General features: G+C 40.1%; 2 protein-coding genes and 1 non-coding gene across 5 annotated transcripts; 1 reads left to right on the forward strand and 2 right to left on the reverse strand.

Annotated features, from left to right (window-relative positions):
* Positions 1-1725: 1725 nt before the first annotated feature.
* LOC118481130 lies at positions 1726-2730 on the reverse strand. 2 transcript variants are annotated; one of them, XM_035976284.1, is made up of 4 exons: positions 2645-2724; positions 2367-2491; positions 2074-2147; positions 1726-1979 (listed from the first exon to the last, which is right to left on the reverse strand). In XM_035976284.1, exons 1-4 carry the CDS (start codon positions 2721-2723, stop codon positions 1946-1948), a joined length of 312 nt encoding a protein of 103 aa, XP_035832177.1. In that variant the 5' UTR covers position 2724; the 3' UTR covers positions 1726-1945. The 2 variants fall into 2 exon arrangements, 1 of the variants encoding a protein (XP_035832177.1); XR_004864515.1 differs by lacking the exon at positions 2074-2147 and having other exon boundaries at positions 1726-1976; positions 2645-2730.
* Positions 2731-23507: 20777 nt separating this feature from the next.
* Positions 23508-27913, reverse strand: LOC110872912 (casein kinase 1-like protein HD16). Of its 2 annotated transcripts, none has more exons than XM_035976286.1 (9): positions 27692-27913; positions 26479-26956; positions 26201-26326; positions 26038-26111; positions 25852-25921; positions 24640-24686; positions 24425-24538; positions 24104-24350; positions 23508-24016 (listed from the first exon to the last, which is right to left on the reverse strand). In XM_035976286.1, exons 2-6 carry the CDS (start codon positions 26884-26886, stop codon positions 24684-24686), a joined length of 681 nt encoding a protein of 226 aa, XP_035832179.1. In that variant the 5' UTR covers positions 26887-26956; positions 27692-27913; the 3' UTR covers positions 23508-24016; positions 24104-24350; positions 24425-24538; positions 24640-24683. The 2 variants fall into 2 exon arrangements, with proteins under 2 accessions (XP_035832179.1, XP_035832178.1); XM_035976285.1 differs by having other exon boundaries at positions 27608-27913.
* A 25335-nt stretch (positions 27914-53248) lies between these two features.
* LOC118481523 lies at positions 53249-53355 on the forward strand. Its single transcript, XR_004865732.1, has one exon. It is a non-coding gene; the product is annotated as a small nucleolar RNA R71 (small nucleolar RNA).
* Positions 53356-72089: the final 18734 nt, after the last annotated feature.

The following is a 72089-nucleotide window of genomic DNA, read 5'->3' on the forward strand; positions in this document are numbered from 1 at the left end:
AACTTTGTTTGAAAGAAATTCTTCATCAAAATAAAAAGTTTTGAAAAATAACGAGTCTTATGAAAACCGACGCTTTTTACACTTTTCGCCCTTTTACTAACCACTAACCCAACCACCCACCTTTAGCCCAAGCCTAACCCTTCACCCCAAAAGTCCTCTTGATATTTACAAAGATGTATAGTTAAAAAGGAAGAGGATTGATTGCTTGGCAAGCTTATGGTAGGAGTAAGTTCCATGCCGCTCTCGAGTGATTCACTAAAAATACATCTTCGGCCGAGTGTTGAGTGATTCCCCCGTGAGGTATGTGAACTTGTATATAAATGGAATTTTAAAAAGGCATGTTATGCCCACTACAAGAAAATTGGGTTTTTAGTACGCACAAAAAAGTCCTAAAATGTTATTTTATAGGACCTTTCATTTAATAGGACCAACGGTAAAAGTGTTTAATGTAAAGGGGTCGTAATAAGTCCTGGAACTAAAAAAGCGTCCTAACATCTCAAATAAGATTATGAAACCAACTTTATAGTCGCTTAATATGTTTTTGAACAACCAAAATAGTGTCCTAATAAAAACATATTAGGACACTTTTACGATGTTCTAACATTTGCTTACATATTTTTAATCCTTTGATACACTTACAAGCGTCATTAGAAATTAATTGACAGGACCCTTATGATGTAACATTATAGCTAATTTAGTACCAAGAAAAGGGTTCTAATATACCAAATAAGATTATAAAACCAATTTTATGGTCGCATAATATGTTTATAGACAAATTAAATAGCGTCCTAAAAAGAACATATTAAGACACTTTTACAATGTTCTAATATGTGATTACCTTTTGATACACATACAAGCGTCCTTAAAAATTAATTTATAGGACCCTTATGATGTAACGTTATAGCTACTTTAATATCAAGAAAACGGTCCTACTATCCCAAATAAGATTATAAAACCAATTTTATAAACAGACCATCAACATATAACATCCAAATAGTTATTGTATAACATCAACTAATGAAAGAAATAAAACTTCATTATATTTCAAATAAGCATGTTCATAACAAAAACACTAACCATAAATAAGTTATAACATTATCTAACATAAAGTCTTAACATTTAATAAAGAAATTAAAAGCAATTAAAGAAATAAGAAGCATAGAATCTTGAGTCATCATGCGTCCTCAATCCTCATGGACTACCTACAAATAAACCATCCATGTATAAGCATTAAGTTCCATTATATTAAAATTATTTGTATCACAAGTTTAACAAATTCATACCGAGATGAAAGGATAGGGCCATGCGATGGATGCACCAATACAATCTTGAATTGTAGAAAATAAACCATATGGTCTTACCAAGTTTTCATCTGTTTTATTGGTACTTGAACGTTTACCTCACAGCATTCTGGTCCAATATCTGTACCACCATCTAGAGCATTTGGGTCCAAGCTCTAGACCGTTCCTCTTGCTACAGTCTCGGTAGAGTTTAGAATACTTTTGAGGAAAGCTTCATCTCCGACCTAGATTTTAGTTTTTAACAAATATTTATTAAACTCTAGTCATAATAGTGAAAAAAATCATTTTACAAAAAAAATTAATAAAGTTTTACACTAGCAGGCTAACATTTCTATAGAAAAACTAAGGAAAATTGGTTTTTAATAATCCCACGTTTACATATAAGCCGAGTTCGAGCTTTACAGACAAAGCTCGGGCCAAGCTCATCTACATCATTATACATTGCTATTTCTCTTTTAGTTGCTTCATTCCTTTTTAAGGTTTAACCCAATTCGATTAGCTTTTTTTTCAGTTTACCCATTTAACCCGTTAATAGTAAATGTATAACCCAACACAATTCCCACATATACATTTAAGTTTAAGAAACTAAATACCTTATCAAAGGATAACAAGTTTTGATAGACCCCTTCTTTAGCATGTAGACCTTAATCCGTTGCTTGACAAAAAGAATTCCACCTGCTATAAAAGACAAACAGAAACAATTATATTACTTACTTTTTTTAGAAAAAAAATAGGTCAAGAAAGACTAGTAAATTCATAAATAATAATTTACCAGTTGGTTGTTGTTTCTAGTGTGTAAAAGCATCTTACCAGAACTTCCATTGATCCCAGTAGTGTGCCAGCAAACTAGAACAAATATTGAATTTTGATCAAGAAGTGATGAAATTTAAGGGGTGTTTGGTTGTGTGCTTTAAACTTATTATGTTTATTTAGAAACGGCGAGATTTATATTCAACAAAACCCAAAAAACACCCAGAGCTCCAGCAAGAAACCAGAAACCGATAACCCCAACAAAACCCTAACATAAAAAGGCCAAACAAACAACAGAAAAATAGATTACATTACCAATTTACCATGCTCCAAATTAAGATCAGACCAAGCCTCCCAATCCCGAAATGAAACAGTCGAGCGATACCGATTAGGCAGCCACAAGAACGTCAACTCTTTCATGTCTTCCACGATCTTATTGTCTGTATCCATTCTCCCATTAAAATTCATGTAGTTTTTATGCACATTTAAACTCATTATGTAATATTACTAAATAATCAAAATCTAGATAATTAACTATAAATCATTATAGTAAAACACTAAAAGTTGATTAGATAATAACTTCTATAACTCACATCTAAACAAAATATAACAAGTTGAGATTTTGCTCACGCTCCAACTAGAATCTTGAACTTTTTCTAATAACCACAACATGTCACACCCCCAAAATCCACCTGCGGAGTATCACCGCTTGGGAGCGTGACTGACCAGGATCAAGCCACCAATCATATAGAACAATATATATATAATAAAAGAAATTGCCATTAAACCAAACCAAATCCATATGAAAGGTGTTTCCAAAACATAAGTAAGTTATCATTGTTTAGCGGAAGCGTATAATCAAAACCCAACGTAATTAAGTACGAAATGTCAATAGTGTTTAATAGGATAATCACGATCCAAGCCCACAACGACCCGCTCCTCCATGTGCAAGCTCCATATACCTAACGACCTGCAAGGCATGCAGCAGAGGATCAACAACTAGTTGAGCGAGTTCACAGAAAGTACATGCGTAATAGTAAGTTCGTTTGTAACAGGTGGCTCTACTGGGCCGTTTGTATGTTCTATTGGTGGTGGTGTTCCACGTTATTGGTGGTGGTGTTCCACGTTATTGGTGGTGGTGTTCCACGTTGTATAACCACTAGACTACTCGTAACTATAGGTATCCTTCACAACCGAGGATAGTGATCAGTATAAGTATCCTTCACATCCGAGGATAGTGATCAGTATAAGTATCCTTCACATCCGAGGATAGTAATGTGGTAGTCTAGTCATAGTGTCAATAGTGTATCTAATCAACCTTTCAATCCCATTCCCAACACCCCGGGAATCCCATGCCTTGGTAAGAGTGTGAACTCACCTTGGTTTGCTCGGTATGCTATGTTATGCACTCACAAGTAATTAATCAAGTCCTATTGTATGCACGTATAACAAATCAGTTCACGTTCGAAATGATACGCATGTTATCTAACGTCGTATGGTGTTTGACAGCCAATATCGTGTATCAATCATGTATCACGTAACAGTTAACCCATTCATGCAATTCACGTAATTCATGTGAACATATACAGGATCACGCATCACACAAAAACTCAGACAAGTATGGGGGGGGGGTCTCCCCTGTTCAAAAACTCAGATAGCACATGAAATCATACAATAACTCAGACTGTCATGATACACACACAAGCTCGGACCCTTGATACATTCAATAAACTCGGGCCCAATGACATCATATTAAACTCGGGCCCAATATAGTAACAAACTCGGTCCATAATTGATCAAAATTAAACTCGGACAAACATTAAACTCGGCCCATTCAAAATTAAACTCGGACATCATCAATTTACTTATACTCGGACCAAGGTGGTCCAATTATGTTCGGACCATGGTGATCCAAATTAAGTTCGGACCATGGTGATCCAAATTAAGTTCGGACCATTCTTTAAACTATTATCTTCGGACCACAATCAACAATTATATTCGGACCATATGTTAAAGATTAAACTCGGACCATAGACAAGCTATTAAACTCGGTCTAACTAGTTAACAATAAACTCGGACCATTCACATGAATTAAGGTCGGACCAAATGACATTATAATAAACTCGGGTGGCTTCAATACTAAACTCGGTCCAACTAAAGTCATTATACTCGGACTTAACGTTAAACTCAGACAACATCAAGCACATTAATAAACTCAGGCAAACACATTTCAATTTCCCATTAACAATCATAGCAGTTACGTATATCATACGAATAACCCTAATTCCAATCATATGACGGCAGATAAACAAGATTGTTCAATCGATTGTTAAACCACAACAATTATCACCATGATACCTATCAAGCATGCATCTAATCACCACTGCAATCTCAACTATCTAGGATTAAATCACAGAATATTATATGAGAAGCTAGGGTTTTCCATGAACACAAAAGTCAAGAAATCAATAAACAATCAATCATGAACAATGATTAAACAATTACCTTGAATGATTCTAGAGGAGTAGAGTGATCAAACTCGTGATGATTATCTTGGTGATGATGATGGTGATGATTGCTAGAGCCAAAGAAGTGAGAGTACGTGCTTTGGTTTTGGTGAAAGTGATTAGTGAAAAGGGGATTAGGGTTAAGTATAATCAAGTTTACTAATGGCTCTCTACACCCCTAACTAATATAATTTACAATAGTACACCATCTCATAACTATTTCATAATTCCACCACCAAGTTTACACATTTGACAAGTTTCACAAATACAATCAAACAATCAAAACATAAATAACTTCATGGCAATCAATACATGATCGTGCAATAAATACAGAATAGAAATCTTGGAAATTCGAGTTGTCACATTATCCCCAACTTAAAAGAAATTTCGTCCCGAAATTTGGTACGCACTCACTGAGGAAGCTAGATAAGTTACATCGTTCACTGGTTTTCCTGGGGTGTCACATCATCCCCCCGTTGATTTGGAATTTCGTCCCGAAATTCAGTAGTAGTAGCTTCAGCCTCAGTAGTGGATGCATTGGTTTCGAATAGCTGGGGGTGCTTTTCTTTCATCTGGTCTTCGCGTTCCCAGGTATACTCTGGGCCACGCTGGGAGTTCCAACGAACTCGAACAAGAGGGATTCTCTTGTGTTTGAGGACCTTAACATCCCGGTCCGTGATTTCAACTGGTTCCTCGACGAACTGCAACCGCTCGTCGATAGTGAGTTCCTTAAAAGGAACTATAAGGGTCTCATCTGATAGGCATTTCTTCAGATTCGACACGTGAAATACATTGTGAACTGCACCGAGTTCAGCTGGTAGGTTTAATCTGTAGGCTACTTTGCCAATCTTTTCTAAGATTTCGAATGGTCCGACGTACCGCGGATTCAGTTTGCCTCGTTTACCAAATCGAACCACACCCTTCCAGGGTGAAACTTTCAATAAAACCCGGTCCCCGACCTCAAATTCCAATGGCTTTCTACGCTTGTCCGCGTAGGCTTTCTGACGGTCGCGTGCTGCCGCCATGCGTTGACGTATCTGTGCTATCTTTTCTGTGGCGTCCACAACAATCTCTGGACCCGTAATTTGACTATCCCCCACCTCTGCCCAACAGAGAGGTGACCGGCATTTACGTCCGTACAATGCCTCAAATGGAGCGGCTTGAATGCTGGTGTGGTAACTGTTATTGTATGAAAACTCCACTAAAGGGAGGTGTTTTTCCCAGCCGTTGCCGAAATCGATGACACACGCTCGAAGCATGTCTTCTAGAGTTTGGATAGTTCGCTCAGACTGCCCATCCGTCTGAGGATGATATGCTGTGCTCATGTCTAACCGTGAGCCGAAGGATTTGTGCATCGCTTGCCAAAGCTCTGACGTGAATCGTGCATCGCGATCCGAAATGATAGAGGTTGGCACTCCGTGCCTCGAAACAACTTCTTTCAAGTAAATGTCTGCTAAGGTAGAAAACTTATCCGTTTCTTTGATAGCCAAGAAATGAGCAGACTTTGTGAGTCGATCAACGATCACCCAAATAGTGTCATTCCCACGCTGGGATCTAGGTAAGCCCGTAACGAAATCCATGGAAATTTCTTCCCATTTCCACTGCGGTATCTTGGGCTGCTGAAGTAGACCAGCTGGTTTCTGATATTCAACCTTGACTCTCGCACAGGTTAAGCATTTTCCAACATAGGTGGCGATGTGGGCTTTCATACTTGGCCACCAGTATGTTGTGCTGATGTCGTGGTACATTTTATCCGACCCTGGATGTACCGAATAGCGAGACTTGTGAGCTTCATCCATTACAAGTTCGCGTAAACCGCCATAAAGTGGGACCCAAATACGCCCCGTTACATAGTAGGCGCCGTCTTCCCTTTGTTCCATGCGTTGCCTTGAGCCGCGTAAGGCTTCAGCTTTAACGTTTTCGGGTTTCAGTGCTTCTAACTGAGCAGCTCGTATCTGTGCAGGAAGACTGGACTGAATAGTAAGCTGTAGCGCTCGCACGCGCTTAGGTAGAGTGTCTTTCCGACTGAGGGCATCAGCCACAACATTGGCCTTGCCTGGATGATACTTGATGGCGCATTCATAGTCGTTTAGAAGTTCAACCCATCTCCGTTGACGCATATTCAAATCCTTTTGCTTAAGAATATGCTCGAGACTCCTGTGATCGGTGTAAATCGTGCACCTGGTACCGTACAGGTAGTGTCGCCATATCTTAAGCGCGAAAACAACAGCTCCCAGCTCTAAATCGTGCGTCGTATAATTCCGTTCATGAACCTTGAGTTGCCGAGAGGCGTATGCAATAACTTTATCCCGCTGCATCAATACGCAACCAAGCCCCTGTATCGATGCGTCACAATAAACCACGAAGTCATCCGTGCCCTCTGGCAATGAGAGAATAGGTGCGCTGCAAAGCCTATCCTTTAAGTACTGAAAAGCGGTCTCTTGCGTATTACCCCATCTGTAAACGACACCTTTCTGTGTTAGCATAGTAAGTGGTTGCGCGATCTTTGAGAAGTCTTTAATAAATCGCCTGTAGTAACCCGCCAAACCCAAGAATTGGCGTATTTCTGTCGGTGTACGTGGTGCTGGCCAGTTTCTGATCGAATCAACCTTGGATGGATCGACATGAATCCCATCCTTGTTTACCACATGGCCTAAGAAGTGGACTTCACGAAGCCAGAAGTCGCATTTTGAAAACTTTGCGTACAGTTGCTCCTTTCGAAGAAGTTCCAAGATAAGACGTAAGTGCTGCTCGTGCTCCTCCTGACTCTTGGAGTAAATCAAAATGTCGTCGATGAAGACGATAACAAACTTATCAAGATACGGTTTGCACACCCTGTTCATAAGATCCATGAAGACTGCAGGCGCGTTCGTAAGCCCGAATGGCATGACAAGAAACTCGTAATGACCGTAGCGAGTTCTGAAAGCGGTTTTGGAGACGTCCTCATCCCGGACTCTCAGCTGATGATATCCTGACCTTAAATCAATCTTGGAATAGTAACACGACCCTTGCAACTGGTCGAATAGGTCATCTATGCGCGGAAGAGGATAACGGTTCTTCACCGTCACCTTATTGAGTTCGCGGTAGTCGATGCACATCCTGAACGTACCGTCTTTCTTCTTCACAAATAACACTGGAGCTCCCCAAGGCGAAGAGCTTGGACGAATAAAGCCCTTTTCCAAGAGCTCTTGTAGCTGCTTCGACAGTTCTTCCAGTTCGGTTGGAGCTAAACGATACGGTGCGCGGGCTATAGGTGCTGCTCCAGGAGCTAACTCAATCTGAAACTCGACTTGACGATGAGGCGGTAAACCGGGTAAGTCTTCAGGAAACACTTGAGGAAAATCACGCACAACTGGTATATCCTCCAGCTTCTTTTCCTTTGCTGATGCGTCAGTGACAAGTGCCAGAATGGCAGTATGTCCCTTTCGTAAACATTTCTGCGCCTTTAAGAATGAGATGATGCCAACCACAGCACCACTCTTGTCACCTTGTACTTCGAGAGGTTCTTGACTGGAGCGAGGAATACGAATAACTTTTTCTTTGCATAAGATCTCCGCGTGATGTTGGGATAACCAATCCATACCGATGACGACGTCGAAACTACCCAAAACTATGGGTATGAGATCAATCGAGAAAGTCTGACCCGCTAGAACAATACTACAACCCTTGACTACATGCGCGGCCTCTACACTCTTACCATTTGCTAGTTCTACGACGTGTTTGGTGTCTAGGGGTGTTGGTGTACGTTTTAATAATTTACTCATTTTCAATGACATATAGCTTGTATTAGCACCCGAATCAAATAAGACAGTAACATAAATATCGTCGAGAAGAAACTTACCCATAACCACATTGGGATCATTCACTGCATCTCCTCGACCCAACACAAAAGCACGACCACGAGCTTCATTGCCGTTGTTGTTGTTATTGTTCCCGTTGCCCTGATTGTTGTTGTTCTGGTTCCTGTTCAACTGAGGGCAATGCCTTTTGAAGTGACCCTCTGCACCGCACTGAAAACACCCTTTGTTACCCTGCTGCTGATTCTGCTGTGCCTGGGGTTGCTGCTGATTCTGGTTTGCAGGACGAGCGCTTCTACAATCTTTAGCCTCGTGACCCATCTTGAGGCATCTTTGACAACGAACCTTATTACACTGGCCACTGTGATGTTTGTTGCAGGTGTTACACTTTGGAAGGTTTCCTCGATACCCTCCCTGTCTGTGGCTGCCTGAGGAGTGCTGGCTTGGACTCTGGTAACTGTCTGTCTTTCGCTGTTGAGCTTGCGACTGCACTGAAGCTGATCCCTTGCTAGAATCCCCATCCCATTTTCTCTTACTTTCACTGGGAGTAGCAAGTGTAGTAGAAGCAGTAGCGGTAGCAGTAGCACTGATGCGCTTAGGCAGTTTATTCTGATCCACTGCCTGATCGGTGATGCGATGAGCGAGACGCTGGATTTCCTGGATGTTGTTGAGGTTAGCCGAGGTAACGTGGCTCTGTATTTCTGGTGCCAAACCTTTGAGATACAACTCAATACGCTTGTATGGAGGGTCCACCATAGTTGGACATAACACAGCCAACTCATTTGATCTCTTGGTGTAAGCTTCAATTTCCGAACCAACCATTTTCAAGTTATACAACTCGTCCTCCAACTTGTGAATGTCTTCTCTAGTGCAGTATTCCCTCTTGATCAGTTCTTTGAAATCATTCCAGGGTGTGGCGTTAGCAGCTGCCAACCCTAAGATCTGCACTTGTGCGTTCCACCAAGTGAGCGCAATCCCTTCAAGTGTGCCAGTGGCGAACTTCACCCTGCGAGCCTCAGGGCATTCACACATTTCGAAAACCGACTCGAGCTTTTCAAACCAGTGGAGGAGTCCAACTGCTCCCTCCGTGCCACTGAACGAACTAGGACGACATTCCATGAAATTCTTGAAGGTGCACCCAGGTTGTGGCTGAGCGGGTTGACCTATTGTGTACGAATAGGACAAAGTTAAGTACGAGAATTAATGTAGGATCTAAAGATCCTAGTGTCTATACTGCAGGGTACACTACCTGCTTGTGCAGCTGCAACTGCCGCAGCAACGAGAGCCTCTAGCTGGGCTTGAGTCATGGTAATTCGTGCGGCCATTGATCTTCACATCAAAGGCAACATAAGTGAGAAAGGTTCGCGAATAGTGCGATGACAGAAGAGTGTAAGCACATAAGTATTCTCATGCAATGTCAAGTTGTGAGCAAGGTAATGTAAGCATACTACGAGCAAAGTTCTATGCAAATTCTAGCATGTAGGCAATAAACATAAACCTTATTACCTAAGAAGTTGAGTCTTGCACGTGGAGCGAAGCGTCGTTGTGGATCGTGAGAGCACTGTTCTGGTTATAGTCTGGTTTTAATAAAAATGTTTTCCCCATATTAAAACCAAGTTCTCTATAACCAATGGCTCTGATACCAATCTGTCACACCCCCAAAATCCACCTGCGGAGTATCACCGCTTGGGAGCGTGACTGACCAGGATCAAGCCACCAATCATATAGAACAATATATATATAATAAAAGAAATTGCCATTAAACCAAACCAAATCCATATGAAAGGTGTTTCCAAAACATAAGTAAGTTATCATTGTTTAGCGGAAGCGTATAATCAAAACCCAACGTAATTAAGTACGAAATGTCAATAGTGTTTAATAGGATAATCACGATCCAAGCCCACAACGACCCGCTCCTCCATGTGCAAGCTCCATATACCTAACGACCTGCAAGGCATGCAGCAGAGGATCAACAACTAGTTGAGCGAGTTCACAGAAAGTACATGCGTAATAGTAAGTTCGTTTGTAACAGGTGGCTCTACTGGGCCGTTTGTATGTTCTATTGGTGGTGGTGTTCCACGTTATTGGTGGTGGTGTTCCACGTTATTGGTGGTGGTGTTCCACGTTGTATAACCACTAGACTACTCGTAACTATAGGTATCCTTCACAACCGAGGATAGTGATCAGTATAAGTATCCTTCACATCCGAGGATAGTGATCAGTATAAGTATCCTTCACATCCGAGGATAGTAATGTGGTAGTCTAGTCATAGTGTCAATAGTGTATCTAATCAACCTTTCAATCCCATTCCCAACACCCCGGGAATCCCATGCCTTGGTAAGAGTGTGAACTCACCTTGGTTTGCTCGGTATGCTATGTTATGCACTCACAAGTAATTAATCAAGTCCTATTGTATGCACGTATAACAAATCAGTTCACGTTCGAAATGATACGCATGTTATCTAACGTCGTATGGTGTTTGACAGCCAATATCGTGTATCAATCATGTATCACGTAACAGTTAACCCATTCATGCAATTCACGTAATTCATGTGAACATATACAGGATCACGCATCACACAAAAACCCAGACAAGTATGGGGGGGGTCTCCCCTGTTCAAAAACTCAGATAGCACATGAAATCATACAATAACTCAGACTGTCATGATACACACACAAGCTCGGACCCTTGATACATTCAATAAACTCGGGCCCAATGACATCATATTAAACTCGGGCCCAATATAGTAACAAACTCGGTCCATAATTGATCAAAATTAAACTCGGACAAACATTAAACTCGGCCCATTCAAAATTAAACTCGGACATCATCAATTTACTTATACTCGGACCAAGGTGGTCCAATTATGTTCGGACCATGGTGATCCAAATTAAGTTCGGACCATGGTGATCCAAATTAAGTTCGGACCATTCTTTAAACTATTATCTTCGGACCACAATCAACAATTATATTCGGACCATATGTTAAAGATTAAACTCGGACCATAGACAAGCTATTAAACTCGGTCTAACTAGTTAACAATAAACTCGGACCATTCACATGAATTAAGGTCGGACCAAATGACATTATAATAAACTCGGGTGGCTTCAATACTAAACTCGGTCCAACTAAAGTCATTATACTCGGACTTAACGTTAAACTCAGACAACATCAAGCACATTAATAAACTCAGGCAAACACATTTCAATTTCCCATTAACAATCATAGCAGTTACGTATATCATACGAATAACCCTAATTCCAATCATATGACGGCAGATAAACAAGATTGTTCAATCGATTGTTAAACCACAACAATTATCACCATGATACCTATCAAGCATGCATCTAATCACCACTGCAATCTCAACTATCTAGGATTAAATCACAGAATATTATATGAGAAGCTAGGGTTTTCCATGAACACAAAAGTCAAGAAATCAATAAACAATCAATCATGAACAATGATTAAACAATTACCTTGAATGATTCTAGAGGAGTAGAGTGATCAAACTCGTGATGATTATCTTGGTGATGATGATGGTGATGATTGCTAGAGCCAAAGAAGTGAGAGTACGTGCTTTGGTTTTGGTGAAAGTGATTAGTGAAAAGGGGATTAGGGTTAAGTATAATCAAGTTTACTAATGGCTCTCTACACCCCTAACTAATATAATTTACAATAGTACACCATCTCATAACTATTTCATAATTCCACCACCAAGTTTACACATTTGACAAGTTTCACAAATACAATCAAACAATCAAAACATAAATAACTTCATGGCAATCAATACATGATCGTGCAATAAATACAGAATAGAAATCTTGGAAATTCGAGTTGTCACACAACAACACTTCAAAAGCATGGGAATTCACAAAGTAATCAAACCCTAACATGAAATACCCCTTCAACCGCACATCTTCCGCAAAATATACAACCAAGTACAATATTTCAAACGAAACCCTAAATGAGATTGAAGCAAAGTTAATGGACAAGAAAATAACAATACATGCCCAAGGCTGAAGTGTGAGTTAGAGCGATGAGGAGTCGAACAACGATGATGGTTTCCTGGTAGTGCAGTGGTGGTTCGCTGGTTACAACCGTGACATCGGTTGAGCAGTGGTGGTGGGATATGAGATTATATAAATTATGAACTTTAAACTGCATAAATGATATCTGTGTAGGAATCAAATCATCAACCTATCTTTCAAAATGACTACACATTTGGTTTTTTTTATCCTCAGAACTTACATTTGCATGTATAATTCAAAAAATAAGGTGAAAAGTTAAAAAGGCCGAAACTTTGTTAGTCAAATTAGTTCATAGAAGGGTAAAGTATCAGATTATCAGATGTGGTTTCCAGAATATTCTAAGAATTGGTTCAGCAGAAAATAAGATAAAGACATTAATTTTAACCGCGGGTATTAACGAGAAGGATGATTAAGAAGATAAAAACCACATACTATTATTCAAACAATCATCATAGACATCAGACTTGTAAGGAAAACAAATACCATTACTCAAATAATCATTTTCATCAAAACAGTTAGTCAATTGTTTTGAACAAAACAGTTAATCAATTATGCACAAGATCAAGAATCACAGTGTAAAGCCATTACTGACCCGAACCGAAACAATCTGCCGTTGCGGTCTTTGACTAGCTCTGACTGGGTTTAACCGCACCCGAACTTGCTAAACCGAAGCCCGAATCTGACCCGAGACTCTCGATATCTGATCCAAGACTACCGAGCAGGAATCTGAGAAAGATAATCTGCTGAACCCTGATTCTGACAGAACCGGGACAGCACCACCACTCTCGTTGTCGTCGCCGGCCGGCCTAGAGCCGCCGGCTACGGACGTCGCCGTAGATTACCACCATCACCACAGCTTCCATCATCATTCTCGATCATCATCTTCATCAACGGTAAGTCACCATCATCATCAATCTTGAAGATAAAAGAAAACAGGGGGGTTTACCGGAAACTTGTCGGAAGCCGAAGAACACCGCCGCCGTCGCGTCTCTTTCTCTATCTCTCTTTCTGCCGTCTTCCTCTCTAGACTCTCTACAGTGTCTCTTTTCTAAAGTTATCGAGGAGTGTGGTGTGGGTTACCGAGACAAAGAAGGAAGGGGAGGGGTTTAGGGGTGTGGGTGCGGCTCACCGGAGAAGAAGGGCGCCGGATTGGTCGCCGGAGAATGGGGGCTAGGGTTTTTATGGAGAAAAATGAAGGAGAAAGGAGTTTGAGATGCTTTTATACCTGCGTTTAGTTAAACGGTCCATACCACGAATACTAACCCGTTTAATCGTCGCACGTCTCGATCACTTGCTAAAATTTGCTCGCTAAACCATAATTAAATAAACCAGATACGCTGGTTATATAAATTTCACTAAACGGGTATTCGGTTCATATATATTTGTTAAATCAAATACGTTTGGTTCATATATACCACCGCTCCCCCCTCCCCGCTTACACTCCCCGAGGGGTCGGTGGCGGTGTTTCCGCTCGGGGACTAAGCTCACCGATCCCCTCCCCGCTAAGTGCCCCGGACACCCTTAATTAACCATAATCAAGTGTACTGTATGAATGAATGATTGAGATAACGGAGTTTTTGTTAACGGTGTTAGCCTGAAATTGTCGGGTGTCACATGTGATCTCCTATTACCCATTGTGATCCGTTAAGTACCAATATGGTCCATTAAGACATTTATGATCTACCATTGTCCTTTATTATCCATTAAGGCCCAACATGGTCCATTAAGACATGTGTAATCTACTGTTCTCCATTATGACCCATTAAGAGCCAATATGGTCCATTAAAACAAGTATGATCTACTATTGTGCACTATGATCCATTTAGGCCCAACATTGTCCATTAAGACATGTATGATCTAATATTGTCCATTGTGATCCATTAAGGCTCAATATGGTCCATTAAAACATGTATGATCTACTGTTATCCATCGTGCTCCATTAAGGCCTAATATGTTCCATTAAAACATGTATGATCAACTATTGTCCACTTTGATCCATTAAGGGACATATGGTCCATTAAGACATATACGATCCACTATTTAGCCGTTGTGAATTATTTAGGCCCAATATGGTCCCTTAACACATAAATGATCTACTACTGTTTATCGTGATCCATTAAGGCCCAATATTATCCATTAAGACTTGTACGATCTACTATTTCGCCGTTGTGAATTATTTAGGCCAAATACGATCCATTAACACATATATGATCTAATACTGTTTATCGTGATCCATTAAGGCACAATATTGTCCATTAAGACTTGTACGATCTACTATTGTGCATTGTGGTCGATTAACACATATATGATCCATTATTTGTCTTTGTGAACCATTTAGGCCCAATACGGTCCATTAAGACATGTATGATCCACTATTGGTCCTTGTGATCCACTAAGGCTCAATATGGTTCATTAAGACATGTATGATCCACTATTGGCCATTGTGATCCATTTAGGCCCAACAAGGTCCATTAAGACATGTTTGACTACTATTCTCCATTATGATCCATTAAGGCCCAATATGGTCTATTAACACACATATATGGCCCACTATGGGCCATTGTGATCCATTAAGGCCCAATATGGTCTATTAATACATATATGATTAGGGATGAGCTCGGTATTGATACGAAAATACTGCTACCGAAAATCGTCAACTATGGGTACAGGTACCGGTACTAAAAATGTTTGGTACGATACTCTACGTTACCGGTATTTGAACATTAAACTCGGTATAATATTGGTATCGTACCGAAAACGCCAAAAAGTGGGTACCGAAAATAATTCGATACGGGAAATTTGGCACTAGTACTAATTTTGCATACATTAAAAACGTATATAAACGTAACTAATATGCATACTCTTACATATTATTTAGAAGAAAACACATATGGTTAGAATATATAACATTAATAATAGTATAAATTTTTAAATACGTAGTAGGATTTTTTTTTGTTTTGTTTTATAACTAATATAATTTTTCAAATGAGAATATTAATTAAGATGGGAGGTTTGATTGAAATATTTTGGTGGGAATTTTAGAATGAAATATTTTTTGGGGGAAGTTATTTTGGGGGTAAGTTTAACTTTTAGGATAAATATTTTGGTGGGAAGTTTTAGATGAAATATATTTATGGAAAGTTTTAGAATTAAATATTTTGAGGGAAAATTTAAATTCTAGGATAAATATTTTGGTGGGAAGTTTTAGAATGAAATAATTTTGGGAAATTTTTTAATATGTTGTAAGTTTAACATTTAATCACACATTTTTTCATAACATTTGATAATATTTCGTCACACGAAAATAAACAAAGTGACAATGATGTCATGAATGTTATGTAAAGGCCCATGATTTTTTTTAAAAATTTAAGTGTAGATATTGTATAACCTTTGGTCACAGAAAATAATATACATAACCATATGTATTAAATTTTAGCCATATTAGTAAATATCAAGTGTCCTAATATGGTGTATTATAATAACACCATAATGATTAAACGTCCTATAAAGGTTAAAGTTATAAGACCCTAGTGTCAAGTGTCCTATTAAGTTATGTTATAGTAGAACTCTAGCGAATAAGCGTCCTATAAAACTGATGTTTTATGACTCAAATATCAGGTGTCCTATTACAATGTATTATAATAACACCACAATGATTAAGAGTCCTATAAAGGTTAAATTTATAAGACCCAAGTGTCAAGTGTCTTTTTAAGTTATATTATAATAAAACTCTAGCGAATAAGCGTATTATAAAACTAATGTTTTATGACTCAAATATCAAGTGTCCTATTAAGATGTATTATAATAACACCACAATGATTAAGCGTCCTATAAAGTTTAAAGTTATAAAACCCAGGTGTCAAGTGTCCTATTAAGTTAAGTTCTAATATGACTTCGACTAGAAAGGGTCCTATAATACTGAACATTTATGACTTAACTACAACATGTCATATTAAGTTATGTTATAATAGGACCCCAGATGATCAAGTGTTCTAATACAATACCAAATAATGGGACACTAATAATTAAATGTCTTATAAAGTACTATATTAGGATCTACGTTTTAAATGTCCTATTAAATTATATGATAATAGGACCCAAAAAATCATCCATCCTATTAAATAGTTTTTTAGGACACCGATTTAGTAGAGTATATTATAAAAGAACCCCAAAAGTTCATTAGTTCTATTAAATAGTTTCTTAGGACCCTCTTTAACAAGCGTCCCACAGAAAAGGTCCTAAAAAGCCATTTTTGTTGTAGTGGCCCTAATAACTAATTTATCTTATGTAACGTTTTTAACAAATCATGACGAATAGGATTGTAAATAAACAAAAATAAAACTTAATAAAGAATCTTGGAAATCCCGACACTCTATGACAAGCCCAAAACTTTCTCTTCTACCCATTCCATCTCGGAATGTAAAGCCACATTATAAAGAGTTTTGCTTGAGGACAAGCAAAGATTCAAGTGTGGGGGTATTTGATGTGCACAAAATACAACATATAAATTACATCAATTGTGGCATAAAACTAACCCTTTTTAGTACTAATGTTGGAAAAAGTGTGTTTTTGTCTTTGTGACAACCCTCACCAAAACAGGTATCCGTACAAATTAATTAATATTTAATTAATATTTAATTAATGCTTAACTACTGCGCTTGCTTACAATTGTGGTTAAACTGCTTCGTGATTTCTGATACATACATACATATTCATGCATCATACTTTATTGCTGTCACTCCATTTATTACACACAAAACTATAGTGACAAACTTGATGCACAAAGGCACAGTTAGCACAGTGAACGGATAACCCAGTAAACATGCTGATATAGCCAGCACTAGACAGACACTGTCTTTAAGGCCAATATGAGCCGCGAATAGATTAATACACTAGTAGGGAGAGTAGGGAGGTGAGGATTGTAGAACTGCGTCACTAGGTGATAGTTATAGTGACCGGATATGCCTAAAACATGTGATAATTACAAAATTCTGCACTCTATTACAAAATTCAGCATTTAACTTAACTAGTATAGAGCAAAAACATGGGGAAATAATACTAGACACTTTCCAAAGTGTCGGGAATTGATTGTGTTACTAAAAACACTATAAAAAGCACTTTAAAGCTTTACTTGACACTTTAACGGATCAATATCCAACCGAACAACCGGACTTTACCCGAAACATAAAAATATTGTCAATGACATTGTTTACACTTTTCTGAGCTAGTTAGGGTCCCCAAACACCCTAACACCCGTTATATTACATAACACACTAATAACCAATTTAAATCCCTAACTAAACTAACTAATCCTTAACCATCCAATTGAAATCCAACTATAACCCCCCCCCCATCATCCGATCGGTCCCCAAGGGTGGGGACACACCCTCATTTGTTTGATTATTTTATTAGTTTTGCCTAATATCATGAGAACACATTACCTAGTGGTTATTAGAGGATGATGGTCTATAAATATGCTTAATGGACAAGAACATTTCATTTACAAAACACTTAACAAAAATTGCTCTCTCTCTCTCCCTCTTGCCTTGTGTTCGGCCGAGAACACATACACACCCACCATCACCTTCAAGTTTCAATCTAGCTATTCCACATACATCCCAAGGTGCAAGGTGACATACGAGGAGACCCGGTGCTTTCGGAATCTCAAGAACCTCTCTACATTGCTTTTATCCACCTTGTTTACGCTTTGATTCTTCCCTAGCCACGAGCTAGTAGTAAGTGCTTCTAAACACTCTCGTGTTCATGTTTAAAGTGGTTAATAAGAGATTTAACGGTTAAAACTCAAGAACATACAAGATCAAAACTAAAAGTCTTGAAAGAGTGATGAACTAGTTGGATAAAGAGAAATAAATGGTGTAAATCTTGTAAATCTTGACTAGTTGTGATTATTTTATGTTGTTAGTGGCTAGTAGTGGAACGGATCGTCATCTAACCATGCTAGATCACGTTCATGGAACATGAACTAGCAATATGTTAAGTGTGAAAGTTGCAAGATGATGAACCCTTCCACACATGAACATGAACTTATGTAAAAGAGATTTTTCTTGTAAAATAGAGTTCTAAACTAGTAGATCTAAAGATCTACAAGTGGTTTTTCGGAAGAACCAAGTGAAAGATACAAGACTTGTTTTAAACCCGGATCTTACATAAACTACAAGCTTTTTTCGTGAAAAAGCAAGTGTGTGAACACTTGTGTAACAAAAGATTTAACAAAGAAATATTTTCGTAAATATTGACTTGAAGTTGTGAGATTACATATTCTTTAAAAGTAAAGTTTTCAAGAAACTAATTTTATTTTTAAAGATGGAAAGATCTACTAAATATGTTGGAAAATTACTACATATTTTTACACAACTTACAAGTTCATGAGTTTGCGATTTATACTTATTTTTGACTAGTTTGATGTTTGAATATTCAATATTGATGGTTGGAAAATTGTTTGATTGAATTTTTAAAAGAAAATGATACGCTAATAAGCGTGGCCACCTCCAGTTACAGAGGAAACTTTGGCGAAATTTTTCCAGAAAATAACACTTAGAAATATTTTTGTGACAAGTTGTTAAAAATATATTTTTAACTTGTTTTTCCAAATAAAATTTGCCATGATTTTATTACAAAATTACCAAGTGTCGGAGGTGGATTTTCGTGAATAAAACTTGTTAAATATATATTTAGAATATATATTTCATAGCAAAACGCTTGTGTGATTTTATGATTATTTTGTGAACTATATATATATATATATATATATTATTTTTAGGGTAAAAATAATATAACTGGAAATATCATGAAAATACGACTCCAAAATAATACCAACGCCTTCACAAATAAATATTTAAGTTACACCGGTATTATTACTACCACACGAACCTTAAAATGTAACTTATGTGTTTTCGGGAAATACTCTTAGATGTGTATTTTGATAAAAGTATTATTTTGGAAATTGTATGGAATAAAACATAATATTTTTTGGGAAAAATATATATATTTTGGAAATTATATGAAGTAAAATATAATATTTTTGGGAAAAATATGTATATTTTGGAGATAGAATATTTTAGACAAATGAATTAAAATATATTTTATTAAGTGAGACTTAATAATATATTTTTGAAGTTATAGAAACGCACATGTATTAAAACCCCCATCCTTGGGAAGAAATATAATTAATAAATAATTAAGAAGTGTAAATACGAAATAGTTGCCTAACTATTTCCCAAAGACGTTAAACCTTAACCCAAGGCACGGCCGTCCGTCTAATAGAAGTTAGTACGTGCAGGTCGTCACGCAGCAGGTTGATTGGGATTTACTATTTCGAGACGCACTTCAGTGAGTTCATGTCCCCTTTTCTCTTAACTGTTTTCAGTTTTTATACTTCGGGGGTGAAATACATGTTACTATGATTACGAATACTTTTTACATGGTATGGTTAGCGTAAGGAGGGTTACTACTTAGATCATGTGAGTGGGTAGGCGGAAACTGGAGGCCATTAATCCTCATTGTAGGACCGAGGGTCATTAGCGGTAGATCTATCTGGGTGTAGCGAGCCCAACTTCAGGCCCAACAGAACGGACCTCGGGGTAACTTTGAGCCCGATGCAAAAATCTGCTAGGTTTGAGTCTTCCTACTGCACTTCACACATATCATTGGCCTTGCAAACCAATGGTGATCTCTTTATTTCCTTATTTGCTACATACCAAGGATATTTTTATACTTACAAATGTGTTACAAAGGTTTTACATACTCACTTTCACATGAACTCGCTCAACATTTTTGTTGATTTTCAAACTTACATGTATTTCAGGGAATTAGGGATCTGGCGTGGTATGCTATGCCTTCATGCTGCGTAAGAGGAGTGATGTCATCCAAGTTTAGGGGTTGTGACTTTTACCTGGACGAGTCACAAGTCTTAAATGATGTTTATTTTATGTTTATGGTTGTGTCTTATGAACAATGTTTTTATTTTGTTGGGTTGTAACTCGTTGCATGTGTCAACTTTAAACAATGTTATCATATTTTACTTTTAAAACTTGAATCAATGGATTAACATCATGGTTTTATTTTCATATAGCTTTGTTGTGGTTAAGCTATGGTATTAAGAAGTCACACCAAATAAACCCACGCTTCCGCAAAGCCAGGATGTGACAGCTTGGTATCAGAGCTTTGATCATAGCGAACTAGGATTCCTTCTCGAGTCTAGACTATGATCACCAGGGCTCTCACGAAAACATTTTTTTTTACATTGCATACATTACGTCCAGATCCTGGATACAAAACATTTTTACAAACAAAAGTTTGAGCACTTTTTTTCTTAAAATTTATGGTACAGTCGGGGAGACTGAGGGAGTTCAGCCCTAAAGGCTGGGAGGTTCAGTCGGGGAGACTGAGGGAGTCAGCCCTAAAGGCTGGGAGGTTGGTCGGGGAGACCAGGGATTCAGTCAGGGAGACTGAGGGGCCAATCTTTAAGATTGGCGAGGTTTTGGTCGGGGAGACCAGGGAATTAGTCTGAGAGACTAGGAGGTTCAATTTGAGAGGCTGGGAGGGTAGTCTGAGAGACTAGGAGGTTCAGTCTGAGAGGCTGGGAGGTTAGTCTAGTGGGACTAGGAGGACTATTTGATTGCTTATTGGTGACTAACATGTTTATTTGATTATATGATTGATTGTTTGTGCATATGTGTGTTTGTGTTACAGACATCATGCCTTCATCAGGTACTAGAGAGTCGGACACTACAGATCCCATGGCTATAGTATCAGACGACATAGTTTCATCGAAGCACGAGGTTTACACTTCCGATACTACCAGCACAGACGATGACGACTTCCAGCCCTTTGCGCTGCCTGATGTCGTAGCCGAACCTGCTGATGGCCATCTCGCTGGGGATTTACCACTCGCGGTGATCCCTGCTCCTGTGCCCCTTGCAGCTTATCCCGTTGTTGATATGCCCCTCGATGTTGTCTCTGACGATGATATCGATCGATCTATTTGAGGAGGACCCACTTGAGGGAGAGGCCCATATTGCTGCTGATGATATCTTACTCCTTGCTGATGCTCCTGCAGAGGAGGCTCCTGTTCATTCACCTGTTCCAGACTCATTTGAGCCTGTGGCATCCGCATCTTTGCATACACAGGGAGCGCAGCACCACTCACACGACGCCAACTCGGACATGGCGTCATCAGCTGCACCGGTTCCCGCCCATAGCTTTGAGTTTGATCATGATGTTGATGATGATTCAGATCCTGTTTTTCCACCTGGTTTTGATCCAGACCATGATATCGAGTTTGTACACTTAGACCAGCCCTTGGAGGATCCTGTAGCCCTTGTCGATCCCTTGTTTGCTGATCCAGCTGACTTTGAGATGGAGTTTGTTAATCCGGAGCCTGTTGTGGCCCCTGAGCCAGTTGTTGCTCCTGACCCCGCAGCATGACCCTGTTCATGCCGATGCACCTGCTGTTGCTCCTTTTGTTGATGATATACCTGTTGACGATCATCCTGTTGTTGCTCCACCGTTGGTAGATGATCATGTTGTTTATGCTCATGTTGATGCTCCACTTTTGTTAGGGGATCTTGTTGTTGCACCTCTTCCTGATCCAGTGCCGGTGATGTTCGACCGCGCACCTTTTGCGACCCATATTGATCCACATTACGCTCACACCCACAATGGGTGGATAGATGACGACGATGATTACCCGCCTTTCGTGATACCAGTTACACCACCTGTAGCACCTGTTTTAGCCCCTGTTTCGGCTTCCATTGATGTTCCTTTACTTCCCACACACACTCCAGATGCTCGCCGCACAGACTTACCTATCACGTTTCTTCAGGACATACCTCCACCACGTCTTGGAAAGGGTTCATCTCGTCAGCCTTTTGGTCATACACCTTTCATGTCAGGAGGAGAGCAATTTGTGCCCCAGATTTCTCATCCTACTGTTGTTCCCACTGTTGCACCATTTACTGTACCATCCTTCGCTCCATCTAGTGAGCCGTTCCTCTGGACTACGCCCCCCATTATGCCACCATCTGATTCGTATCACCCATATCACGTGGGGTATTCTACGGACACTACGCCAAAATAGGGATACAGTCACACAAAAAAAGTGTGACTATATGTCTTTCGCCTCACATATTTTTTTCAGGTCAAGTGTGGCCAAAGCTCGAGTCATCGTAGGTATGATACGGCTACACATACTTTTTAGTGGCCGTAGAGCTTAAAAGTGTGGCTAAAAGGTACCAACATTATTTGTTAAAATCTAGCATTTCCTCTATTAAGTGTGGCTAAAGGATAGCAACGGCCACATGTATTTACTTTAAGTGTGACTGTTGCTGCTATATAGTCACATAAATTACCAAAAATATTTGTTTTAGCCACATTAATTAAAAAAAAGTGTGGCAAAAAGTGTTGTAATTAAGCATTTTTCCCATTAAGTGTGGCTAAAGGGTAGCAACGGCCACATGAATTATTGTAAGTGTGGTTGTTTTTGTTATACAGACACATGAACTTACTGTAAGTGTGGTTGTTTCTGTTATACAGACACACAAACCAAAAACAAAGTGACTATGGTGTGGCTAATGATTATTTATAGCCACACGAAATATTGTATTTTTAAGTATGGTTATTATCTAACCTTTGGTAACACATATTTCTTTTTCTTATGGCAATTTCTATCATTCTATCACACAAATAAGAAACAAGGTGGCTATGGTGTGGCTATTCTCTAACCTTTGGTCACACATATTTGTTCACCCTGTGACTTTTGCTATAATGTCATCACACAAAAAAGAACAATGTCACAAAAGTGTGGCTAATGGTTATGTATAGCCACATGAAATTTTATAATTTTAAGTGTACCTATTATCTAACATTTGGTCACACATGATTTGTTTTTCCGTGACAATTGTTATACTTCCGCCACATAAAAAAACAAACTGACGAAAGTGTGGCTAACAATTATGTGTTGCCACATGAAAATTTATAATTTAAGTGTGGCTATTGTCTAACATTTGATCACACATATTTATTATGGTTTTATGCGGCCATTTTCATATAATTAACCATTTTATTTTCAAAATTTTATAAAACTAAAACAAAAGTAACCATGAGAAAACCTAAAAACCAAATTATATTAACAATAATAAACCAAAATCCATACATAAGTTTTCAATTTAAATACATATGAAAGACATAAACTTCTCAAAACCTAACTACAAAAGTTGCAAAGGGAATGCCTCTACACATAAACTAAGAACTAATTCTTGGTTATTGTCTTCAAATCCATATACTCACTGCTTGTACACTTAAAAGTGCTGCAAATATATATCTAGTTGTTTTGCCTTTGTGGAATGCTCCATGATTTGGATGCAAAATCAACGACTAGCCACCAGATGCAAATTGTGAACAATTCAATCAATGACCAGCCACCCGGTATCAGTGAGATCCGAGCATTCTGAACTGCTCCATCCCAATAAAAGCATGTCCGAATACATGCTTGCTATTGCAAATATCATATGGAAAAACGTGTACGAATAACTCACATGTTTTGCTTCCACTTCTTTCTTGCCTTTGCCCGATTCTAGTTCCTCCGATTCTAGAAATGGTAATCGCTCGCCTGTTGTGAAAGGTGAACTAAGATTTTAGTTTCATGAATCCAATTTGGAAAAATATGTAATTTATATGATCAATGTACAAGTTTAACCTGTTCTCGAATAAGATGGAGGGGTGTTGAAGAACCAGAACGTAGAGCAAAATATAAACCTAATACAACACTTGTAAGCATGCCAAGAATTAGTGTATATGTGGTGACAGCTTTGGAATTGTGTAAACCAGATCTAGAAGGCCTAACACCACTCCACAACATTGATGGGCGAAGCCGTGTGCTTTCTCATGTCCCATTAGCTGGGAGTCGAGGGTTGTTGTGGCACATATATATTTTGCAGGTGCATCTGATTAACAATAATACAACCAAGCAGTTAATCAGATTACGCGGGTCACACATTTTATTAACAAAACAACTTACGCGGATCATATTAGCCCTCTAAGACTATGCCTCGTTTGGGTGCTTCTTTTTACAAAGCTCATCCCAGAATTGTACAACTAGTAGAAGAGTCCTGGTGTGCATTTGGGCCAGCTCCTGAATATTAAAATAACATAGAATGTTAAGATATCCTCCTCATGTTGTAACATACTTTCCAGAACTAGACATTTGGTCAAGTAGAGGAAAGGAAAACTTGCCTGGAGAAACTTCATACTAGAACTGTACATTTGGTCAAGGGAAGTCACTGAAACAAGTAATGAAAATCGTTACTTAAAACTACAAATGCAATTAGGTGTGGGCTCAAAAATTATCTCCAACACTCATCATGTAATGGTATTTAAAAAAACACACTTAAAATGTAAAAAAAAAATATAACAATTGTCAATTGAGTTCATTGGCAGTTATCAAAGCATGTGATGCATCACAGAATCAAATTGATCACACGCTATATCTCAATGATATATGCAAGCATATGGAAAAGTCTACGCAGAAACTTGCATAGTTGATTGTAGAAGCTACTTAGACTTGTGGCAGTTTGGTATCTGTTTAGCAACATCCAGATCACCATGTAAACAAAATGGTGATTTTAATATTTATTTTTATAAGATTAGATTAAAGGTGCAAATGAGCCGAGCTTAAACAAGCCCGAGCACAAGCCTAGAAACAAGCCCGTTTAGTAAACCAGCTTTGAGCTTCACTTATCGAGCTCTAGCCGAACCGAGCCTAAACGATCATATAATGTTTTATTAATATATTAAATATATACTTAAATTATAAATATCAATAGTTATATATAATATAAAGTAGTTAATAAAATAATAAACGAGTCAAGCCCGAGCCAAGACCGAGCTTGAAAAATTACCTACAAGCCGAGCACGAGCTCAAGCTCGAGCCTAGTTGAGCTCGGGCTGGGCTCGTCTCGGCTCGTTTACACCCCTATATTAGATTATGAGTAAAATATTAAATAAACTTGCTTTAGTAGTATACTAGTGGGAAACCCACGCGTTGCGGCGGAGTCAACAATACGTCATTTGGAAAAGAGCAAAACATGCAAACCTGGGTTGGGATGAGTTAGGTTCGCCAACACCCGAACACATTTATCCCTTTACACAACTTATCTTGTTGGGTTTCAAGCTTCAATTACACTCAAAACAAACTCACGAACAGGAAACTTATGTTACTGCTTGAATACCCACACTTTTATCATTGCGAAACCATACATATATACACACATTTAGCTACGTAAATGAAGGAAACCAACTATAACCACTACTCCTACAACTCAGTAAGTCTAACCATGACTCAAGACCCACTATTTGACCATATAAAACCATAAAAAATTATAAATACAAATTATTCAACTACAAACTGAGTGGTTGATGATGTCAAAGTCAAAAGCCAAAACTCACCAGAATGTAAAAATCTCCTTGCTGTCCCTTGTAGTGAACCCACGGAATCCAGTAACAACCATTCAACGAACTGTGGTAACGGAAATCTATAATTAGATCATAATGTTGAAACTTGAGGTTCATAACCTCATATACGAGATTACTATATTCCTCTAAATATGCTAAAATAAACAGATTATTAAATACCTGTAAACTTGCCATTCGTACGGAGGACCATAGTTGCAACCCTTACTACTACGATGCTCAAACTTTAATGCTACCTAAAAAATAGAATCTCAAGAGGATCCAAATTGTTGATGATATGAACGAGCAATGGATATGAAAAACTTCTATTATTGTTTTAACATACCTCAAATGCATCGGGCCCTGTTCTTTCGGTTCCGCTGCTTACCCTCCGACCAACATAAACTTGTCCTAAACCACCCTTACCCAACTTTCTATCGGTCTTATATATAGGAGAGTTACCTACGTGTACCTGCATTGATCCATCAGCACATGTTAATTTACAATAAATATGCTAAATGATTATCTGATTATTGTGGCTTCAAATCAAAAGAATCAGTTTTTAATGTTTGTACAAATTCTGCTTCTGATTATCCAAAAGTTGAAGAAAAAATGCGTATTTACCCTTTCAGGCACGGCAGGTGTGTTTCCATCTTCTTCAACTCCGATAACTTTATCACCACTTCCACCGTCCATTGCTATATCTTTATCTGCAACCGCGTCGATTCTATTAAACACAGGCTCACCAACTCCACGAGCTACAAGTTCAGGAACAACTTCACATAGTGGTTCCAGGTCCAAATCAATCAATCTAACACCTCTGCCTCTACCGCCAGCCACTGTTCTACCTACCGTTGCCGCCACGAGCCCTTTTCTTACACCTGCAGCATCACCTCGTCCCCTTCCACCACCCGTCTTCCTTCTGGTTCTCGTTGGTGCGGTGACGTTTTCCGTTTGGTCAATCGGATGAGTAGCAGGCTGGAGATTAACTAACCGTTTTGATCTCCTTGCTCCACTTCTTAGCTGTGGCATCGTCACCCATGCAACTTATATCAAACTCGTATCCCCAGACCCCAGTGGCCAGTTTAACGCCTAGATATATCTATAAAAATAAAACAAACCGACGTAAAAACAAGAAATGAACTAAAAGTTTGAAAGTCTGAAAGTTTGAACCTGACAATAACAGAAAACATTAATAACAACAAAAGCGAATACTAAAAACAACGGGCTCTAAGTTGCGGTAATTTCTGTCCGCTTCCACTGCCTAATAACTTTTTCGGCTTCTGCTGCAGTTCACGGGATAAAATACATTCCCACTTTTCAAGTGCGGTTTCTTTCGATTCTGTAAGCCATTGAAGTATGGGTTTACTGTAGTATGGGTTTACCGGATCGTCTTTGCGTCAACTTCTGTACCATGCCATTTTACTTTATATAGTATTATAGATTATACTTATACATGAAGTAAATAGTATTAACACCCAACATAAGGCAATTAATAGAACCTTTACATAGTAAAATAGCATGTTTGAGTTAATTCATCACAAAAAAGCATAATCTTGAATATTCTAATAATCTAGATGCACAAGATTTAAACACAAATCAATTAAATATCATATAAATTATGACCTTTTATCTAATTTAGCAGCATTAGGAGCTCTAAATATTTAACAGCCATCTTCTGACCGTAGTTTCTACAAACCCTCTAATACAACAATACAATAGAAATTCAAGTTAATGATCTAATTGTACTCACTGCAATCGTTGCAAAATCAGGTTAATTGGAGTAATTCTTGAAAACAACAGCAAATGAGCAACGTTCATGGGTTGTATGATTTACCGAAGAAGATCTCATTGACTCGGTCACGGACTCCTATTATTCTTCCTTTGTCGTATTTAGGGACTTCATTGTATAATCTGACAAAGGTGAGAGAGGCAACCGGGGGGAGGGGGAACGATGGTGGTCGAAGAGTTGGAAACCACTGGTCTGAAACTGGAAGCTAGGGTTTTGATATGTTTTGCTGTTGTTTTTTAGAAAATTTTTGGGGGAGTTCAAATTGGGAGCCAGATTGGGTTGGAGGGAAATTTTTAGGGGTGAAAATTTTAGGAGGAAAAGTATTTTTTATACTTTTAAAAGTAAATTGTCATTTTAGTCGTTGAGATTTGTCCAAATTTGTTATTTTAGTCTAAATAATTTTTTTTTCGTATGTGGGTCCCTGACTTTTCGCTTTTGTTGTCAATTTGATCACATACCCTAACTTCGTTCAAAAACCTCATTTTTAACCAGGGGTATTTTGGGAATTTTCAATTTAAATCTTTCCAGATGCCATTTTGATCCATTCTTTTATTACAGACATTTTACCCTTTTAAAATATATTTAATATATAAATATACACTTACAGCCCTTTCTCTCTCTCTTATATCTCACACACACTCTCTCTCTAAAACCACAACCATCGGTTACTCCTCCACCTCCAACAATGGCAGCCATCACCACCTTCCACTGCTACCACCTTCACCCTCCTCCACCAAATCCGTGAACCACACACCGCCATCACCCACTTCCGCCACCCACCTTCACATTCCTTCACCACCGGCACGCACTTCACTACCTCCACCCACATCCACCACCGACACCCACCTCCGCCACCCACACCCCCACAATGCCCGTCTTTAAGAAACCCACTAAACTATTTAATTAAAAAAAACCTTTAACCCCACTACCATACCCACCACCGTCACCACCCCCCCCCCTTCCGCCCTTAACCCCCAACCAACCTCCACTGTAGACCACCACTGATCACCTGCATCAGCTGTTACCACCATCTAGCAACCACATCTATTAAACCCAATTCAGATTTAGATGAATTGGTGAAATTGGGGCAAAAGACCACCACCACAACACCAGAGAAAGAACCATTGAACATATAAGAGGGGTTGTCGGTTTAAAAGACCTAGTTGTCGCCAGCCTTAGCGACTAGGGTTCCGATTGGAATATCCAGTGAGCTTTTGCAATTTAAGACAGATGATAGTTACAGTTTTGTAACCTTTTGAGGAATACGATGGTTAGGGGGATTAGGTTTTCCGGTGACGAAGAGGGTGGCTCGGGTTTCCGGGGAGAAGGTGATGCCTATGTTTCAGAGATGTTATAGGAGACAAAGATGGTCCATTAAGACATATAGATCTACCAATGTCGGTCATGATTCATTAAGGCCCAATATGGTCCATTAAGACATATATGATCTATTATTGTTCATTGTGATCTATTAATACACAAATTATCCCATTAAGACATATATGATCTACCTTGTCTATTGTAATTCATCAAGGCCTAAGATGATCCATTAAGACATGTATGATCTACTATCGTCCATCGTGATCCATTAAGGCCTAACATGGTTCATTAAGACATGTATAATTTACTATTGTCCATTGTGATCCATTAGGCCCAACATGGTCCATTAGGACATGTATGATCTAATATTGTTCATTGTGATCCACTAAGGTAATCCGTTAAGGCCCAACATAGTCCATTAAGACATGTATGATCTACTATTGTCCATTGTGACCCATTAAGGCCCATGATAGTCCATTAAGACATGTATGATCTACAATTGTCCACCGTAATCCGTTAAGGCCCAAGATAATCCATTAAGACATGTATGATCTACTAATATCCATTGTGATCCATCATGGCCCATACTATATGTTCCCGTGTAGGGTATCATCGGGTTCCGGCATAACTAAGTATTGGAACCGGGTATGGGTCTGGGAATTAATGCTTGGTTTAAAAAAAATATTTTTACACAAGTAAATTCATTTAGAAATTAAATTTGGTTTGTAATTTGTATAACTACTTAAAAAATTACAATAACATAGATTCACGTAAGTACAAATTATTTGCTTTCCCGTTTGACAGGTTCATCGTAACGCGCAGGTCTTATATCGATGTAGTTATTTTTTATATGCTTTACGTTTCTGTTTAATTTTTTCGCATTTAAACGCCGCAACTTCAAGGTTGGTGGTCGCTGGCAAAAGTGTGACATTGGTGTTTGCCTCCACCGCAACATGAGGGTGCTCAATACTAGTTTCATAATATCAAATGTAAAAGTTTTGTTACTTTAGTGTGTTCTAATTATATTTCCCAAATTTCTAAAAAACACAAAAAGACAAATAAAACTGCTGTGAAAGTAGATCCATGTAGACATTTTTACCCACTAATAAATTGATAAAAACATTGACTAAATAACAAATATTTGTCAATTGGGTTTTATAGTAGTTGGGGTAAGCCAAACGGTTGTTTTTTTAAAATTTAAATCCTACACCTATAGCCTAGCCAACCCAGCCAATGAGAGCCGGCCACGGAAGACCGCTAGGCCCGCCCAACGCCCGGGCTGAAACCCCCGCCCAAGGGGCCACGCTGAAACCCAAGCCCACCCGGGTTGGTGACTTGAGGATTTGTACCCAACCCACGCCCCATGCCCCATGCCCCATACCCCATACCCCATACCCCATAGTCATAACTTGGGTTCTCTTGTAAACCTTCTATCTTCCTTCAGCCACAACCACACTATATAACCATATATCCTTCTGAATACTTCATATCCTCTTAATCTCTTCATTAAAAACCTTATTTCCACCTTATAGCTTCCTTTTTGTCTCCAAGATAGTTTAGACTTTATGCCTCGACCATCTTGACCTACTATGCCACTAAGGCTTTTGGAATAAAGGCTTCCACCTGAAATGAAATAAAAGTTATAATTTGCAGCTCTATCAGACATACCCAAACCCCGGACCTCAGAAATAAAAGTTATAATTTGCACTTCCATCAAATGACCAAATACACAAGAATCATTTCACATCACAAACCTTGAAATTCCAAACATGAGTAACCAAAGTAACATGGCGCGACCATTTAAAAGAGAGACCCAACAATCTATACCGAACAATATCCTGAATCTGTTGGCAAAGGACCTGAGCATACTTTTGTTTACCTTTAAAAATTCTGTTATTCCGTTCCTGCCAAACAAAATAAACAGATGCAGCCACAACCAATGTTTGTATAACACGCCAAACAGAGTTATAAATTTTGATATGTTCAAAAAAGGGACTTAAACATGGCAGTTGAACAATCATACAGACTAGTGGTGTACACATGGCAATTCAGTTCCAAACCTCAACCGAACCGCAACCTATACATCTATGTTGTCAAAAGCGCAAAAAGCGCGCGCCTAGGCGCCCGGGCGCAGCGAGGCGCACCTATAGCGCATGGTGGTAGCCTAGGCGCAAAAATGGGATTTTTTTGAAAAAACGGTGCTGAGGCGCAAAAAGCGCGCGCCTAGGCGCAAAAAATGTTGTTGAGGCGCATGGAAAAAGGTAAAACAGCACAAATGACCATTAAAAACGAAACCGAGTGCGTGCAAAACTGCCTCACGCGTACAAAACTATTAGCTACATGATCTTAAATGGCATATATAATACTTTTTTCTAATTTATATGTGGAATCTTATTTATTATCAAAGCATAACATATTTTTTATATTTTTTTTCTCTATGTGCGCTTTTCTTAAAAAAGCCCACGCTTTTTTTGCGCCTTGCACCTAGGCTCCGGGCGAGACCGATGCGCCTCGCCTGCGCCTTGCGTCTTTGACAACATAGCTATACATGCAGTTTAAGATTTCTATAACTAGTCACTTTCAGTTAATCAGCAATCACAAACATATAGTTCTAAGTGCCAGTCAACTGATCAAGAAACATCATCAATGAACAACATGATATGTGTATATATATAGATTACAAAATTTGCAGCAGACTTAAACAAATAAAATCATATCAACTGTGGTCCAAATCGAGCCCTAATTTTCAAACTTCAAAGTAATTGTACCATTCACGTCCGAATAAAATATTACTGTAAGAAAATTAATACGAAAATCTTCAGTTTGCTAAAAGAACTGGGGTAACCAAGACTTACCTTTAGTCCAACGATGCTCCAGCTAGCACTCTAAGTTGCAGCAAAAATTGGGGTATTATACAACTACGTTATCAGAAAATTAAATTCTAAACAAAGAAGACAAAATCAGAAGATCAAAACATCACAAAAGAATACAGTATTCAAAGATTATAGTCGGATCTGCAATGGATTGTGTAAGGATCCCAGAAGAAATTCATAGTTACGAAGAAATAATCAAAGAAGGTACGATGGATAAAAGATTTAAAAAAAATACTTAACCAACTTGTTTCTTAGCAATACCGTTACTCACCAGGACCACATGAGGAGCAACAACGAATCCATTCTCAACATTTACATCGTCTTTAACCGCACTTACCTCCGTAACACTTATTGTTATACTCATAGCCCTGTGAACAACACCATTAGTCTCCAACACCAACGGATCAACAGTCGCCCCTTCATTCTTAAACTGCTCAACTTCACCATCAACATTAACACCACCTGCATCAGAAACTCACCACGACACTCCTGTTCACATACACATAGTCGGAATCGTCGTTGCCATTACAATTACCATTACCACCGATATTATAATCAACAGTAGCAACACCACCACTGCATTCACACCAGAACCACACTTGTCCATGGTCTCCACCTTACGAACCACCTCACTGCAAACAATTTCAGCACCAGCCGTCATCTAGAAACGATTGCGAATCCTGTAACAGATTCAGATTCGGATTCAGTATGATCCAGATGCGAAAATTAAATTGAACAAAAACCGAACTGGAATCTACCAAATCAAATCAAATTGGTGTACGACATTATAACAAAAAATAAACGCAATCTACCATATTCTAACTACCCCACCCATATATTTGTTGATACATGACAGAATCCTCAAAAATATGATATGAGGCAAGATGTATCAATAGACCTGCTATATAGACCGCACCCCATAAACAAATTATACAAAGGAATACAACATGAATTACTGACAATTCTACAAAATTTAAACAAAATGACGTAAACACAAACGCCTAATTACATACCTATACAATAACTGTGTACCTCAAAAGAGCAGCTGGTAATGCAATATCGTTCTCTCTATAGGATTTATCGTTGTAAGATCTACATAATCCATCGTATCCGTATTCAGATTCTTAGCAACTGAAATTATCCTGAATCAGTCTCAAAGAAATACAAAACTTCCACATCGTCTTCCTCTGTAAACCTAGGGTTTTTAATTTCAAAATTAGGACTATTATGTAGGGGATAGTTATTGGTTGCAAACGTAGGCACTGGAGCGGAAGGATGAGTAAGCTCAGTGAAAAGGATGGAGATTGATGGAGATTAGCAGGGAATTGAAATTTTTTTGGTGAATTTTGCGGGTAACTGAAGACTGGTCACACAAAGTAATGAAAGTGTGATCATAGAGTACTTATAGTCACGTTTACGATCATTCATAACTTTTAGCTACACGTAACAATTTATAGGTGGCTAAAAAGCACTGCTCTTCGTCACACAAATTCGTAAATAGCGATATATAATATCTTTTAGCCACATCATTAAAAATCAATTGCGACATTTAGTAACATTTGGCCACACTTTTCTACTATGATCAGTAATTGTCACATTTTTTATTGAAACTGTGACTAAAAGTCTAGCAAAGATGTGTTTTCGTCACATAAATTAAAAAAAATTATACAAATTCTGTGGCGTTAGGTCACATTTGGCCACACTTTCCGAGTTGTGGCTAGACTAGCTAGTAAATGTCACGTTTTTTTCGAAAAACGTGGCTAAAAGTTTTGACCAGCTATACGATGGCCACATTAATAATATAATGTGTGACTAAAAGTGTTTTAAAATATTATAAATGACTTTTAGCCACACATTTATTCAAATGTGTGGCATGCCGGTTTTGGAAAAAGTGTGGCCGTAGGCCATTTTTCACGTAGTGGGAGGATATTCTCAGATCTTTCATGATACAGCAGGAGGCGCTGACCCGTCGCGTACAGGAGCTGGAGAGAGCTTAGCGACTCTCGTGCCAGTGCCAGACTCCACCTGCAGTATCACACCCTCCGCGTCCACTTTCACCCGACTCTGCCGCTCGTTTTTGGACTCCAGAGCAGCAGATAGCATACTTGATGCGCACTCATCGCGCTATGGAGGAGGACTGGCTTCATATGCGTCGTTTACTCTTTTCTCGTTTCCCCCCTCCTCCACCGCCATCAGCTTAGGCCTTTTTGTACGACACAGGAAGACTTTTGATGAGAGGACTGCGATTGTGCAGATTACACAGCTTTTTGGAGACCGCATTTTGATGATGTGACTTTTGATGTTTTGTATTTTGGTTGTTGTTGTCACTGATTAGATAGTTTGGACTAGGGCGATGTGGCCCTTAGTCACTGATGATGTACGATACGGTTGTGAACTTGTAAACCTTACATTGTGGTCTTGATTTATGATAGCGCAATCGCAGTATTCTCATTCTACGCGATGTTGGATTGATTGTTTATATTTTATAACATGAGATGTTATGTGTTTGGTATTTATAACATGAGATGTTATGTGTTTGATAAATGTTATACGTATGATTCATTTACTTATTATGGCCTGACCTACGTGAACACATCTTTTAGAAGATGCCGCCGAGACGTGGTCCACGCATGCCTACCAACGAGGCAGAACTCCAACAAATCATTGCTGCCGCCATTGCACAGTATGCAGCCTCACAAGGAGGAACCAGTGGAAGTAATTCGAACAACAACGGCAATAACAATCCACCTCACGGTAATGTTAAGTCGGTGAGACACACTACGATACATTTGGATATTTATAGCACGTTCGCTAATACCATTTGTATATTCTAACAAATGTGCAGGGTGCACTTACAAGCAGTTCCTCGACTGCAAGCCCGTGAACTTTGACGGCACCGGAGGTGCTGTTGCTTTTGTAAGATGGGCCGAAAAGACTGAGTCGGTTCTTCGAATGAGCAAGTGCGCTCCAGAACAACAAGTGACTTACATTTCTAGGCTATTTTTGGACGGAGCCCTGTCCTTGTGGAACTTACAAGTGCAAACTCTTGGTGAAGCCGCCGCTTATGCGATGACATGGAATGAGCTGAAGGAGCTCATGCGAAGAAAGTACTGCTCACGTGCGGAGATTCAGAAGCTGGAAACGGAATTCTGGCACTTGAAAATGGAAGGTCCCAAAATTGCGGAGTATGTTTAGAGATTTCACGACTTGTCTCATGTGGTACCTTATATGGTTACACCGGAATTCAAGCGAATCGAGCGCTTTATTTGGGGTTTAGCGCCTCAAATCATGAGTATGGTCACTACTTCTAAGCCTGCGATAATCACAGAGGCCATCGATCTGAGCGTAGCTCTTACTGAGGAAGCCATCCGCTTAAACAAGTTCTCGAATGTTGAGCAGAAAAAGAAGGAGACTCACGTAGAGTCGTCTGGTGAGAATAAAAGGAAGTTCTCAAACTTCAAGCAGGGTACAAGCGGTGTTGGCAAGAAAGGAGAATCAAGCACACCGGCAAAAGCTGCAACCAGTGCTGAGAAGAAAGGGAAGGGTTATATGGGTACACAGCCCAAGTGTAACACCTGCCAGCGTCATCATTCTGGCCGGTGTGGCCCAAAAATATGTGAAGCCTGTGGGAAAGTTGGCCACCTGAAGGATAATTGATGGGCTAGTGCTGGCCGAGGTGGCCAAGGAGGTTTTGGTAATAGGAACAATAATCGTGGTGGTAATGGAAATCGTTCACAAAGGAATAATGGAGGCAATGGGAACCGAGGGAACAACGCAAATCAAGCTGGTAATGTGAACCGAAATCAAAACAACACTCAAGCTGGGAACGGAGGTGGTAATGGGCAAAGACTGGGCTGTTTTAATTGTGGTGACATTGGGCATTTTAAGAAGGAATGCCTAGGATTGAACCAAGCACGGGGAAGAGTCTTTAACATCGAGGCGAGGGAAGCGCGCCAGGATCCCAATGTTGTTACTGGTACGTTCCCTATAAATCAACGTTTTGCATCCGTTTTGTTTGATACTGATGCCGATTATAGCTTCGTGTCGCTAGAATTTAAGAATATGCTTGGGTTAGCCGCTAGTAAAATAGATATTCCATACTCGATTGACCTGGCTAATGGGAAGCTAGTTGAAGCAAATGAAGTCGTCAGAGGTTGTGTGATTGAGCTGGGAGAGCGTGAGTTCACTTTGGATCTACTACCAGTCAAGTTGAGAAGCTTCGACATGGTAGTAGGGATGGATTGGTTATCGAGCAACAAGGCTGAGATTGTCTGCCACGAAAAGATCACTCGCATCCCAACCGAATATGGAGAAACGATCGTAGTTCATGGAGAAAAGCGTGATGCACCTCTAAGAATCATCAGCTGCCTGAAAGCGCGAAAGTGTTTACAGAAGGGATGTGCTGCCTTCTTGGCACACATCGTGGATAAGAAAGCTGCTGAGCCAAAGATCGAAGACATCCCTGTCGTGAAGGAATATCCTGAAGTCTTTCTAGAAGACTTGCTAGGATTGCCACCCAAAGGCAAGTGGAGTTCCACATTGACTTAGTTCCGGGCGCCGCGCCTGTAGCTAAGGCACCCTATCGACTTGCCCCGTCTGAGATGCAGGAATTGTCGACACAACTTCAAGAGTTGTTAGACAAAGGATTTATCAGACCAAGCTTCTCACCTTGGGGAGCACCAGTTCTGTTTGTCAAGAAGAAAGACGGTAGTTTTCGTATGTGCATTGATTACCGGGAGTTGAACAAGATGACTATCATGAATAGGTATCCTCTGCCAAGGATCGATGATCTATTTGACCAGCTGCAAGGTTCAAGCTTTTATTCAAAGATCGATCTTCGATCTGGATACCATCAGCTAAGGATACAAGAGGAAAGTATCCCGAAGACAGCCTTTAGGACTCGCTATGGACATTATGAGTTCCTAGTTATGCCGTTTGGGTTGACGAACGCACCTACAGTTTTCAAGGACCTAATGAACCGAGTCTGCAAGCCGTACTTAGATAAGTTCGTGATTGTGTTCATAGACGATATCTTGATCTATTCGAAGACGAAGAATGAACACGAACAGCATTTAAGAGCTATTCTGGAGTTGCTGAAAAAGGAAAAGTTGTATGACATATTCTCGAAGTGCGAATTTTGGCTACGCGAAGTCTAATTTCTTGGACATGTGGTAAATGGAGATGGGATTCATGTGGACCCCATAAAGATCGAAGTGATCAAGAATTGGGAGACCCCAAAGACGCCAACCGATATTCGACAATTCTTAAGTTTGGCTGGGTACTATCGAAGGTTTATTGAGGATTTTTCAAAGATCGCTCAACCATTGACATTCCTCACGCAGAAGGACAAGAAGTTTGATTGGGGAATCAAACAGGAAGAAGCGTTTCAGCTGCTGAAAGACAAGCTTTGCAATGCGCCAATCTTATCACTACCAGAGGGAACAGATGATTTCATGGTATATTGTGACACCTCACATCAAGGTTTGGGTTGCGTGTTGATGCAACGCCAGAAAGTTATAGCTTACACATCGCGTCAACTGAAGGTACATGAAAAGAACTATACCACGCATTATCTGGAGCTAGGCGCAGTGGTATTTGCGTTGAAGATCTGGAGACACTATTTGTATGGTACGAAGTGTACAATCTTTACGGATCATAAGAGCCTACAACACATATTCGACCAGAAGGAGCTGAATATGAGACATAGACGCAGGGTCGAATTATTGAACGATTACGACTGCGAGATCAAGTATCATCCAGGGAAGGCGAATGTGGTCGCCGATGCCCTAAGTCGAAAAGAAAGGATCAAGCCCATAAGGGTTAGAGCTTTGGAGATGATTATTCAGACATATCTGTCCCTGCGCATTCGTGCCGCGCAGAAAGAAGCTCTGAAGGAAAGGAACATTGAGGAGGAATATCTCCGTGGAATAGAGAAGCAATTAGTGCCAAACGAGGAAGGAACGTTATGTTTTATGAGATGAATTTGGGTTCCTCTGTTTGGTGGTTTGAGAAAAGTTATCTTTGATGAAGCTCACAAATCACGGTACTCTATCCATCCAGGAGCGGATACGATGTACCAGGACCTTAAGGATTACTATTGGTGGCCTAGGATGAAAAGCGATGTTGCTGTCTATGTTAGCAAGTGTTTAACGTGCGCCAAGGTAAAAGCTGAATACCAGAAGCCTTCAGGACTTCTGCAACAACCTGAGATTCCCAAGTGGAAATGGGAACAAATTTCAATGGATTTTATAATGAAGTTGCCAAGAACGCCAAGAGGTCATGACACTATTTGGGTAATAGTAGACCGGTTAACGAAATCCGCGCACTTCTTACCCGTCAGAGAGAAAGATAACACGAGCAAGTTGGCCGAAATATACATGAGAGAGATCGTTTCACGTCATGGAGTGCCTCTCTCGATCATCTCTGATAGAGACGAAAGGTTTGTGTCAAGGATTTGGCAATCCTTCCAAAGAGCTTTTGGCTCACAGTTGAATCTGAGCACTGCGTTTCACCCGCAAACTGATGGCCAGAGCGAGAGAACTATTCAGACTTTGGAAGATATGCTGAGAGCATGTGTTATGGATCTGGGTGGTAGTTGGGATAAACATTACCATTGGTCGAATTTTCGTACAACAACAGCTACCACACCAGTATTGGAGCCACGCCATTTGAAGCTCTATACGGGCGCAAGTCTCGATCACCGCTTTGTTGGTCTGATGCAGGTGATAGACAATTGGTTGGTCCTGATGTGGTCCAGGAAACCACAGATAAAATTGCACAGATCCGAGATCGCATCAAGGCGGCTCGCGATCGACAAAAATGCTATGCGGACCGAAGAAGGAAACCTCTGGAGTTTGAGGTAGGAGACATGGTATTATTGAAGGTATCACCCTGGAAGGGTGTGGCACGCTTCGGGAAGCGTGGAAAGTTGAATCTGCGTTATATTGGTCCATTCAAGATTCTGGAAAGAATTGGTTTAGTAGCATACAAGCTGGACTTACCTGCCGAACTGAATGGTGTTCACGATACATTTCATGTATCAAATCTGAAAAAGAGTCCAACGCAAGAAACTGTTGTCATTCCCACAGACGAGATTCATATTGAAGACACGCTCCATTTTGTCGAAGAACCAGTTCAGGTTACAGATTGGAAGACAAACAAAACCCGCAGGAGCAGTGTTAAACTCATCAAAGTTCGTTGGAATGCAAGACACGGTCCAGAATACACCTAGGAACGGGAGGATCGAATGAAAGAAAATTACCCCCACTTATTACCTAAGACCCCTGCAACTAGAAGCAGAACCTAAAATTTCGGGACGAAATTTTCTTAACGAGGGGAGAATGTGACAACCCTCACCAAAAAAGGTATCCGTACAAATTAATTAATATTTAATTAATGCTTAATTACTGTGCTTGCTAACAATTGTGGTTAAACTACTTCGTGATTTCTGATACATACATATTCATGCATCATACTTTATTGTTGTCACTCCATTTATTACACATAAAACTATAGTGACAAACTTGATGCACAAAGGCACAGTTAGCACAGTGAACGGATAACCCAATAAACATGCTGATATAGCCAGCACTAGACAGACACTGTCTCTAAGGCCAGTGATGTGCGTGAAGTGTGTTATAATTTTGATATATATTTAAGCCCCTTTTTACACTTTTAGCCAAGTTTTAAATTTATAAAACACGATATTTACTAACACTAAACACACATATGGGCAAGTGCACCCATCGTGTACGTAGTATAGTGTTGGTAAGATACCGAGGTCGTCCAAGGACACAAGAGCTTTTAATACCGGTTTATCCTCAACGTCTAACCAAATCAAAAAGTGAGAAAAATGTTTTAAACTAAGAAAAATAAAAACTAACTAAATGCTGAAAAATAAAATAAAATAAAAACAGATAGACAAGATGAATCACTTGGATCCGACACGTGTGTTAGTATAACCTTTGATTATTTTCGCACTTTTGCACTTGTTTAAGAGATTATCTTAGTTATTGTAGTAGGCCCCTCTTTTGAAGGCGACGTTACCCTCAACCCAGTAGTTTGAGTCAGCAAGGATACAATCCTAAAGGGTCGGATTATTGGAAGATAATGAATTAAGTTATTAATGCAAATTGTGGTAGGCCCCGCTTTCGGCGGTGACGTTACCCTCGGCTAAGTAGTCTGAGTCAGCAGGGATACACTCCTAAATAGCCGGGTTATAGTATTAATAGTAGTTAACTTATGAGGGGGTCAAAGAGTTTGGATCCCCGCCATCCAATACCTATGGGTATTGAAGGAGATCCTACTAAATTTGACCCAGGTCCCAAGCAGGACCTCTAAACGCTGAACAAGGGCAAGACCCTTACCAAACCGTTCCCTTAACCCCCGACCAGGTAGCCAACATACCTCCATATAGACCGTGGAGATATGAATGGTGAAAATCTTTTATTTTATATAGACAGTAAAATAACGCCAAGACACCACGGACAAACGATAAGGAAAGATTACCTTCAACATAAGTAACTAGTTATTAAAGTCATTAATACAAAACCAAATAAAAAGTGCAAAAGATTAAAAATAAAAAGTATTATACTAAACACTTGTCTTCACCAAGTGATGTAAGAGACTTAGGCAAACATGGCCTTGATTGTCAAGAACTCTTACGATCAATCTTGGATCCCGAGACGACTCACACACTCTACGATGGACAATGGATGATGGTGGTGGATGATGGTGTTATGGTGGTGGTGGGTGGTGGATGAAGTGTGAGAGAGGTGGAGTGCCAAGGGATGAAATGGAATGAAGCCAAGCACCCCTATTTATAGGCTGAACAGAAGGCTGGGCACGGCCCCGTGTCCGCTGGACACGCCCCCGTGCCCGTCTGACATTCTCTTTCTTCATTAATTGTAATTCGCAATTACAATTAATGCGCCTGCTGTACTTTCACCACGCCCCCGTGTGACACCCCAGGAAAACCAGTGAACGGTGCAGTTCGCCTAGCTTCCTCAGTGTGTGCATACCAAATTTCGGGACGAAATTTCCAATTAGTTGGGGATAATGTGACAACTCGAACTTTTGACTTGTGTTGATGTAATGTTCGTGCATGATATGTGATTTTATAAAACCCGAATGATTAGTTGATTTCATAATATATGTTATATTATATGTATTATGTGTGTATGTATGTCGTATGTATTGATAACCGGCCGAACCCACAAGTATAATACATGGTATGTCTGCCAACTTGTGTAAACATAATAAACTAAAAACCGGCCCAACTTGTGTAGTAAATGACCGGCCACTTAAAACATCCTCTCTAGACTTGAGCCCAACATCTTTTCTAACTTGTTAACAGGCCAATACCTTTACTGATTAAGTTAAATGGCCCAAACATCCCATACGTATTGTATATCAAATACAATTCAATCTAGTTTAAATCTATAACAAACCTCACCTTTTTTCTCTCTGAATATCATACGGCAGTAGGCAAACCTCCTTTGATACCCCGTCCTGTTTGATCGAGATTACCGGTTAGTCAATTCGTATTTATAATAATTATTCCGTTCTTGCATGATCTGGATTGAATAAACCGTTGACTGTATTGATGTGTATATGTACGGTATGATCCGAATTCGTTATATGTGATGATATATTGATGCGTATTATAGTTGCTTGATATTAAATTGATATTACATGTTGTGATGTTAAATCCATAAGTCAGTATACTACTCAATTACAAACTTCTGAAATTTAGCATGCAAAACATTAATATTGTCGGCCATTTGTTTTTGTTTTATATGTGCATTTAAGACTTAATTTATGACTGGAAGTAATGGGCGGCACCTTGTGAATTCCGATTGGTAGTGTGGTGCGGCCCAAGCAAGGGTATTGGCTGGAATGTCGGCCCAATAAATCATGTGTAATTATGATTCCAAAATATCAATTTTAATACAATGGCTGATATAGATATAAATATATGTGTAGTAAATGGCGGCCCATGTGTTTTAATTTCATTAGACCTTAATGGCGGCCCAATGGGGGTTAAGGACTTGATGTGATTTAGTCAAGGCATGTCATGTGAATTCTTGGTCAATCATGTGAACATAATAATAGCAGTCTTGTCGGCAAGTGATAATAATAATAGCTGATTAAATAACAAAATCCAAAGCAAGACACACCAACTACTCGGTCCAAACATGTGATGATTGTGTGGGACAAGTATTCATCTTAAATTCAATTATTCTTATACTATTTTCTAATTTGTAAGAAGCAATGATGATATTAATTATATTCGGGGCTCTACTGTGCACTCGGGTTAGGACTTTGGGGTTAGAATAGTGTATGTTACACTTTGCTAAAGTTGCATAATTCAATGATTTGAATGGTATTATTATTTCGGTGCTACTTGTGGAATGTAGTGCATTATGTATGTATGCTAGTTTATGCGTAGATAAGCAATATGTGAGTATGATATAGTTAGCATACGATTCCTAGGTGCTATGTGTTATTCATTGGTGAATGTGACCGTATATAAATAATGAGCCTAATGATTAAATGGAATAATAGGGAGTGACCAGTTTAATAACTAAAACAAGTGAAATATTCTGCCGAGCAAATCAAGGTGAGTTCACACAGCCAAGGCATGGGATTCCCGGGTTGGGAATTGGGTTGGATATGTTATTGAAAAAGGTGTTACTTGTACTTACGCATATACCAGACTATAGACCATCGTCCTCAGGTTAGTCAGGACACGTTACGTAAAGCCTACGTAACCCAGATTATTTGCCATATGTCTCCCGGGTCGGGAGGACACGTTACGTAAAGCCTACGTAACCCAATACCATTCACTGGCTTCCAGCTCGGAAGGCCACGCTGCGTAAAGCCTACGTAGCCCCCACGCGTACCATGTCCTCGGGGAAGGGCACGTCACGTAAAGCCTACGTGACCCCGTACGTTTTCCTGTTCTCGGTAAAGAAGAACACATGGTCGGAAGTTAGTCTAGTAAGTACCGTTAATGAGAAACCCTCATTAGCCAGGATAAACATGGGAAGCCCCCACTAGTTAACTCACGCCCTATGATTATGAACGTACTTTCTGTGAACTCGCTCAACTAGTTTGTTGATTATTTGCTGCATGCCTTGCAGGACCTTAGGTACTTTATGGAGCTTGCACAAGGAAGGAGCAGGTCGTTGTGGACAGAGGGATCATGAACGTTATTGAACTTAATACTTATTTGGGTTTACTTTATATTGCTTCCGCTATTTAAACAGTATTTGGTTTTTGAACATCAATTATGTCTTTGATTGTTATGAAATGCTATGTTTGATATAATTGGTGGTTTGATCCTGGTCGGTCACGCTCCCAAGCGGTGATACTCCGCAAGTGGATTTTGGGGGTGTGACAGATTGGTATCAGAGCCATTGGTTATAGAGAACTTGGTTTTAATATGGGAAAACGTTTTATTAAAACCGGACTATAACCAGAACAGTGCTCTCAAACGATCCACAACGACGCTTCGCTCCACGTGCAAGACTCGACAACTTAGGTAATAAGGTTTATGTTATTGCCTGTTTGCTAGAACTGTTTAGAACTTTGCTCGCGTTACGCTTAGATACACATGATACTATAGCACGAGAATCCCTACATGCTCATACTTTTCTGTCATCGCCCTATTCGCGAACCATTCTTACCTACGCTACCTTTTTACAATGAAGATCATGTCTGGACGAGTTAACATGACACAAGCCCAGCTAGAGGCTCTCATTGCTACGGCAGTTGCAGCCGCTCAAGCAGGTCAACCCGCTCAGCAACAACCTGTGTGTACCTTCAAGAATTTCATGGACTGTCGTCCAAATTCCTTCAGTGGCACGGAGGGAGCAGTTGGACTCCTCCATTGGTTTGAAAAGCTAGAATCGGTATTCGAAATGTGCGAGTGCCCTGAGGCTCGCAAGGTCAAGTTTGCTACTGGCACTCTGGAGGGAATAGCACTGACTTGGTGGAACGCCCAAGTCCAGATCTTAGGGTTGGCAGCTGCTAACGCCACCCCATGGAACGACTTTAAGGAACTCATTAAGAGGGAATATTGCACGCGTGAAGATATTCACAAGCTGGAAGACGAGTTGTATAATCTAAGGATGGTCGGATCGGAAATCGAAGCATATACTAAACGGTCGAATGAGTTGGCCGTTCTGTGTCCTACTATGGTGGACCCTCCATACAAGCGCATTGAGTTGTACCTCAAGGGATTGGCGCCAGAAATTCAGAGCCACGTGACTTCGGCTAATCTTGAAAACATTCAGGAAATCCAGCGTCTCGCTCATCGCATCACCGACCAGGCAGTGGACCAGAACAGACTGCCTAAGCGTGTCAACGCTACTGCTACAGTCACTACTTCAGCTACTCCTGCTACTTCTAGTGATGGCAAAAGAAAATGGGATGGAGATTCTAGCAGGGGTTCAGCGACCGTTCAGTCTCAAGCTCAGCAGCAGAAGATTGACCACAATCAGAGCCCCAGTCAGCAACCCTCTGGTGGTCCTAGACAGAGAAGGTATCAAGGGTTTCACCCCAAGTGTCACAACTGCAACAGGCATCACAGCGGCCAGTGCAACAAGGGTCGTTGTCAAAGATGTCTCAAGATGGGTCACGAGGCCAAAGACTGTAGGAGCCCACGGCCTGTAAATCAGGACCAGCAACCACAACAACCAGCTCCACAGAACCCACAGCAGCAGCAGCCACAGCGTGGAAATCGGGGATGTTTCCAGTGTGGGGCAGAAGGTCATTACAAGCGCGATTGCCCACAGTTGAATCAGAATCTGAACAACAATAATAACCAGGGCAATGGGAACAACAACAACAACAATGGCAATGAGGCAAGGGGTCGAGCTTTCATGCTAGGACAAGGAGACGCTGTTTGAACTTATAACTTGTTTTGGGATTTTCCTTATTATGTTTCTGTTACTCGAACAAAGTTTGGTTTGAACATAAATCGTACTGGGTTTTATGGACTATTTTAAATACTATACTTTATGTTTGATATGATAGATGGTTGATGTTATTCGAACGCACCTGCCGTATTTAAGAACCTCATGAACAGGGTGTGCAAACCCTACCTCGACAAGTTCGTCATAGTATTTGTGAAGTCCACTTCTTAGGCCACGTGGTGAGCAAGGATGGAATCCGTGTCGATCCATCCAAGGTAGCCTCGACCAGAAACTGGCCTGCACCACGTACTACAGACGGTTTACGCAGGGATTCCTCGAAGGTTGCTCAGTCACTTACGCTACTGACACAGAAGGGTGTCACCTATTGCTGGGGAGAGCCCCAGGAGACTGCCTCTCAGCGCGACAAGGTTATTGCTTACGCTTCACGTCAACTCAAGATTCACGAACGGAACTACGCGACGCACGATTTAGAGCTGGGAGCTGTTGTTTTCGCGCTTAAGATATGGCGACACTACCTGTACGGTACCGGGTGCACGATTTACACCGATCACAGGAGTCTCGAGCATATTTTCAAGCAGAAGGAATTGAATATGCGTCAACGACGATGGGTCGAGCTACTCAACGATTATGAATGCGCTATCAAGTATCATCCAGGCAAAGCCAATGTTGTGGCGGACGCCCTCAGTCGAAAGGACACTATACCGAAGCGCGTGCGAGCGCTCCAGCTTACGATTCAGTCTAGTCTTCCTGCTCAGATACGAACTGCTCAGATAGAAGCACTGAAGCCCGAAATCGTCAAGGCTGAAGCCTTACGCGGCTCACGACAACAAATGGAACTAAAGGAAGACGGCGCTTACTATGTAACGGGGCGGATTTGGGTCCCACTCTATGGCGGTCTACGCGAACTTGTGATGGACGAAGCACACAAGTCTCGCTACTCAGTACATCCCGGGGCGGATAAAATGTATCACGACATCAAGACAACATACTGGTGGCCAAGTATGAAAGCTCACATCGCCACCTATGTCGGCAAATGTTTGACCTGTGCGAGGGTCAAGGTCGAATATCAGAAACCAGCTGGTCTACTACAGCAGCCCAGGATACCACAGTGGAAATGGGAAGAAATTTCCATGGATTTCGTTACGGGCTTACCAAGGTCTCAGCGTGGGAACGATACGATATGGGTGATCGTGGATCGACTCACCAAGTCTGCACACTTCCTGCCGATAAAGGAAACGGATAAATTCTCCACACTCGCAGACGTTTACCTCAAGGAAGTTGTTTCGAGGCACGGAGTGCCCATCTCTATCATTTCGGATCGCGATGCACGATTCACATCGGAATTATGGAGAGCGATGCACAAATCATTCGGCTCACAGTTAGACATGAGCACAGCTTATCACCCTCAGACGGACGGGCAGTCTGAGCGAACAATCCAAACTCTCGAAGACATGCTTAGGGCATGCGTCATTGATTTCGGCAACGGCTGGGAAAAGCACCTCCCCTTGGTGGAGTTTTCTTATAATAATAGTTATCACACCAGCATTCAAGCCGCTCCATTCGAGGCATTGTACGGACGTAAATGCCGGTCACCTCTCTGTTGGGCAGAGGTGGGGGATAGTCAGATCACGGGTCCAGAGATTGTAGTGGACGCCACAGAAAAGATTGCACAGATACGACAACGCATGGCGGCAGCACGCGACCGTCAGAAAGCCTATGCGGACAAGCGTAGAAAGCCATTGAAATTTGAGGTCGGGGACCGGGTTTTATTGAAAGTTTCACCCTGGAAGGGTGTGGTACGTTTTGGCAAACGGGGCAAACTGAATCCGCGATACGTCGGACCATTCGAAATCATAGAAAAGGTTGGTAAAGTTGCCTACAAGTTGAACCTACCAGCTGAACTCGGGGCAGTTCACAATGTCTTTCACGTGTCAAACCTAAAGAAATGCCTATCAGATGAAAACCTCATCATTCCTTTTAAGGAACTCACTATCGACGAGCAGTTGCAGTTCGTCGAGGAACCAGTAGAAATCACGGACCGGGATGTGAAGGTCCTCAAACACAAGAGAATCCCTCTTGTCCGAGTTCGTTGGAACTCCAAACGTGGCCCAGAGTACACTTGGGAACGCGAAGACAGGATGACAGAAAAGTACCCCCAGTTATTCGGGAACCAGGCAACCACTGCTGAGGCTGAAGCTACTACTTCGGAATTTCGGGACGAAATTCCAGATCAACGGGGGGAGGATGTGACACCCCAGGAAAACCAGTGAACGGTGCAGTTCGCCTAGCTTCCTCAGTGTGTGCATACCAAATTTCGGGACGAAATTTCCAATTAGTTGGGGATAATGTGACAACTCGAACTTTTGACTTGTGTTGATGTAATGTTCGTGCATGATATGTGATTTTATAAAACCCGAATGATTAGTTGATTTCATAATATATGTTATATTATATGTATTATGTGTGTATGTATGTCGTATGTATTGATAACCGGCCGAACCCACAAGTATAATACATGGTATGTCTGCCAACTTGTGTAAACATAATAAACTAAAAACCGGCCCAACTTGTGTAGTAAATGACCGGCCACTTAAAACATCCTCTCTAGACTTGAGCCCAACATCTTTTCTAACTTGTTAACAGGCCAATACCTTTACTGATTAAGTTAAATGGCCCAAACATCCCATACGTATTGTATATCAAATACAATTCAATCTAGTTTAAATCTATAACAAACCTCACCTTTTTTCTCTCTGAATATCATACGGCAGTAGGCAAACCTCCTTTGATACCCCGTCCTGTTTGATCGAGATTACCGGTTAGTCAATTCGTATTTATAATAATTATTCCGTTCTTGCATGATCTGGATTGAATAAACCGTTGACTGTATTGATGTGTATATGTACGGTATGATCCGAATTCGTTATATGTGATGATATATTGATGCGTATTATAGTTGCTTGATATTAAATTGATATTACATGTTGTGATGTTAAATCCATAAGTCAGTATACTACTCAATTACAAACTTCTGAAATTTAGCATGCAAAACATTAATATTGTCGGCCATTTGTTTTTGTTTTATATGTGCATTTAAGACTTAATTTATGACTGGAAGTAATGGGCGGCACCTTGTGAATTCCGATTGGTAGTGTGGTGCGGCCCAAGCAAGGGTATTGGCTGGAATGTCGGCCCAATAAATCATGTGTAATTATGATTCCAAAATATCAATTTTAATACAATGGCTGATATAGATATAAATATATGTGTAGTAAATGGCGGCCCATGTGTTTTAATTTCATTAGACCTTAATGGCGGCCCAATGGGGGTTAAGGACTTGATGTGATTTAGTCAAGGCATGTCATGTGAATTCTTGGTCAATCATGTGAACATAATAATAGCAGTCTTGTCGGCAAGTGATAATAATAATAGCTGATTAAATAACAAAATCCAAAGCAAGACACACCAACTACTCGGTCCAAACATGTGATGATTGTGTGGGACAAGTATTCATCTTAAATTCAATTATTCTTATACTATTTTCTAATTTGTAAGAAGCAATGATGATATTAATTATATTCGGGGCTCTACTGTGCACTCGGGTTAGGACTTTGGGGTTAGAATAGTGTATGTTACACTTTGCTAAAGTTGCATAATTCAATGATTTGAATGGTATTATTATTTCGGTGCTACTTGTGGAATGTAGTGCATTATGTATGTATGCTAGTTTATGCGTAGATAAGCAATATGTGAGTATGATATAGTTAGCATACGATTCCTAGGTGCTATGTGTTATTCATTGGTGAATGTGACCGTATATAAATAATGAGCCTAATGATTAAATGGAATAATAGGGAGTGACCAGTTTAATAACTAAAACAAGTGAAATATTCTGCCGAGCAAATCAAGGTGAGTTCACACAGCCAAGGCATGGGATTCCCGGGTTGGGAATTGGGTTGGATATGTTATTGAAAAAGGTGTTACTTGTACTTACGCATATACCAGACTATAGACCATCGTCCTCAGGTTAGTCAGGACACGTTACGTAAAGCCTACGTAACCCAGATTATTTGCCATATGTCTCCCGGGTCGGGAGGACACGTTACGTAAAGCCTACGTAACCCAATACCATTCACTGGCTTCCAGCTCGGAAGGCCACGCTGCGTAAAGCCTACGTAGCCCCCACGCGTACCATGTCCTCGGGGAAGGGCACGTCACGTAAAGCCTACGTGACCCCGTACGTTTTCCTGTTCTCGGTAAAGAAGAACACATGGTCGGAAGTTAGTCTAGTAAGTACCGTTAATGAGAAACCCTCATTAGCCAGGATAAACATGGGAAGCCCCCACTAGTTAACTCACGCCCTATGATTATGAACGTACTTTCTGTGAACTCGCTCAACTAGTTTGTTGATTATTTGCTGCATGCCTTGCAGGACCTTAGGTACTTTATGAAGCTTGCACAAGGAAGGAGCAGGTCGTTGTGGACAGAGGGATCATGAACGTTATTGAACTTAATACTTATTTGGGTTTACTTTATATTGCTTCCGCTATTTAAACAGTATTTGGTTTTTGAACATCAATTATGTCTTTGATTGTTATGAAATGCTATGTTTGATATAATTGGTGGTTTGATCCTGGTCGGTCACGCTCCCAAGCGGTGATACTCCGCAAGTGGATTTTGGGGGTGTGACACCCCGTGCCCGCTGGACACGGCCCCGTGGTGGGCAATGGAAGCTTCTACTGGTTTGTCTTTTCTGCTGCTTCCTGGGCACGCCCCCGTGTTCGCTGGACACGGGGCGTGTTCAGTCTCTGTTTTCTCTTCTTTGCCTTGGGAGGTGCCGTTGAGGGTCCGGGCAGTCTACTTTTGTTCCTTTTCTTGTATTTATGCTAGAATTAGTTGTCTTTTTGCTTCTTTTGTGATTTTGAGCTCATTTCATCCTGAAAATACAAAAGGAAGACAAAAACACTCTTTTTCCAACATTAGTACTTAAAAAGGGTTAGTTTTATGCCTTAATTGATGTGATTTATATGTTGCATTTTACACACATCAAATACCCCCACACTTGAACTTTTGCTTGTCCTCAAGCAAAACTCTTTAAATGTGGCTTACACTCCCAAATGGAATAGGTAGAAGAGAAGGTTTTTAGCTTGTCCTAGAGTGTCGGGAATCCAAGGTCTTTGTAAGTTTTATTTTTATTTATTTACAATCCTATTCGTTATGATTTATTTTGAACGTTTCAAAAGATAAATTACTTATTTGGGCATAGCATGCCTTATTAAAATTCCATTTATATACAAGTTCACATACCTCACGGGGGATCACTCAACACTCGGCCGAAGGTGTATATTTTTAGTGAATCACTCGAGAGCGGCATGGAACTTACGCCTTCCATAGGCTTGCCAAGCAATCAATCCTCCTCCTTTTTAACTTTTTACCTTTGTAAATATCAGGAGGACTTTTGGGTGAAGGGTTAGGCTTGGGTTAAAGGTGGGTGGTTGGGTTAGTGGTTAGTAAAAGGGCGAAAATTCGTAAAAAGCGTCGGTTTTCGTAAAATACCTTGTCTTTAGCGACTTTTTATTTTGAAGTATTTCTCCAAACAAGCTTTTATATAGCTTTTGTTTGTTATTGACTTCATATGTAAATTTTTTTTTCATCACATAAAAAGGCGAGTTTACGAAGAAAACCGAGCTTGTTACTAAAATAAAGGGTGAAAAATAAAAATGGTTTTTTGGTGGTTGAAAAGGGTTTTGGGGTAATGAAATGAAAGGTTTAGGCTCAAAGGGGCTATCTAGGGGGATTTTGGGTAGGTGAAAAAAAAATGAAAAATAATGGTTTTGAAAGAAAAATGGTTAGTCCTAATGCCTCCATCATTTACTTACTTGGGTTTAAGTTGGTAAGGACCGGGAATGTATTGTTGTGGCAAGTTCTAGATTTGTAAGAACCAAGCGGCTATTCACACAAGAAACGAAAAATGAGCATTTAATCTAAATATGTATATTTTTATGCTCAATAAAGGCTCAAAACTCACTTTTGTGGGAATGGGTTTTTAATGTGATCAAGTATATATAATCGAATTTTTAACTAGACTTGTTATGCCGTTTCATAATTTTCCTATGTTGGTTCTTTGTTATCATGACGCTATCGGTTGTAAACTTATAAAAATATAACCTTTTTAGAACTTGTTATTCCCAACTTAAACGAAGACAAGTAAATAAAAAAAATGAAAAAGTTTTTGAAAAAATTTGGGGTGTTTAGCGGTTCCAATAGAGTTTTGTGTAAGGCTTGTATTTAGGATTTGCAAAATTCAAGGTTTTAGCATCCCCCCCACACTTAAATTACACATTGTCCTCAATGTGTCCAAAAATAAGGTTTTTTGGTTGATTAGAATGTGTAAAAGTGGTTTAAAAAGCAAAGATTTTTGTTGCTGGCATCCTGGACACGGCCCCGTGGTGACCGGGCACGGCCCCGTGGTCAAATGCCAGTAACAAAAATTAGAGAATTGAAACAGAAGCCTGGACACGGGGGCGTGTCCGCTGAACACGGCCCGTGTCCAGTTACCTGAACTGGGTGTTTTCCTGTAGGGGGCTTAGCACGGGGCCGTGTTGGTTGGGCACGGCCCGTGTTGAGCCTTCTGTGATGGAGATTTGTGTCGGGTTGCTCTGTTCTTCGTGCATGGTTCCATTTTTCTCGTTCCCTTTTTCATCCATTACCACCATGAGTGTGTTTTATTCTGCAAAATAAAACTAAAAGATTAAACTAAACAAAGGATAGTTCCGCGGAATGCCTCCGTGGTGCGCCACGTTTATAAGGGTCCTTGGCTAGACCCGATTCGAGGTTATATATTTTCTGAGTGGGATGCTTGGCGTCCCATGTTACACCGTCGGAGAGCAGCATCCAAGCTCGAATCAATAACCTTCATGTAATTGACCGGGTCGTCATCTTCTATTCTCTTCCCAACTCCGAATTTTACTTCATCATCCCCATATCTCAAGGTGAGTGTTCCGTCATTCATATCCACCACTGCTTGGGCTGTGGCAAGGAAGGGTCTCCCTAGTATAAGGGGGACCTCGGTGTCTTCCTCCATATCGAGTATGACAAAGTCAGCTGGATAAACGAATCTGCTTACCTTTACCAAGACATTCTCGATGACACCTTGTGGGAATTTGACGGATCGATCAGCGAGTTGTATGCTCATTTTTGTAGGGCTCGTGGTTCCCAAGCCGAGCCTTTTGAACATTGACGAGGGCATGAGGTTAATACTAGCCCCTAGGTCGGCTAAGGCATTGCGAACGGGCGATTCCCCTATTGAGCATGGAATCGTGAAGCTTCCGGGATCGATTTTCTTTTGGGGAAGTTTATTGAGCACGAGGGCAGAGCATTCTTCGCCTAAATTAACTAATTGCAAATTTTCAATTTTCCTCTTATGCGTAAGGAAGTCCCTCATGAATTTAGAGTATTTGGGCATTTGGGTTAGGACTTCGATAAAAGGAATATTGACGTGCAATTGTTTTAACAGACTTTCGAACTTTGCGAATTGCTCATTTGTCTTTTGACGAATTAACCTACCGGGGTACGGAACTCGAGGAGCCTTGGTCGGCTCTGGTGATGGAGGAGAGTTCTTCTCCTGCAGAGGTGTCGGTAATGTTTCTTCCGTTGGCGGTGGCACTTCTGCAGGCCCTACGGTGCGGTTTCGTAGTGTGATGAGGTGAACTTGCGCCTTTGGGTTTGTTTCGGTATTGCTAGGTAATGCGCCTTGCGGTCTCTCGGAAAAATTTTGAGCTATTTGATTTAATTGTTTTTCTATGTTTTGAATGCTAGCTTGTTGATTTCTAAAATTAGATTCTAATTGTAGAAATCTTTCCGAGTTTTTCTTATCAGTGTCAGAGACGAGGCGAGATATAGTATCTTCGAGCCTTTCTCGTCCACCTTGTTGTTGAGTGAAATTTTGTGACTCATTTCTTGGTTGCTGAAAGTTTGTTCGTTGGGTTTGTTGGTTACTACTATTGCCGGGTTCCCTCCAACCAAGGTTTGGGTGGTTTCGCCATCCTTGGTTGTAAGTTCCCGTTGGAGGACCCGACGGCCTAGGTCTATTATCAATGTAGTTTACCATTTCTTGTTGATCGTCTGTTTCTTTCATGCAACTCCAATTTTCATGTGACCCACCACACCCTTCACAAGCCATAACCGAGACTGTTTTTGTCATTTCCAATTTTTTTATCTTTGAAGAAAGGGCCTCGATTTGGGCTTGTAAAGAAATTCTTTCATCGACCTTATGGGCGCCCGGGGCGATAGACTTATTTCCCCGGGGGGTGTGCCATTGAAAATTGGTTTGAGCAATTTCCTCAATTTGATTATATATTTCGTGTGGGCGTCGATTACCTAAAAGTCCCCCGGAGCTAGAATCAAGTGTCTGCCTAGTGTGTGGCAACAATCCATTATAGAAAGTGGATACTTGTTGCCATATTGCGAGGCCGTGATGGGGACACTTGCGTAATAGCTCCTTGAACCTTTCCCAAGTTTCATATAAGGATTCCCCGTCCTCTTGTGAATATGTATTAATTTCAGCCATTAACTTAACAGTTTTAGCAGGAGGGAAATACTTATATAGAAATTTTTGGGCTAGTTCATCCCAGGTGTTTACCGATCCAGCTGGGAGGGCGTTGAGCCAAGCTTTCGCTCGGTCTTTTAGTGAGAAGGGAAACATACGGAGGCGGATGGCGTCGTTTGATGCTCCATTGATCCGAAAGGTATCACATATTTCCAAGAAATTAGTTATATGTAGATGGGGATCCTCGTCCGCAAGCCCGTGGAAGGTTGCGGAGTTTTGGAGCATTTGTATCAAATGCGGCCGAAGTTCGAAGTTATTGGCTTCGACATTCGGAGCATTGATAGCGGCGCCTAGATTACCTACGGTGGGTCGTAGATAATCCATAAGGGTACGTTGGTCCGCCATTGGAGGTGGATCACCCGAAACCTTCTCTTGGTTTTTGGCTTTTAACCTTTTTCTGAGAAAGCGTTCGGGTTCTTCTAGTGGTTCTTTTATGTCTTTATTGGAACTGGAGCTCATACACTACGTGAGGGTGGCGTCGGGTTCCAAGTCCTGCAATAAAAACAAAAAAGAATGTTGGTCAGAAGGTTCACCACGACCCCGTGTTGAGCGAACACGGCCCGTGGTCGGAATTTCAGTGGTTGTTTTCCAGATCCCAGTTACTGGAAGTTGGACACGGCCCCGTGTTGCACCGGCACGGCCCCGTGGTCAGCCTTCTGTAACTTGGAAAACAAAAACTGCCAGTGACGATGCTGAACACGGCCCGTGTCCGACCAGGCACGGCCCCGTGTTGAGCTCTGCAGAAGCTGAAAATCTAAGAAAAAATCCTAAAAAATTAAAGAAAAATAAAAATATGATTAGGCCGTTGATTCCTAACTTTCTTAAAATCCTTGTGTCCCCGGCAACGGCGCCAAAAACTTGATGTGCGTGAAGTGTGTTATAATTTTGATATATATTTAAGCCCCTTTTTACACTTTTAGCCAAGTTTTAAATTTATAAAACACGATATTTACTAACACTAAACACACATATGGGCAAGTGCACCCATCGTGGACGTAGTATAGTGTTGGTAAGATACCGAGGTCGTCCAAGGACACAAGAGCTTTTAATACCGGTTTATCCTCAACGTCTAACCAAATCAAAAAGTGAGAAAAATGTTTTAAACTAAGAAAAATAAAAACTAACTAAATGCTGAAAAATAAAATAAAATAAAAACAGATAGACAAGATGAATCACTTGGATCCGACACGTGTGTTAGTATAACCTTTGATTATTTTCGCACTTTTGCACTTGTTTAAGAGATTATCTTAGTTATTGTAGTAGGCCCCTCTTTTGAAGGCGACGTTACCCTCAACCCAGTAGTTTGAGTCAGCAAGGATACAATCCTAAAGGGTCGGATTATTGGAAGATAATGAATTAAGTTATTAATGCAAATTGTGGTAGGCCCCGCTTTCGGCGGTGACGTTACCCTCGGCTAAGTAGTCTGAGTCAGCAGGGATACAGTCCTAAATAGCCGGGTTATAGTATTAATAGTAGTTAACTTATGAGGGGGTCAAAGAGTTTGGATCCCCGCCATCCAATACCTATGGGTATTGAAGGAGATCCTACTAAATTTGACCCAGGTCCCAAGCAGGACCTCTAAACGCTGAACAAGGGCAAGACCCTTACCAAACCGTTCCCTTAACCCCCGACCAGGTAGCCAACATACCTCCATATAGACCGTGGAGATATGAATGGTGAAAATCTTTTATTTTATATAGACAGTAAAATAACGCCAAGACACCACGGACAAACGATAAGGAAAGATCACCTTCAACATAAGTAACTAGTTATTAAAGTCATTAATACAAAACCAAATAAAAAGTGCAAAAGATTAAAAATAAAAAGTATTATACTAAACACTTGTCTTCACCAAGTGATGTAAGAGACTTAGGCAAACATGGCCTTGATTGTCAAGAACTCTTACGATCAATCTTGGATCCCGAGACGACTCACACACTCTACGATGGACAATGGATGATGGTGGTGGATGATGGTGTTATGGTGGTGGTGGGTGGTGGATGAAGTGTGAGAGAGGTGGAGTGCCAAGGGATGAAATGGAATGAAGCCAAGCACCCCTATTTATAGGCTGAACAGAAGGCTGGGCACGGCCCCGTGTCCGCTGGACACGCCCCCGTGCCCGTCTGACATTCTCTCTCTTCATTAATTGTAATTCGCAATTACAATTAATGCGCCTGCTGTACTTTCACCACGCCCCCGTGCCCGCTGGACACGGCCCCGTGGTGGGCAATGGAAGCTTCTACTGGTTTGTCTTTTCTGCTGCTTCCTGGGCACGCCCCCGTGTTCGCTGGACACGGGGCGTGTTCAGTCTCTGTTTTCTCTTCTTTGCCTTGGGAGGTGCCGTTGAGGGTCCGGGCAGTCTACTTTTGTTCCTTTTCTTGTATTTATGCTAGAATTAGTTGTCTTTTTGCTTCTTTTGTGATTTTGAGCTCATTTCATCCTGAAAATACAAAAGGAAGACAAAAACACTCTTTTTCCAACTTTAGTACTTAAAAAGGGTTAGTTTTATGCCTTAATTGATGTGATTTATATGTTGCATTTTACACACATCAGCCAGTATGAGCCGGGAATAGATTACTACACTAGTAGGGAGTGTAGGGAGGTGAGGATTGTAGAACTGCGTCACTAGGTGATAGTTATAGTGACCGGATGTGCCTAAAACATGTGATAATTACAAAATTCTGCACTCTATTACAAAATTCATCATTTAACTTAACTAGTATAGTGCAAAAACATGGGGAAATAATACTAGACACTTTCCAAAGTGTCGAGAATTGATTGTGTTACTAAAAACACCATAAAAAGCACTTTAAAGCTTTACTTGACACTTTAACGGATCAATATCCAACCGAACAACCGGACTTTACCCGGAACATAAAAATATTGTCAATGACATTGTTTACACTTTTTCTGAGCTAGTTAGGGTCCCCGAACACCCTAACACCCGTTATATTACATAACACACTAATAACCAATTTAAATCCCTAACTAAACTAACTAATCCTTAACCATCCAATTGAAATCCAACTATAACCCCCGCCCATCATCCAATCGGTCCCCAAGGGTGGGGACACACCCTCATTTGTTTGATTATTTTATTAGTTTTGCCTAATATCATGAGAACACATTACCTAGTGGTTATTAGAGGATGATGGTCTATAAATATGCTTAATGGACAAGAACATTTCATTTACAAAACACTTAACAATAATTGCTCTCTCTCTCTCCCTCTTGCCTTGTGTTCGGCCGAGAACACATACACACCCACCATCACCTTCAAGTTTCAATCTAGCTATTCCACATACATCCCAAGGTGCAAGGTGACATACGAGGAGACCCGGTGCTTTCGGAATTTGAAGAACCTCTCTACATTGCTTTTATCCACCTTGTTTACGCTTTGATTCTTCCCTAGCCATGAGCTAGTAGTAAGTGCTTCTAAACACTCTCTTGTTCATGTTTAAAGTGGTTAATAAGAGATTTAACGGTTAAAATTCAAGAACATACAAGATCAAAACTAAAAGTCTTGAAAGAGTGATGAACTAGTTGGATAAAGAGAAACAAATGGTGTAAATCTTGTAAATCTTGACTAGTTATGATTATTTTATGTTGTAGTGGCTAGTAGTGGAACGGATCGTCATCTAACCATGCGAGATCATGTTCATGGAACATGAACTAGCAATATGTTAAGTGTGAAAGTTGCAAGATGATGAACCCTTCCACACATGAACATAAACTTGTGTAAAAGAGATTTTTCTTGTAAAATAGAGTTCTAAACTAGTAGATCTAAAGATCTACAAGTGGTTTTTGGAAGAACCAAGTGAAAGATACAAGACTTGTTTTAAACCCGGATCTTACATAAACTACAAGCTTTTTTAGTGAAAAAGCAAGTGTGTGAACACTTGTGTGACAAAAGATTTAACAAAGAAATATTTTCGTAAATATTGACTAGAAGTTGTGAGATTACATATTCTTTAAAAGTAAAGTTTTCAAGAAACTAATTTTATTTTTAAAGATGGAAAGATCTACTAAATATGTTGGAAAATTACTACATGTTTTTACACAACTTACAAGTTCATGAGTTTGCGATTTATACTTATTTTTTACTAGTTTGATGTTTGAATATTGAATATTGATGGTTGGAAAATTGTTTGATTGAATTTTTAAAAGAAAATGATACGCTAGTAAGCGTGGCCACCTCCAGTTACAGAGGAAATTCTGGCAAACTTTTTCCAGAAAATAAAACTTAGAAATATTTTTGTGACAAGTGGTTGAAAATATATTTTTAACTTGTTTTTCCATATAAAATTCGCCATGATTTTATTACAAAATTACCAAGCGTCGGAGGTGAATTTCGTGAATAAAACTTGTTAAATATATAATTAGAATATATATTTCATAGCAAAACGCTTGCGTGATTTTATGATTATTTTGTGAACTATATATATATTATTTTTAGGGTAAAAATAATATAACTGGAAATATCATAAAAATACGACTCCAAAATAATATCAACGCCTTCATAAATAAATATTTAAGTTACACCGGTATTATTACTACCACACGAACCTTAAAATGTAACTTATGTGTTTTCGGGAAATACTCTTAGATGTGTATTTTGATAAAAGTATTATTTTGGAAATTGTATGGAATAAAATATAATATTTTTGGGAAAAATATATATATTTTGGAAATTATATGAAGTAAAATATAATATTTTTGGGAAAAATATGTATATTTTGGAGATAGAATATTTTAGACAAATGAATTAAAATATATTGTATTAAGTGAGACTTAATAATATATTTCTGAAGTTATAGAAATGCACATGTATTAAAACCCCCATCCTTGGGAAGGAATATAATTAATAAATAATTAAGAAGTGTAAATACGAAATAGTTGCCTAAATATTTCCCAAAGACGTTAAACCCTAAGCCAAGGCACGACCGTCCGTCTAATAGAAGTTAGTACGTGTAGGTCGTCACGCAGCAGGTTGATTGGGATTTACTATTTCGAGACGCACTTCAGTGAGTTCATGTCCCCCTTTTCTCTTAACTGTTTTCAGTTTTTATACTTCGGGGGTGAAATACATGTTACTATGATTACGAATACTTTTTACATGGTATGGTTAGCGTAAGGAGGGTTACTACTTAGATCATGTGAGTGGGTAGGCGGAAACTGGAGGCCATTAATCCTTATTGTAGGACCGAGTGTCATTAGTGGTAGATCTATCTAGGTGTAGCGAGCCCAACTCCAGGCCCAACAGAACGGACCTCGGGGTGACTTTGAGCCCGACGCAAAAATCTGCTAGGTTTGAGTCTTCCTACTGCACTTCACACATATCATTGGCCTTGCAAACCAATGGTGATCTCTTTATTTCCTTATTTGCTACATACCAAGGATATTTTTATACTTACATGAACTCGCTCAACATTTTTGTTGATTTTTCAAACTTACATGTATTTCAGGGAATTAGGGATCTGGCGTGGTATGCTATGCCTTCATGCTGCGTAAGAGGAGTGATGTCATCCAAGTTTAGGGGTTGTGACTTTTACCTGGACGAGTCACAAGTCTTAAACGATGTTTATTTTATGTTTGTGGTTGTGTCTTATGAACAATGTTTTTATTTTGTTGGGTTGTAACTCGTTGCATGTGTCAACTTTAAACAATGTTGTCATATTTTACTTTTAAAAGTTGAATCAACGGATGAACATCATGGTTTTATTTTCATATAGCTTTGTTGTGGTTAAGCTATGGTATTAAGAAGTCACACCAAATAAACCCACGCTTCCGCAAAGCCAGGGTGTGACAGTCTTCCTTTTGTATTTCCAGGATTAAATGAGCTTAAACAAACAAAAGAAGCAAAAAGGCAGCTAAATCTAACATAAATACAAGAAAAGGAACAAACGTGGCATGCCCGACCTCCCGACAGCATCTTCCCAAGCAAAACAAGAAAACAGAAGGCTGAACACGCCCCGTGCTCAATGAGCACGGGGGCATGCCCAAGTGTCAGCAGAAAAGACAAAGCTGTAGAAGCTTCTATCACCCACAACGGGGGCGTGCCCAATGGACACGGGGCCGTGGTCAACTCTAAGATTCGCATGATCTAGGGAAATCTTGATAGTACAGATACGCTTCTGCACACGGGGTCATGCCCAGCGGACACGAGGGCGTGGTCAACTAATGCAAACAAACTGCATTTAACGAAGAAAGAGAGGAGGATGGAAACGGGGCCGTGCCCGAGCTTCTGTTCAGCCTATAAATAGGAGTGCTTGGATCACTTGCAACTCATCCCTTGGCACACCACCTCTCTCACACTTCACCCACCACCCACCACCATCACAACACCATCATCCACCACCATCATCCATTGTCCATCATAGATTGTGTGAGTCGTCTCGGGATCCAAGATTGATCGTAAGAGTTCTTGAGAATCAAAGGCCATGTTTGCCTAAGTCTCTTACATCACTTGGTGAAGATAAGTGTTTAGTATAATACTTTTTATTTTTTATCTTTTCGCACTTTTTAATGACTTTAATAACTAGTTTCTTATGTTGAAGGTGATTCTTCCTTATCATTTGTCTGTGGTGTCTTGGCATTATTTTACTGTCTATATAAAATAAAAGATTTTCACCATTCATATCTCCATGGTCTGTATGGGGATATGTTGGCTACCTGGTCAGGGGTTAAGGGAACGGTTTGGTAAGAGTCTTGCCATTGTTCAGTGTATAGATCCTGCAAAGGACCTGTGTCAAATTTCGTAGGACCTCCTTCAATACCTACTGGTATTGGATGGCGGGGGTCCAAACTCTTTGATCCCCTCATAAGTTAAACTACTATTAAAACTTTAACCCGGCTACTTAGGACTGTATCCCTGCTGACTCAGACTACTTAGCCGAGGGTAACGTCACCTTCAAAAGAGGGGCCTACCACATTATGCATTAATCACTTAATTAATTATATTTCAATAATCCGACCCTTTAGGATTGTATCCTTGCTGACTCAAACTACTAGGTTGAGGGTAACGTCACCTTCAAAAGAGGGGCCTACTACAATAACTAAAATAATCTCTTAAACAGTGCAAAAGTGCGAAAATAATCAAAGGTTACACTACACACGAGTCGGATCCAAGTGATTCATCTTGTCTATCTGTTTTTACTTTTATTTTATTTTTCAGCATTTTAGTTAGTTTTATTTTTCTAGTTTAAAACCTTTTTCTAACTTTTTGATTATAGACGTTGAGGATAAACCGGTACTAAAAGCTCTTGTGTCCTTGGATGACCTCGGTATCTTACCAACACTATAATACGTCCACGATGGGTGCACTTGCCCATATGTGTGTTTAGTGTTAGTAAATATCGTGTTTTATAAATTTAAAACTTGGCTAAAAAGTGTAAAAAGGCTTAAAATATACACCTAAAATATATAGCACCACACACATATCAGGATTCCAAGAGAGGACATGAATACACCTGGGAGCTTGAGTTAGAGATGCAGAAGAAATACCGATACCTATTCCAGCAGACCTCGAGGACGAGATCTAAAACAAGATGGGGAGGATATAACAACCCGCCTAGAACCCTTAACGTGAACCTAAAACATTCCATATATACCTCATTAACGAGAAACGAACCCGAAATACCCTTATACTTATAAAAAAACAAGAAAAACGAAATTTGGGAGTCACTCGCGGGGTGCGATCCCCTTAGCTAAGTTTGTCGCGGGCCGCGACTGACTTTGTTTATCGGACAAGGCATTGCGCCACGTGTCTGGTGACTCAACAGAGCTAGCCGTTGACTCGACGAAGCTATACTCGACATGTGTCCTCTGGCGGGCTGTGAGTGTGTTTGAGATAGGCTTCGCGGGCCGCGAGCCGACCTCCGACAGCCCTATAGAGGCTTCAGCCTCATTTCGTCACCGTTCATTTCCAAAAATCTCTCTCAACTTTCTGTAGGCAATTATTATACTCGGGGTACTATACCCACTATAAAGCGAAGCTCTGCCTCGTTGTAAGTGTTATAACCCTGCTGTTACCCTACACGATCGATCTAGGGCTCCGTAACGCATGTCAAGGCTCTGCTTGACTCAGTCGTTAGAGTTCTGTCTCGTGTTACACTCAATTGATCTAGGATTCCGTAATGCATGTCAAGGCTCTGCCTGACTCAGTCATTGGAATTTTGTCTCGAGTTATACGGATAATGTGATTTGGGTTATTTTATTAACACGTGTGCATTGTTTAATTTTAATAGATAATAACTAGGAGAATCACCAGGAAGCTATAGTAGTATCACCTAAGTCAACAATGTAAATACATTCACTTTTCCTCACTTTTTGTGAGTACCTTTCTTTTTATGAGTCAAATGCTTTATCAAAACCTCAAATGTTTTCAAATACAGTTACAATGATTAAGTCTTTGTAATTCTACAATTGCTGCCAATATTATGGGGTTTGTATACAGTACTTGATAACCTTCACAATTGGGCACGGGTATCCAATGCATGATATAACCAAAGTCACAGATCCGTCGAGTGACACGTACTGACCGAGTAATTGTGTAGATATAAACATTGTAATCGCCCTTAATACTTTGATGTGTAACAAATGATGCTTTGCAAAATGGAATGTACTTGCCAGTATTTCCTGCTGATAAAATATTTTTAAAACGTGTTTCAGGTAACACAATGTGAAAGCCAATAGAAGCCAGCTGGAGAGCACTGAAGGCTTGGAAAAGTGGCTATAAAAGTTACCTAAATGAAAAGGAGTTTTTGTTTTCAAAAATTAGTGTTCATCCTTACAAATGTATTATCAAATGAACTTGGGTTTTATCCCATTGATTTGTTATAAAAAGTTTGGTGTTTTACTCTGATAAAAATATTTACTAACTACGGTCCTGATGTATTCCGCTGCCAAATTAATAAACACCGATACCACTGATATGGATCTCGCGGCACCTGCTCCGGGTTAGGGGTCGGGGGTTGCGACAGAGGGTTGTTTCAGAGCTACAGCCACTAGTTTAAGCCAAAGAAGTGTTTTGCTGACACTTAAATTCTATGTTAGGAAAAAATTTATGTGATTATGTGTAAATATTTTGTTTTATTTGACTATTTGTTAGTTTATAGTATGAGTGAGCAAGGAACTTCGGACGCTTATCATCATATAGTTAGTTCACCAAAAGATGAAGGAACATCATTTGAACCCAATCCCTCAGGATACTCAGCCGCTACTGAGGAGGGGATATTTATTTTTAAGGCACAGTCTGAGGAACCCTTCACTACTAAAAAGAGAGATTGGTTTAATAGAGGAGCACATGAGAGAAGAAAGAGAATGAAGAAACTACAACAACAGAGAGCGATAGTCAGAGCTAATAAGGAAGCGAATGCACAAACTCAGGAAGCAGTCATTAGGCCACCTTGGGAAGAGGAACTAGATAGACAATTGGCAGATTTCCATATGTTAGCTACTACAACAGTAGACGCTAACCTAAACCAAATAACTGAACCGCCATTGTTACCCTTATTCCCAGACCAACAAATGCTAGAATCCAACCAAGAAAACCAATTCCCGATACCTGCATTTGACCCCAACGAGTTACCTAGAATCCCAACCCTAATGCCATTAGAACGTGATCCGTGGTGGGATAACGATAGAACATTTTTTTTTGAAATGAATAGCGCGGACCCTTACGAGGAACCCGTACCTCATAACCCTGACCCATTAAACCCACCAATGAGTCGAGAATATGTGTAGGAACTCCGTCAGTACGGAGAAAGTTTAGTGAATGAAGGGAATAGAATCCGACAGATAGGGGAGAAACTAGTTTGGAAATATGATGAGAATGAGATGAAGTACTGGATGAATGGTACCTAGAATAATACCTAGATATATGTGTAATTTTGTATTTTGATTAAAAAAACTAGACTAGATAGACTAAAATAGATACGGGTGCATAACTACTAGTATAATTGACTTCCAGTTGTAGTATGTAACCGATGCATATATATATATATATATACACACACACATATATAAAAAGAGTAAAAGTCGCAATGATCGACGTTTTTGATCAATCTGTTTGTGTGATTGTGTCACACCCCAACCGATGGCAGAAACATCGGGGCACGGCACTGAGCGAAACAGATTTTCCAAGAGAAATCCATAACAACTAAATTGCCAGATAATTAACATTATGTCCCATACCATAACTCATCAAAGTAAGCAGTTATTACCGACATAGATATCTCATAGACGAATAAATTGTTTCGACAACTCAGAATTTAAATTGTTTGTTTCTAGACTCTTCCTAACTTGATTCCATATAGCAAGCATCCTAGCATCTCAAACACCTGTCACATACGTTAAAATAGAGGTCAATACACATAGTGTAAAGGTGAGCATACAAGTTTAATAGTATAATAGATAGCGAAAGCGAGTTTACGCATAACCAGCAGGTAACATGTATAATGTGAAGCAAGTAGGTTATCAACAATGAAATATGCACAGACGTGACTGCGAGTTGTATACAGTACTTGATAACCTTCACAATTGGGCACAGGTATCCAACGTGTGATATGACCATAGTCACAGATCCGTCGGGTGACACGTACTGACCGAGTAATTGTGTAGATATAAACATTGTAATCGCCCTTAATACTTTGATGTGTAACAAATGATGCTTTGCAAAATGGAATGTACTTGCAAGTATTTTCTGCTGATAAAATGTTTTTAAAACGTGTTTCAGGTAACACAATGTGAAAGCCAATAGAAGCCAGCTGGAGAGCACTGAAGGCTTGGAAAAGTGGCTATAAAAGTTACCTAAATAAAAAGGAGTTTTTGTTTTTAATAATTAGGGTTCATCCCTACAAATGTATTGTCAAATGAACTTGGGTTTTATCCCATTGATTTGTTATAAAAAGTTTAGTGTTTTAGTCTAATAAAAATATTTCCTAAATACGGTCCTGATGTATTCCGCTACCAAATTAATAAACACCGATACCACTGATCTGGATCTCGCGGCACCCGCTCCCGGGGTAGGGTCGGGGGTTGCGACAGCAACAGGTGTAGCGCAAGGGAGGAGATCAATACGAAAGTCAACAAAACGAGGAGGAGGAGGACCAGAAATCTTCGGGAAATACGTCAGGAAAATTGCGAACTACAGGAACATCACTTACGCTTTTTCCTTTGTCCTTCTTTTCCACAATGTGGGCAACAAAAGTATACTATTTGTGCAAATACTTGTTCGCTTAAGTACACGGCATGAGCTTGAGACCTTTTGAAGGTTTCTCACCGTAGACGTGTAACGAGACACCAGATGGAAGAGGAAGACGAATAAAATTCTCGAAACAAACAACTTCAGCACGAACTTGCTGAAGCCAATCCATACCTACTATGATGTTGAAACTACCCAATTGCATGGGTATGAGGTCAGTTGAAAACTTGTGATCGTTGATATTAAGAGAACAATTAAGGAGGACGGAATCGACAGTTATAGATTTACTGTTAGCGATTTCGACAGTGAAAGATTTTGGCAACTTAGAGCGTATACACTTAAGCAATTGTTCAAATTCAACGGATACAAAACTTTTATCCACCCCAATATCAAATAAATAAGAAGCATAAACATCGTTTACAAGGAACGTATTGTTGATAACATCATTGTTGTTCTAGGCCTGAGCGGCGGTGATGACGAAGGCTCGCCCACGAGGAGCTTGTTGATGGTTGTTGTGTTGCGGGCATGCGTTGCTGAGGTGGTTTGGGTTGCCTCATTTGTAGCAGGTACGACCGTTCTTTGCTGGTGGTTGGTTGTGGTTCTGAACAGGTGGTTGGGTTTGGTTTGGGTTGCCTTGTGGCTTTTGGCCACTTCGGCATTGGGTGTTAAAGTGCCCTAACCTATTGCACGTGGTGTAAAGGCGGCATGGTGTGTGGACTGGGTGGTGATAGGTGCAAGTCACAGACTTGGGACGAGTCCCAGTGTGTGCTCGTTTCGCCGGTTCAGGATTTTAGGCTACGGCGAGTTGTTGTTGTGGTTGAGGGTTTGCGGAGTAACAACCACAAAGTATCGTTTGAAGTCTTCCGCTTCTTACCGTGGGTGTTGGGTTTGGGTGAAGGTTTGGATGGTTCGGTGATTGATTCGGTGGTGGCTTGGTGCACGATCTTGGTTGAACCATTTGTGTCGAAGGTTCCATCCAAGATTCAGTTGTGGTTGAACTTGACGGCAATGAAGACGGTGTCTTCATGGGTTTTGGGTTGAGCAGACTCAACAAAGTTGGAAACGGAGGGTGGAGGGCTCAGATGTATTTGGCAATGGCCTTGTCGGTAGAATTGACTTGGTTTGGGTATAACGCGCTAAGTTGTTTGAACCAAGCGGTGAGACCGGTGTTTTCGCTCCCGACTTGCTTAAGGTTCCAAAACCCATTGTCGAGTTGTTGGAGGTCGTGGGGAGGATAGAACTCATCCTTCATGAGCTTCTTGAGCTCAGTCCAGGTCAACGCGTAAGCAGCGTCGTCTCCACGCGCATTACGCTCAGCGGTCCACCAATCGAGTACCCTCGATCAGAAGACGCCGGTGGCATTGGTGTGCATAGATGCTCAGGGCGCCCACTTTGTCGGAAGGTGACCTCAATGGAGTTAAACCATTGGAGCATCTTTGTCGCCCTATCTTCGCCCGTAAACGGCATCGGTCTATGATGTATTGCAAAATACATCATTTATTCGTGTACAGTTTGTATAGTTTTAGTTATATTTAGTTTTGTTTTTCGTTAGAATATGCATACTATTGATCAAATCGTGTTTCGCAGGTCTTGATGTTCAAATATGCGAGAAAGCGAGTAAAACGAGTAAAAATATTGAAGTGTCAAGTCTTGAAGCATGTTGGAAAGGTCGAGGAGTTGAAATAGAGTTAAAGAGCTGAAAAATCACTCTCTGGCACCCCATCACCCACTAAGCAAGTATGTGGCACCAGGCGAGAGACTGAAGGTAGTACATGAGCTGAAAAACAAGGTGGCACCCCACCACCCAGTCCCTGATTTTGTGGCGCCCAGCCAGAAGCTTCTGGCTGGCAATTATTAAGAATTTAATAAGGGGTTTTTTTCTGAAAGTCATATATAATCATCCTAAACGTGAAAAAAAACCCTAATTTCGAAAGTGGGACATCTTGGGCGACTTATTGAGCATTCTTGGAGCGTTTTTGGAGATTTTGAAGCCTAGGAATCATCGGTACGAGTTCGAGGAAGAAGACTTGAAGATCTAATCGGGTTTTCTAGTTCTTTGTTCTTGACTTTTCTTACGAAACTTGTTATGATGAATTCTTTGTTGAACATCTTTAAATTGTTTTCGTTTATGAACATGCTATGCTAGATTTATTAACTGCCTAGACTTGATAAATGGATTAATTTAAAGTTTTTACCGTTTATGTTATTTGCATGATTGTTATGGGTGATTGTGTTTAGTAAGCGGTTTAATTTAATGGTTTGATGTGTATGCATACTTTGAATTGGTTTATTGTTATTATTTGCTTCATATGATTCTTAGTGACGGTCTATATCACAACATAGAGTCATATTAGGGTTTTGGGTTTCGGTGAGTGTCTATATCACGTTAGAAAACCTTAGCTCTTTAGGGAGAATTAGCCAATAACCCCTAGAAGTAATTGGTAATAATTTGCTAAGTCTTAGTGTTCTACTAGTCCTAATACCTGGAAAGTGAAGGGCTATTGGTAGGTCTTACCCGGTGAATTACTTTAGATAGTCCTTGGAAAAGGTCATGTCTTGGTTTACCTGTCGGTTTTATTAGTCTATCAAGTCAAATTGATTATTTCAAACTACCCTAGATCTATGATTGGAAAAGAGTAGGTCAACATTAGGGTGCTTACACAATAATTAGACAACTGGAAAGGCGTCTAATAACCGGTAGGATTAACGGCCTAGGTAGCTCCACAGGTTTCTCCTTGAGAAGGGTCGAGGGGCCTCGATGGTTCTTAATAGGTTTAGTACTTTAAGATCCCGGCTCCATAACTCGTGCACTTAACTTAATCGGTAATCTCTTAAAAACAATCCAGGATTCTTGTCTAGGTGGTCTCGTTCTCATATAAGAAAGGTCCTCAGTCTTAATTCGTATTAGTTTATTCTAGTTTAATTTAGTAGTTTAATATAGATTTCCTTAGTTTCCGTAACCCCCCCCCCCAAACAATTAAAACAAGTTAAGTCGTGTCTGTCAGCGTCTGTTAGAGTCTAATTTACATGATACATAGAGTCCTGTGGTTCGATATCCGGACTTCCTAGGTTATACTACATTGATCGGTACACTTGCCGATTGTGTGGTTTTAGGTCGAGTCTAGAATTAAAGCTTTTTAGTGTCTAGCTTAGAGAGTCTAATTTAGTTAATTTTTATAGTCTGTTTAGCACACATCAGTCTACATGAGTTAAACAACTTAAAGGTGAAGGTTGACTTAGGTGGGTTGACTTTGGGAGGTTGGATCTTGCTAACGATATCAAGGATAACCTTGGTCATTTGCTTGGCCATGAACTTCATCATGTCCTTCTTGGACATCAAGTCGGCGTTAGGCTTGGTACTTGATTTGGAGCTCTTCCTTGACTTCGAGAGGCAGTTGGAAGACATCTAAAATTCAAAATAGGGGAAAAGGATGAGACTTGATAATAATAGGATTAGAAAATCATGTTTGTTTGCATGAATGAGCATACGTAAGTTTCACATAATTTACACAAGTATACCAGGTATTCATTTTGTATAACCAAGAATAAAGACAAAAGGACTATAAATTTAGTTTGTTCTCAAGTATTAATATTGTTTTAGATTGTGGGTAACGTGCGATTCGTGCTTTGGCTTTGAAACGAATGAAGTGTCAAGTATAAAACACATTAAAATGGATATTATGTAAAAGAGATTCAATGTAAAACTTGGAGTGTCTCGGAACGAAACTAAGACTATTCCAAAGTGATCGAAAGTTCTTTTAAGTTAGGATAACATGCTTTGGCTTAATAGGTAGAATACTCTCACTGAGGATCGGTTAACGGCATTCACCCTTCCGGTTACTACATGTCCCTAGTCGATCGAAAATTCGAGACTTTGGCGGGATTGAAAATCGAGGAGTGGGACTAGTTGTCAAGCTGCGGGTTTCACCCCTAACTTGGAAACATCGTACCCTAAGAGTGGTTAGTACTTACCGAATGGGTCAAGGAAGTAAATTCTAACTCATTGGTAAGGGTCCACTAGAGTTTAATTGGAATATTTTCCATCAAGATGTGGATTTCACACCTAACTTGAAGGCATAATTTCGTGAAAAATCGAATACGCAGATTGAGGGACTTCACCAAAAGTTGTGGGTTTTCACGCCTACTTTTGGTGAAAATCGTCTTGTTTGTGAAATGCGAGTGCCTTCACGTCTCCATGTGTGTATTGTGTTAGCCTTAGGAAAGACATGTATAATTTAAGACAAAAAGAATAGAGATGAAGAAAAATGGAATAATACAAGTATTTTAATCACAAAAATTCAAGAATGGTCAAGTATGGTACTTAAACTATAGACTAGGTCAAATCATGGCAATTTTTCCTAATTCCCTATAGTTATGGCTCTGATACCAATCTGTCACACCCCAACCGATGGCGAAAACATTGGAGTGAGACAAGAAAAATATTGCAAGAGACTTCATAACACTATTTATGACAAGTATTTAAATAACAATATTTCATTTAGTGGCTAAATCAAAGTACATTGTTCGGAACAAATACAACAAAGAAACATGAAGCAAAATATAACAACAATATAAAAATTAAAATGGGTTTCTAGTTCATCATACTAGATTTCGTTCATCATTATTGTTATGGGCCATTTTCTGATTCTATATATTCTGACTAATATCTTGCTTTTGACTGTTTGCTTGTGATCAGGATACTGGATCGGGATATTGGTAACATCCCAGGCGATATCCTGGTGTTAACTTAATAATTCATGTGTAGGTAAGAGGCTGCAAGTCACTAACGGTTAGATGGACTTCTTCTCCTAGAGACTCGGGCAAATCAGTTGTTTGAGAGACGTTGGACCCGAAAGACCAGGTCTACAACGTTCAAGTGGGGAATATTCGCCGAATCCCAGTTTAATAGGATAGTTTGTTCAATTTCTTTTAGTATAAATAGACGGGGCGGATCAGATTAAGGCACACGATTTTTACACTCGCACTCTTTCGTACACTTTAGCTCTCTAGCTTCTAGCAAACACTTGTACTCAAATTACATTGTAACACCTAGTTGATCCGCACTACATCCTGCACTGTATCCTGACGTTTGAAGTAATAGAAGAACAAGGCAGCTGCGATTGTCAGCTCCCGAGGTTTTGTGCGGGCGATCTAGATTGATCAAGGGCTTTCCTCGTACATCATGTGTCAACCTTTACTTTTTTGCTCATTGTTTGATCACGGATACAGCTCTATATCCTGAGCCGTATCCTAAAACTGTTTTTTTGCAAATAACTCAATTAACATATTTTTGAACACATTCTCTTAGCACACTACCTCACTTCACTAATTTGATCACTTAATTGCTTCGGTAATTTTTGACCAAAACAATTTGGCGCCCACCGTGGGGCAAGTGGTGCTATTTTTACTAAAAGCCTTTGCAAAATCGCTTTTTGGTTTTCTGTTTTCAAAATTCCTTTCAAAACTGTTTTCAATGGCCTCAAGATCAAACATGATCTCTTCCACCATGTCTGCTACAAACTCCACAACAATTGGTTCGGTGCTTCCACCACCTCCTCCGAGATCTCAAGCTTCTTCCCAAGGAACTGAAATTCATGTGGCTCGAGATGTTATTCCCACTCGCAATGTCCAGGGATCCGGTCCTGTTTTAGCTTCTAATGAGGAAATTCTAAGTTTGTTTGGTAGTGTACAGGAACAGATGAGACAGAAACAGGAAACTAATCAGATGCTGATGAGAGAGATACAACTCTTGAAGTCAAGCTCGAGTAGGCCTGCTGAAGATACTGTCACTCCCTTGCAGCCCAGGGCTTTGAACTTCAGTTCTGCAGTCTACACTGAGGATAATCGGGGAAATATTATACCTAGTCATTCCCAGAATCATACTCCTGAGCTACCCTCTTCGGTTAGAGTGTCAACTGTGAGAAGCTCAGGATATGCTTCAGGATATGGCCAGAATCCCCAGATCGGTAATGTATCTAATAATAATAATACTCTTGCCACTAACGGTGTTGGATCTTTGCAGGATACAGGTGTGACAACGGCATTATCTAGGGAGCTTCAGAAGCTAAAGGATAAGATATCCAGTGTACCTGGGGTGGTTCAGCCGATCCCTGAAGTATCCTAGGATAGCCACAGGATATCTCGGTTTGTGCATCCTATTTGTGATGCTGAAATCCCAAAAAGATTCCAAACTCCCAACATGAAGCTTTATGATGGAACCACGAATCCTGAGGAGCATATTGCCCAGTATAGGGAATAGATGGAAATCAACCCTATCCCTCCGGAACTTAAGGAAGCATGCTTATGCAAGGGTTTCGGCTCTACCTTAACAGGATCAGCCTTAAAATGGCTGTTAAACGTTCCTCCTCACTCAATTACTTCTTTTGCTCATTTGGTTAACTTATTTAATAGTCAATTTTCTTGCAGCCGGAGTTTTGAGAAATTAACCAGTTATCTTTACAGGATAACTCAAGGACCTCAGGAATCCCTGAGGGATTATGTGAATAAGTTTAGCCGGGAATCCTTGGATATCCCACATCTTGATGTTGCAACAGCTGTGCAGGCTTTCAAGATGGGATTGCAGAAAGATTCCCAATTTTACCAGGATCTTGTGATGAATCCCTGCAGGAATCTGGATGAAGCTCGTAACAGGGCATTGAGATATATCAGGCTGGAGGATGATAAGAAAATGAAAGAGAGGATGAATGCATCCTCAACATATGAATCAACTAACAGGAAGTCAGAATCCTCGTACAAACCATACCTCTCTAAGCCGTATGGTAGAAATGATAACAAGAAAGTGAATGTTGTTGAAGACGAGGATCCTGAGGAGTATCCTGAGTTATCTGAATATTGTTTTTCTGTTAATATACCTGAACTAATGTATGCTATGCAGGGTTTAGGAGACAAAGCCAGGTGGCCTCGGAAAAATTAACAAAAGGCTGATTGGAAGGATAAGTCTAAATGGTGTGCCTTCCATGAAGATTTTGGACATGTTACGGAGGATTGCATTGCTCTGAGGAAGGAAATAAGCTATCTCCTGAGCAAAGGTTATCTGAAGGATCTCATGGGAAGAAAGAAAAACAAGGGTCAGGATACTGAGAAGGATCCTGAACGTGCAGCACCACCTCCTGCGGATGCCAAGATAATCAACTTTATTTCAGGAGGATCTGACATTTGCGGAACTTCATATTCAGCGGCCAAGAGGCATGCAAAGGAGGCTAAAGCCGAAAGAGGGGAAAGACCAACCGGATGACAACCCTCACAGCTGATAAAGTGATCACTTTTGATAGCGATGACAGGGATACTGTCCAGGATCCACCACGATGCTCTGGTAATAACATTATAAGTGGCTAACCATTTTGTACGCAAGATATTGGTGGACAACGGAAGCTCCGTCAACATAGTCCAACTAGAGACGTTGAAGAGGAGGAATGTACCCCCAATGGATATCACTTCAAAATCCACTGTACTCGTTGGCTTCAGTGGAGAAGCTAGG

The sequence above is a fragment of the Helianthus annuus genome, chromosome 8 (genome assembly GCF_002127325.2).
Source record: "Helianthus annuus cultivar XRQ/B chromosome 8, HanXRQr2.0-SUNRISE, whole genome shotgun sequence".
Taxonomy (NCBI): domain Eukaryota; kingdom Viridiplantae; phylum Streptophyta; class Magnoliopsida; order Asterales; family Asteraceae; genus Helianthus; species Helianthus annuus.

Bases quoted from the DNA above. Each gene is read 5' to 3' on its own strand.
- LOC118481130 (XM_035976284.1), bottom strand. From the start codon at position 2,723: ATGTTGTGGTTATTAGAAAAAGTTCAAGATTCTAGTTGGAGCGTGAGC. The intron at 2,492-2,644 runs GTGAGTTATAGA...GAATGGATACAG, and splicing joins TTGTTATATTTTGTTTAGAT to ACAATAAGATCGTGGAAGAC. The intron at 2,148-2,366 runs GTAATGTAATCT...TATTTGTTCTAG, and splicing joins ATTTGGAGCATGGTAAATTG to TTTGCTGGCACACTACTGGG.
- LOC110872912 (XM_035976286.1), bottom strand. From the start codon at position 26,886: ATGCCACAGCTAAGAAGTGGAGCAAGGAGATCAAAACGGTTAGTTAAT. The intron at 26,112-26,200 runs GTATGTTAAAAC...TCTATTTTTTAG, and splicing joins CAGGGCCCGATGCATTTGAG to GTAGCATTAAAGTTTGAGCA. The intron at 25,922-26,037 runs GTATTTAATAAT...CCGTTACCACAG, and splicing joins TACGAATGGCAAGTTTACAG to TTCGTTGAATGGTTGTTACT.